The 72089-nt window shown below is 31.9% G+C and overlaps 1 protein-coding gene across 1 annotated transcript; it reads right to left on the bottom strand.

The window, feature by feature from the left end:
• Positions 1 to 17860: 17860 nt before the first annotated feature.
• Positions 17861 to 58475, bottom strand: LOC127698734 (neuroendocrine convertase 2-like). Its single transcript, XM_052202377.1, has 13 exons — positions 58042 to 58475; positions 46626 to 46730; positions 44734 to 44919; positions 37548 to 37656; positions 31374 to 31411; positions 30232 to 30308; positions 28169 to 28257; positions 27301 to 27476; positions 25550 to 25765; positions 25177 to 25277; positions 21969 to 22202; positions 21532 to 21696; positions 17861 to 19823 (listed from the first exon to the last, which is right to left on the bottom strand). Exons 1-13 carry the CDS (start codon positions 58213 to 58215, stop codon positions 19535 to 19537), a joined length of 1959 nt encoding a protein of 652 aa, XP_052058337.1. The 5' UTR covers positions 58216 to 58475; the 3' UTR covers positions 17861 to 19534.
• Positions 58476 to 72089: the final 13614 nt, after the last annotated feature.

The following is a 72089-nucleotide window of genomic DNA, read 5'->3' as shown; positions in this document are numbered from 1 at the left end:
GTGGTGGTCGTTACAATATCACATGGAGAAAATTCCAACGAGGAGTTGATTATCTTATGTCCTTTATATATCCACTTAACTTGAGCCAGTGGATGGCTAAACTCGTAAGAAATCACTATTCCTATCCAACTAGTGACAATTTTACTCTGAAGAACACATATGTCACCATTTACTTTTGTCGTTATTTTATCGGGTATAATAAAGGAATCACTGTCTGCGTTGATGGCAAATTCCTGAACTTGGTCGCTCTTCAAATCAAAGATTACTATACCAGTCTGATGTATATTGATCGGATTTATAAATCCTACAAACAGTTTATGATTTTCATCCACATGAATCCCCCTAGCTAGTCTAGGAGTCAAAAGAGACTTGAAAATTTCATTCCCAGATTCGGTTATATTGTAAATAACTCCTGAATCACCATATGAAGCAAGTACAAATGCTTCGTTTGTAACTGTTATATCAAATACACTCGCATCAATAATTTTCACGAATTCACATTTGTGATCTTTGAAAAAAAATTGCTTCAAGGTAGAATGTCTATCATCAGTCATCACATAAGTTCCATTCTTAAGTGTTTGTAATTTTGAAATATCGAGATTACCTGTTTCATATATTTCTATTATTTCTACCATACGAGGAGCCCTCTTCAAGGGCCACATGTTGAACTTGATATCTACTACTGGTTCTAGTGTAAAAAATGTAATATGTTCTTGTGGTAATTCTTTAAAATGCTTTTCTGGCAATTTAAAATCAATTTGATCCAAAGCGTTTAAAACTGATCTTGCATCACAGGAATCTAATACTTCATCTACAATGGCTTTTTTCCGTTTTATGTCTTTTTCATATTTCTGTAACTTTTCTTCTTCTTCGGCAAATGATGTGTCATCATATGAATAAATGTCATCTAGTTCCTTTATAAGATTTGCAGCTTGTGCAGTTATAATTTCTTTTAATAATTTTTCTCTTTCCAGGACTTTCTCCTTTATAGTAGAATAACTGTTTAAAAAACGTTGTTTTCGATCACATTGCTCAGCACAAAGTGAAAGCTCCATCTCGACTGAACCTCTGACTTGTTCAAGTTCAGAATTCTGGTTTTCGTAAACAACACCAATCCTTGCTGCTTTATGACCACTGTGTTTTTCAAGAATACATGATAAACAGATAGGCAGTCTACAATCTTCACAATAAAGACAACACTTTTCATCACAATGGCAGGTACAAATAATTTTCTAAAGATCTAACTTTCGTATTGCACTTATAACCTCCTTGGTCCCTAAACGGTGTAATTCAATAATAGTATGCAGCTCAAATCCTTTAAACTTTGAGTGTTTTCTTGTTTTGCATTCTGCACACAAAATCATATCACAATTAATACATTTCCACTTGATTTCATTAGAAAGTTCACAAAAGTTACAAATAGACATATTCTGAGCCATATTTTACCTGTATCACTGTAATAGGGAAATAATAAATTATAATACACCACAAAAACTAAGAGGCAGTTCAGGGGTTCATTTCAAACTGTCTTGACAATGCTAATAAGTAATACATATTTTTAGCATCAATTACAAAATATTTAATATTTTTGCGTCTTGCGATTATTATATCATAATTATACCATTTATAAGGCATAATACACCCAGATATATTGCCCCTTACTACTGGTGTACAAATACATATCTATTGATTATTTCATTGGTGTCATTTTACAGATAATGAAAGCAAGGTGCAACACATATCCGATAATATGTCCGTTAGGCCCAATAAGAGTCATTTATACATTACACAAGTCGGTTTGTTATCAGTAAATTTCGTTTCAACTAAAAAATATCAAAAAATGTTGATGGAGTAAAATTTCAATGTTTTCAATGCCAATAAAATAAAACCCTATTCTATAATATAACTATTTGATCTAATACCATTCAATCAAATGTTGAACATGCCATTTACCTACAAGATGATCTGACACCAGTCGAATAATGTTTATCTCAGACGAAATCATTCTAAAATAATGCATGGGAACATTTGACATGAAAATAAGATAAACAATGGTATCGAGAGACCCTCATAGTAAGTCAAGGTAGTTAAACACTCACGTATAAGTAGTACATAACATTCTGTTAATCATATAATTAATATCTAAAGTGAATGATGAGGAACTTGGAATATATATGCACATTACATACTTTGTTGAATTCTCACATACGGTATATGGACATTAATAAATATATGGAAGAAATGTGTCCAAAATGTCACGCTTGAACTTTAAACAACTGTCATAAAAGTGCAAAGTTTATCTAGCCATAAAACCAGTTAACTCACTTTCTCTAGAGGAAAAGTCTGTACCAAGCCAAGAACATGATAGTTGTTTCCATTCGTTTCGTTGGTTAATATAGTCGAGCGTTTGATTTTGTCAGGTTTTGAATTTACCTCAGACTTCGGTATTTTTGTTAATACTTTTTTTATTATTGAAAATTTTTTTTTAAAATAGTTTCATAATTTTACAGAAAATGAAAAACACTCACTCTAAAAAAAGATTTCATGCAATCCATATTTATGCAGATCTCCATATTCATTTCGAAAATCCTCCAAAGTTGGCTATTTGTTGATGTCTGATACCAGAGCTGTATTAGGCAAAACCTTTCGGAATTATTTGTTCTGAAATGCTTTTAAACAACGGACTTTATTTGGATTTTTAACACTTTTGATTTTGGCGTCACTGGTGATTTTTTTGTATACGAGATAGGCGTACAAAATTATCAGCATGGTATCATTGATATGAGTTTTTTTTTATAATTGCGTCTTATGTAGATATTGTTATTAGTAATAAAAAATGGTATGATTATGCCAATATCTGCTTTTTCGGCACAGTTTACTGTATTACTGTGACTTGACTGTAAGTGTAGCTCTCCACCTATTACAGTTTATTCATTATTCTGACCAAATTACAACTTCTTTTATCAAATAAAACCGTTCAACGGGTCAGAAGTTTTAACAAACTGCTGTATAAGTGGTGAAAGTGCAAGGTGATAAAATAAAACATACTTACAATCCTATAAGACTTTAATTCTACTTTAATGTTATTGTGAAAAATCTGTCTATAATTTCTATAAAAAAGTTTATTATAATTGTCGTGCAAAAGGTGATAGGTAGTAAATTTTGAATTGCTAAAAAATGTCCAAATTTAAGTTTTTGAATTATTTCTAATATGCATAGTGTTTTTCTTTGCGTGCTACAAAGCTTTCTTTGAATTAATCTCTAAAATACTTGGTGAAATATATTTGAAGCTTAGATATATTCTCTTGAAGTTTTAAAGGGAGATAAGATCAATATTTCAAAAGATCAATGCTTTTTAGATTATCTCCCATTGAAATTTATTAACGATGTATTGTAATTTCACATTTTACTAAATATAAGATGTATCAATTCAAATGATGTCGGATTCTTATGAATATAGAAGACTTTTCGAAAGAAAAAATTGTATGAAAGCTTAGTTTGGACATTTTTATAGCCATTCAAAAATTACTACCTTTCACCTTTAGCATGACAATTACAATAACATTTGTATAGAAATTGTTAGACTGATTTTTCATAATATCATTGACGTAGAACTAAAGTCTTATAGGATTGTAAGTATGCTTAGTTTATCACCTTGCACTTTCACCACCTGTCTGTGTTTTTCTACAGCAGTTAGTTAAAATATCTGACCAGTTGAACAGTTTGGTTTGGTAGAATAAATTGCAATTTGGTCAGAATTTTGTATAAACTGCAATAGGTGGAGAGCAACACTTATAGTCAAGTCACAGTAATTCCAATGTATTAAATTACCTTACATTGGCGTAGCTATATTATATATATATATGTATAGCTGACTTTCTGTGATGGGTTGTTATATCAATTTACATATTTTGTATTCTGGTTAGCACAAGGATAATGTCTCATGAAAGCACAACTTTTTCCTCAAAAGTGTATTATGAAGGATCGTAGATTTTGTCATTATGATCCAAATTGTGGTAAACCAATGGAATCACTAAATACATTTAAATAACCCCAAATATTACCAAGAATAATCATGTGACTTTATATACACTCAAATAAGTTAAAATCACATATCTGATTAAACAACAACACTTTCCATTTGATAAACTATTTTCTACAAACAACATTGTCAGCAACGGTGCAAATATTTGGAACTTTACCTTCGTACTTTTTGTTTACTTTGTCTACGGACTTTTCCCGCGTGCTTCTACATTCAAAAGGAAGTCAACGAACAGAGACTCAATAAATAACTAGTGTAAAATTGTTGCACTCGTCATCATCTCTGTACTTTTTTTCAATTCAATGGATCATAATTGAGAGGGACTTATACTTTGTGTACGTTTGAAAATAAACTATTATTCATGGTATCAGCCTATGTTCAGATGTAATTTAAAAGCCTTGTTGTTTGTGCAGTTATCAATGATCGAAGTCTGCAGGACAACACTGATTAAACATATTATTTGGTATTTCTTAAGTACTCTTTCTAAGTTTAGAAAAATAAATGAAAAATAAAAAATGGTTCCTATACATACTAAACAATAGAAGAATAAAAGCTTCACTTCAAACTTAAGAAAGAAGCACGAAATTTACTTTTGCTATTACTTCTAAATCCAATGCATGAATAGAAAACAATATTTATTTTGCAAGTAATAGATAATTTATACCTTAAAAATTGAGATGTGTGGTTAAAAAATCATACTGTCTTAACTAAAACGAGGTTATTGTGTAAATTATGGATTATTTTCGCCTGTACTGATATGGCTCAAATGAAAATGTTCGTACTTAAAGAACCTAACATTATAATAGATATTTAACGTTTCCTATTACGATAGTCTAGCTCAAGCAGCTTTTGTAATTCTGTTTTGAATAGTGTAGGCTGTTCATGTTTGCATCTTACTATGTATACATATGATTCAATCGATCTGGTCACTTTCTTTAAGCAAATAAACCATCCTGTAACATCCCAAACTGTGTTAACAAATCTATTTTAGATAAAAACTAAGACTAACCGGATTTATATATTTTGTGAAAACATTCGAGTTCGTTCGGTACATGGTACAGACAAGTCAGATTGAGATGTAATGTTTCTTTGTTTCAAACATTCGGTCAATTTAAATGTATAGGCATAACATTTTTTATTTCATTATGCTTCTTTACACGTGGCGCGATGTCTGTTGATCTGACAGAAAGGTATGTGTGATATCCTCATGAGGGGTTATTATGATTAAAATATATATAGGGAAGTTGCAAAGAAAGTGGAATCGCTGCTTATATAATTAAATATATAATAGGAAATAGGAAAAATAGGTGTATTAATATATCCTTATTTCTTACTCTATAGCAGAACATACATACTGTCATACAAGTGAGAGGTTTAGCTAGCTATAAAACCAGGATTTATCCACCATTTTCTACATAGGGAAATACTTGTACCAAGTCAGGAATATGACAGATGTTTTCATTCGGTTGATGTGTTTGAGCTTTTGATTTTTATCATTTGATAAGGTACTTTCCGTTTAGAATTTTCCTTGAAGTTCGGTATTTTGTTATTTTACTTTTTTTTCCACGATTCAAATAGATATTCATAATGTTCATTTGTACAAGCACCTGCTATCTTCCCGAAAGCTTTAATTTTGCATATCCTGTCTTTAAGGGCATTTACATATACGCATCTAAAAAATTGAGGTTTGTCTCGATTTCGATAGATAAAAAACGAAAGACTTACTAGATTACAATATTGCGGGAATATTTTGTCATTGTTTGGAGGAGTATTAGACAAGACACAAAGATATTTTTTGTCTGATTGAAAATATTGTCTTTCTTTTTGATATAATTTGGTCATATGAAACACTTTAAACGCTTGTTCTTAATGAGCTTGGCTTTCCATTGAAAACTACAACGGTTACATTAAAATAGTGTATATATTTAAATCCTGCTTTGACATGAAACTGTTTTGTGAATTTTTCAAAGTTTTAAGAGGCCATGGTTTCTTTTTCCAAGATAACGTTATATAAGACGACAAGAACAATTGCTATTGGTCTTGGGTCGATCGGACCGGGAATATGATGTCGTTTCTTGAAGGCAATTAAATATAATTTCTAGTCAAAAATCGGGGGGGGGGGGGAGGGGGGGGGATCCGTTGTATTATAAGATGGTGAACAAAATCAGAAAAAAACATGTGTCTGTAAAAATGATGATTGTTACTGAAAAAATATCGCGAAAATAAAAATGAAGTTCTTTTTAAGAAAACACGTACGAAAGGGGAAAAATCTAAAGAAAAATATTTTTTAAAACATTTCTGGAGAAATTCTAATAGAGTATGCTACATTTGAAACTTATTCGTTGGAGTGTCAGATAGTACAGGATTTAGAGGCTTTAGGGACAATGATGACAAAGTGAACATCTGGGGGTACGAGGTCTCCCTTGGAAATACTTTTTTAATGAGTCCGTTATTGCGTTTAGGTGTAAAGACGTTACTGGGCCCAACATCCTTAATTTAAGTAATATAAAGCGTCCTACATTTGTTCAATGCTATTCGTCAAAGTTCAAACCTTGGCGGCGCGTTTACTAAAATACTTACCTCGGGTGTGTTTCATTTTGGGTTGAATCCCCAGCTTGGTCTATAAATCTATCGGTTCTTTTTCTGAATCGTGACAAAAATGTAAAACAAAAATACCAAACTTCTAAAATTCAAGGCAAATTCAAAAAAGGGGAAGTTCATAAAAACTGACAATATAAAACTCTTTCAATCAACTGTCTATTTTTTGAGCACATGCAAATGTAAAAACAACCATATGTTCAAAGACAAAAACTGTAGATTAACACAAATGTTCTAGATGGAAAAAGAGGTATTTTTACACTTTCAGAGTAACTGATTTTTAATCTTTCGCTAGCCTTACGTATTTCAATATAATTATATTTTTTTATTTTCAATTTCTCATTCAGTCTACACAAAAATGTTATAATTTTACTTCATAAAGATATTATCAACTGTACCTCGGCGTTTAAAATGAAAAATGCAAAATCAACTTGAATCTTATTAACATGTTTGGTTTTCAATGACTAAAGTCTACAAGGTAATTAACAAAATCTGGAGTTCAACGGGATTAACAAACCAGAGGGTATCACTGGCCCAGTAGTCAGTATCCACGTGATGACACGAAACATAATCGATAACAGTAATTTTTCTGTAAATTAACTTTTTGGAAAATATTGAATTATTCGAAAACAAATAAGGTTTTTCTACCCCTAAGCACAGATTGACTTAGCCATATTTGGTGCGATTTTCGGAATTTTTGGTCTTAAGTAAATTCATGATTTATTTATTTGGTCTTCTAACTGTTTTGATTCGAGCGCCACTGATGAGTCCTATGTAGACGAAACGCTTCAGACTTACCAAATTATGAGCCTGGCATTTTTTATAACTTTTGTTAAGCGTTACAGACTTTTCGGAATACACCAATATATGAAAATTTCTTCGCGCAGTATTCTTTTTGAAGGTAAATTCGAATATAACATGTCCAAAATTAAGTCAAGAGTAGAGGACATCAGCAGAGAAACATGTCTTTTTTGTCCGTCTGATCGATTTCCAACATTGTGTTTTCCTTTAGTGCACAGTACCAGGAAGTAAAAGAAACTTTGTCTCTTTTTATACGTGACATAAAAGATCCTGTCTGTATTCTGACGCAAGATCTTCTTATTCGGTTAAACACATTGTCTTTAAATAACCATAGGATATAATTTCTAATGGCATAATTGGCATCTGCAATAGCATGTTTGTTTTCATTTCCTGTTCTTGGGTAATTTCTTCTCCTCGTGACTTCTCTGAAACGGTAATAACAATAACTTTTCTGTCACTATTGAAATTAGCGAAACATGGCGAATGACAGTATTCACACATAATTCGTTATCCTAATTTTCTAGAATATGCAAAAAAAAAAGCTCTTAAGGAAGAAGTAAAGCATGGACAGAAACGGCAATAGAAATATCAATTGAAGACTTCTTAAAAAAATCTGGAAAAACGTTTGTGTACTCCAGAGAATTATTATGAAAAGCAAACGATTATATATGCTAATTTTGCGTATTTACATAAAATTTACCATCATTATTCATACAGACATCATGGTAACAGACAATACAATAGGATTAAAACAATGTATAGCTTGAAAAATATAAGAGATTTAATAAAATGTATTCTGTTCATAACATTTAATGACAGGAAATGTATATTTAATTGTTTATTACCGGTATTTCCATGAAAATAACTAATATCTATTATAGAGTTATCAATGATCTACAGCAGAGTAAACGTTTCTTTGATACGATAAGAGATAGACATTTAAGCTAGAACGATTAACCAGGTTTATTTTATGGTGACAGTATAATTTGTGATGACGTGACATTCGTCGTTATTTTCTTCAAAACATGTCACAGTAATTTTTGAATTAAAATTCCATCTGTATATGTCAAATATCTATGTAGACAGCATGCTTTTGCGTATCATATTAACTTAGATTCATACACATGGCTGAGGGCATGTGGTGTGTCACTAGTAATAGCAAAGCCTGAAGTATCACGTTTTTTCGCAGATCTTATAGTTTTAAAATTATGTGTTAATTTCTAGAAGAAAAAAGAATAAATATTAAAAGGCAATAGCAGTATACCGCTGTTCAATCAGACCTTCCGTTCTATGCAGTATCTTGCATGTCAAATTGACTAAAATAAATGTGAGAACACTCACTATAAGGATTATTAAATGAACAGTAATCGCCAATATATGAAATTGGATATTTAAATATTTTATCTTTAAGAAAGTTTTTACAAGAACAAATCTTATAATAGAGTTACACTATGTGTGCCAAATGTGTTATCGCCATTTAAAAAAGTATGAACGAAACAAATACAACTAATATGTATCTAATGTTTAAAATTCCTTAATTTCAATAATGCCAAAGTGTATAGCAAACATAACCATCAAACAGAAAACAGATAGAAATGAGAGGAATTTTAGATGCCATGAAAGCTTTACCATGTAGAATTTGTATATTATAATATAAAAAAAAATCGTTTATATGCAAAGTATATATGATATACGAATATCGTATACCCTGCTTCTACTTCACCGAAAGGTAATTTCAAAATTACTGTGTACCTCACATTTCATCTTACCAATTTTTCGTAAATGTCTCTTCAGTGATGCTCGAGGCCAAAATATTTGAAATTCCAAAGCTTATTAAAAATATGGAGAGCTTATAAACCGTAAATGAAAAAAAAATAATGCCAAATTCGAGCAAGGAATCAGAGCTGAATGTATAAAGAGACGAAAAACAGCCATGGTTTTGTAGACGTAGTTCAACCGTTGTGAAGCTTATGGAGCCATTATAAATTTATTCGTATGATCCAGAAAAACGCCTCGGACGAATACGTTTATTAAGTGTTGTTTTAATCTTTTTCATGAACATCAGTCTGACTTACAATAACCGTTAGTCTTAAAATTTTATGTGAAAAGGTCTACTGACGCAAAATTGGTGTATAATACAAACTTAATTTAAAAAACGTGCCCTCATATCATAGTTTATTGGTATTACTAAATCCGTTTTGTAACAAATCTACTTGAAGACTACAACATCACATGTAAGATACATTTTAAAACGATACTGTTGTGGAATCTCAATAAATACGTTATGATTGCAAAATACGTTTAATCGTCGTGATAGCTATGATATCTATACAATAACGTCATTCACTACAGCGTTATGGTTACAACGTTACCATAGTTCAATGTTAGTACTTCGCGTATTTTCTGACATTCTGGGGGCCGACAAAAGTGAGTATGTAACGAAACGGTAATTTTCTTTACGCGTTGTAAGTTCCTGTCCTGTATCTATGTGGCTTTTTGACTCCACCAGTTGAGGGTGTGTTCGTTCGGGCGGTTTAGGTAGCAAGTTACTAGTACTTCTTTTCGGCTTTTCATTAAGTGGATTTACATGCACTCTGCTTTGTACGAACAATTGTGATATGTGATTTGTCTTACTTTTAGCAGCGATCATATTTGAAGGTACTAGATCTCGATGGTCATATTTTAATGGCAATTTTGTCGTGGATTTTCCTTCCTCGTTGTCAATAGCTGTGTTCTTGTATGATATGTCGTTTTCAAGAATTGTAGATGTTGACGGCTGGTTGATGTTTCTATTAATCGGTCCTGATAATAGATATCCGATCTTTGACTGAACAGCGGTGGGTCCGTTCCCTCTAATAACTTTGTCCTCGATAATGTTCCAATAGTAGTCGGCGCCTATGAGTAAGTCAATTTCGAAACGTTCTGTACTTTGAACAGAATGTGCAAGTTTAAGTTCTCTGAAGTGTGGCAAGCTCCTTGTAGTCTTGGAAATCTTGTTCTTAATCGGGACGGCAATTTCCGGAACAATGAGTGTGTTAATACGCACCTTTTCTCCTGTGTCGGTCTGTAGTTGTATTGTTGCAGTGTCTAAGTTACGAACTTTCTGAGATAAATCTCCGAACGCAGACAGTTGAATGCTGACTTTTTCTGTTGGTTTAATTTCAAGTTTATCAGCCAATTTCTGAGTTATGAAAGAACGCTGTGCTTCCTCGTCAAATAATATGTTACATTCTACTTCTTGGTCGTTATATATAACTGGTGCAGTTGCTGTTTTCAGGAGAATGTCGTGACTTTGTTCTGATGAACATTACTCTAGTCTCGTTTGGTGTTTCAACTTCGTTTATCGCTGGCTGTTGTATTGTAGGCTCCGGTTTCGTACCTGGAATGACCTCTTTATCTTTACATATGCTAGTATGATGCATTCCGTTACAGTTTTTGCATCGTTTTGTAGAATGACATGCGGCAACTCGGTGTGACCCTAAACAGTTAAAGCATAACTGTTTCTGTTTTACAATTTGATATCTTGTGTTTGCGTCTGTTACATTAGTGCACTCCGTCGGATAGTGCTCACCTGAACAAAATATACATGTACGTGTATGTACCTTCTTACGTGTGTCTGTGAATTTGCTCTTGCATGAATGTGATTGCGTACCCATAAAAAATGCAGTGGTGTACAATCTGTCTAATCTGTGACTCCTTCTCCAGCTTCGAGTATGTCGATCTCTTTAGTTATAGATTTGCGTAGATTTTCAAAGATTAAATTATCTCTCCCATGTTCTCGCGCAATAGATTTCCTAATTTCAATCGGTAATTTGTCCAAAACAACTGGGACCAAAAGCGATCCATACATCTCTGGTGTTTCACCGAGAAATTCTAATCCTCACACATAGGACTCTAGTTTGTCTCCGTAAAATCTCAAGATAAATACATCATTTGTCGGTGCGGGTAGGTTCATGAGTGCTTTCATGTAAGCATGTATCAGTTTACTAGTTTGTCCGTAACGATCTCTGAGAAGGTTGACTTCGGTTTCGTAGTTTCCATTTGTCAAAGCGAATTCCTCTACTGTCTGCGTGGCGCTTCCTTCAAGCTGGGCTTTAAGATAATTAAACTTTTGGATTGGCGTTAAAGTATCATTATGATGAATAGATGACTCGAAACAATCCCAAAATGTATGCCACTTGGGTATATCTCCATTAAAATAGGGCAAGTCTAACTTAGGAAGCCTATGGTGATTACTTTTTGACGATCCGGGTTCTGACGGGACTTGATACATTATATTCTCTGACGGGCGGTATGTACTGCAGGGGCGTGAATTGAATACTGCTTGTTCATAGAATCTGTTGCACAAGTGTTCATATCGACTCTGACCTCGGGCGTGAAATTATATGCGTTTGGGTTAAGTCTGCTCGTTGAAGGATCAACATTATCATGTGAAGTTTTAGTGTTTGTTTCTAAGAACTTGATAAATTTGCGAATTTGTCTAAGCTTGCAATCTAGTTCATACATATACTCATCAGAGTCGGTGATTTCCTGCTCCAGATTTTCCTCCGATGTTTGATCCAAGAGTCTGTTATTTAAGTCAATCAACGTTTTCTGTTTCTGCGTGACGGCATCATCGAGAGCTTTCACTTCGTCAACTTCTGTGTATGTGTTTGATTTTAACTCGTCGAATTTTACCAGTAACTTCGTGACGGCTCCTTTGTGTCCAGCACGAACTGACTTCAGCTTTGAATCCATATCCAAAGGTTACGGCACCATTAAATGTTGTGGAATCTCAATAAATACGTTATGATTGCAAAATACGTTTAATCGTCGTGGTAGCTATGAAATCTATACAATAACGTCATTCACTACAGCGTTATGGTTACAACGTTACCATAGTTCAATGTTAGGACTTGGCGTATTTTCCGACAGATACCACATAGGAACTAAGCAATTTATCGTGATGAGTGCATGATAGTTAAATGGTTACCCCACATGTCTTTGTTTTAATAACATATATGGTATAAAAACAAATTTGAAGTCTTGTCTGGTGTCAACTGTTTAGGATATATCGATTAACTTGTATTTTTATACATGAAATAGAAATTAAGTTTTCATTCTGTGAATTATTTTGGCTTGCAAAGCAGTAATCCTCATTGCTGCTTAAACAAGTAAATCTTTGAAAAAAATTGGTTATCTAATACTTTGACGAATGGGCCAAATGTCATGTACGTGTGCATTGAAGAAAGCTACAATTGCTTGAATACTACAACATTACCCTTAATACATTTTATCATGCGATACAACATAGGAACCAACCCCAACCCCATTATTATGCGATACAATATAGGAACCAACCCCAACCCCATTATTATGCGAAACAACATAGGAACTTATCTAGTTAACCTGTCGATTGCATGAAAATGAAATATTTACCCCGCATTTCAGAATATAATAGTCATATGAACTTATTTATGAGTTTGAATTCCCTTCTGGTATCTTCCGCTTATCTTTATTAAAGTCATGCACGATGTCGACTTTTGTAGAATATACCACTCATATCACTTACATTTTTACACATGAAATTGAAATTTTATCGACAACCTGTGAATCATTTTGTCTTGCCTAACAACAATTTCTAATGCTGCTTAAACAAAGAAATCATTGAAAAAACACATAAAAAATTGTTATCCAATGCTTTGATCAACTGACAAGTACAGGTGCATTTCAGTAAGCAACTATTTTAGAGAATTCAACAAATTGTTAACATTTCACATTGTTTATTTATCAGTTATCAGACATTTAATTTTACAATAATTTTCTTCAGCAGGTGTTTCTAGTGAAAAATTGATAGTTAAAGCAATTCGGAAACGGAGAGAAACCTGTGACCATGTTGTATATGATTCAATTATAGAGCTCTAATAGAATGCATAAAGTTGTCATTGGAAAACAAAATTTATTATACAATTTATTGGTAATGGACAAGTAAGGAATGCCATTCATTAAACTGGAGATTTTTCCAGTAATCAAAAGATATTAAAAACGAGAATAATATCCTCAAAATCTGTCAAAATTGAAATAACAAGCTTAGAACATTAACCTGAAGTAGAGGGAATAACAAATTGGCAGAATGTATAACCAATGATAATGTCCTTGAAAACAGTAACAAGAAAATAGCAACTACTCATTTCCACAGGACATAATTTTAAAAGATAAAGACTTTCAGTCTTTCTGACAACTATATATATATATATATATATACTTAGCTTTTATATCTCGCTGTTTATTTCGTGTTAATGAATTTTTAGTCTGATTTTATGACTTAACTTGATCCTGTACACCTTTACTATCTTACAAAGTGTCTGGTATTTTGTTGTTTCATAATATTAGAAAATTCATGCGTCCGAAGTACTTTTCTGGATTTACCTTCATCAGGAACGCTGTAAGCCGAATATTTGAAAACCAAGGGTGTATAAGAACGCAAACAGATGAAGAGCTTTATAACTAAAAAGGACATAAGAAATAGCAAAATCCATTTAAGGTCAACTTTTCTTGAGGTTATGTGTCCATAAGACACCATGCCCCGCTCACTATATCATTTCTATGCTTGGGAAACCGTAAGATATGGGCCATTATAATGAACATGCATACTAAGGTTCAAGTTGATGTGAACACTTTTTTTTTACTATTATTTGTTTTTACTCAATATTCGTATTTGGTAAACTGATTTTTCTTATTTCTAATATTGCATATCCACTGTTTCGATATCATTGGTCGGTATTGATCAAACTTTGCTGACGTATTTTCAGTTTCAATTAAAATCAAATGGGTATTTTATTTAGTGAAATTGCATTTAAGAAAGATTGATTTTCGGTCAGCCAGAATATAATAATCAAATTTAAAACAAAAATGGGAAAACATGAGATAATCTTCTCAAATGTCAAGTGTGTTTATCGAAAGAAGTAGAAATAAATGAGTTCTGTTCTGAAGTCATCCAAATACAGTTTCCACTTTTCGTTTTATAATTAATTTAAGTAAATACAAAAAGAGATTGTTTTTGACAACATTCACAAAGGAATCGGAAGGCTTGCGTGCCTTGAGATGGTTGCGTGACTTGTTTGATATCAGTGATGTTGATATTCTTTACGCAATGCTAGTAGCTCTGAAATGAGTTTTAATTGAATCAAATTTCTCATTGTGCTGCCATCGTTAAGTTTTAAGCAATAACCAAGACATTTTATGCCGTTGTTAACAATTACATGGTAATTGTAAAGTTTGATGAGAAAGCAAGTCAATAGAAACAATCGTTGCTTATATTTTTATTAATTTAATCTGACACATTAATTTGTTGATAAAACGTTGACAATAGCAACGTGTCCGTTAAAAACTACCAGGATACCAACAAGGGCTTTATAATCCGGAATAATCATAATGAAAAATCTGACATAGATAAAAAAAAAAATTATAACAGACAAAGGCTCACGCATATTTAAACCATGAATATGAGAATGTAAGATAAGGCCACTTCTTTGGCCCCTTGAATTCGAAAATCTGAAAGTATTACAAATCTACTTCAAACGTTCATACGGCACTTGTTTGTTGGACATCCGTATTAACATTTAGGATTTTGCCTTTCATCTTGGCATTAAGGCTTCAAACATTTTTTGCAAACTGACTTAAAAAATTCTGGTCATTAATTTTTAGATATAAGCAAGAGCTTTACCCACAAAGTTATTTTGCTGCAAATGTATTTTTAGATACCCTATTTCTATATTTTTAAAAGACCGTACAACTATTTACTGTAAATGCAGGGTTGTGTGATATGAAGCAGCATAATCAATTGTACTTTATTTGTCCTCATTTTTCGTAATAAAGCTTTGTATAAGTAGACACTGTATATTTTAATTAGCAATTTTCAATTTCTACTCTAAACAATATCATAAATGTACAGTTGTTGCTTCAAACCTTAAAAAGTAAGGCATACTATTCCCTTGATTTTTGTCCGTTTTTGTTAATTAGAAGACAAACACAACACCTTATGAATTTCGTGCGTCCAAAGCTGGATTCAACATCATTTGGAACGCTCAAGCTTAGACATTTGAAAGCCAGGGATGTAAATATTAATACGTAAAAATGTTAGGAGCTATATGACCAAAAAGAATCTAAATAGAATGTTAAAGTACTCACTCGGATTTTGAGATAAAGAATAGCAATAAACAGCGATCTTCAATTGCTTTGTGTTTTGTCAAGTATACAAAATAACACACAATATTTCATTACTAGTATATCAATTTATAGTATAGATTCTGAGTTTTCTTTCAGTTCTGAGGAAGTCATTAACTTTAATAGGTCAATTGAAATGTTTTCAAGTGCTTTCTTTATCTGATTAACTTTCAAATAGCCGATTAAATTTAATCAGATGTATTTTGCAATTCTTTATTGAAACTGTGCATATCCTCTTGTCATGGATAAACAAACAAAAAATTATTAAGTATTTTCAGGCAATACTCTTTATACCATCGCTAAAAGATAACACATGTTAATACAAACAATGGTTCATTTAACACTACCAGAAAACAAGGACTGAGCAACACGAAACCCGCCCAAAGCATAATGTTTGAGTGCTCCGGATGGGTGAGTAGTTCCTATGCCAACAGTAACACCCATCGTGTTTCTATTGAAAAGTGAAATTTAGGGATAAGTTGCAGCTGGTTTGTTTGATCAAACTGTAATCCTCTTTCTATAGCTACACTTTCATTGTTACTATTTCTGTTGGTCCCTAAACCGAATGATCTGGTCTTAACCTCCAACCTTGGGAGAGTTACTAAATCATTATCGCATTCGGGAAACCTATCGTGCACTTAACAGCAATAAGGCATGAACCTTTCATGTAGTTGACGACGACCGACTTTATCTCTAAATGTCAACATAGAACTATAGATACATATTTAACTATAAAAAACAAATAAATCTGACTCAAGCCTGACCTTCACAATGATTGTTAGTTTTTGTTATTATGTCTTTTGTTTTAAATAAATCTAATGTCATATGCAATATGTTTGTTTATTTGTTTATTTGTTTATGGTTTTTTTAAATGAATGTTTGAAATAAATTATAAAAAATTGACATCCATCCATTTGTCTATCTTTTTATCGATTTTCCTTATCTGATTTTTTTCTACCAAATAGTTTTCTCACCTTGATTATTTTAATTGCGTAATGTGTGCCGTTCTAACTCAATGTTGACGTTTTATTTTGTATTGTATGTTGAATGAATTCACAACTTGTCTAAACTGCTCTTTGACTTCTAATTTAATTTACTTAATATCCCCTTTTGTTTTATAGAATTTCTTCTATTTAAATACAGAAAGTTTGACATGGCCAAAAATAACAAAAAACGAAAACATGAAAAAGCAAACAACAGTAAAAAACATTACACAGAACAACTAAAGATCGAGATTATTTAGATGATTGCAGCTGCCTAATTGTGAACTTTCAATTTCTATGTAGCAACATTCCAGCAGTGCCTGCATATGGAATATAGATTTCCAAGTTGATACGATATTCCAGGGATTGCATTTCCTATCATGATTTCCTTGATGGAGGGTTGCTGTCACAAGGTAGCTTTTAAACCAAGAGTTCCAATTTGGGAAGTTGAAATCATCCCTTGTAGACTTTACGGACGTCATCACGAAATTGTTGACCGTTACTGAATATCTGTTACACAAATAACGACGGATATGTTGCTATTTTCGTAACCAAAATCCCTTCCCCTTTTCCCCGAATGTGTCCTACTGAATTAGACGTATCACCGGACTTGTATTGGCATGAGCAACAAGATGTGGGCCACATGTAGAGCAGGATCTGCTTTCCCTTTCGGAGCACCAGAGATCACCCCATGTTTTGGTGATGTTGCTATGTCTTTAGTTTTCTATTTTGTACTATGTGTACTGTTGTATTCTTTTGGTGTTTTCCTTTGTTTGCCATGACGTTGTTAGTTTATTTTCGATTTATGAGTTTGAATGTCATTTTTGGTATTTTTCGCCTTGACAGAAACCATTATGGTTTAGATGACTATTATTAAATATCTGTGTCACAGTTCACCAGGGATATGTTCCACGTGTAGTAACCGCAATTTCGTTTTCTTTTTTTTCAGCTGCGAAATTTTCACCAGATGTGTAATTGCATAAACAGCCAGATGGGTGCAACATGCGAAGTAGGATCTGCTCACTTTTTATAGACAACTCAATTCACCCTTTGTTTTTGGTGGGGTTTTTGTTGCTCATTCTTTAGTCTTTCGTTGTAATGTTTTTATTGTTGTTTGTCTTTTCGTTTTTTTTGTTTTTTTTAATTTTGACCATAATGATGTCTGTTTTATTGGACTTGCCAACTTGTTATCTTCTCTTTCTTTATACATATAATGGTGTAACAACTCTGCTAAATTGTTTTACTGTCTTTATTAACAAGAAATTAAACTCCAAACAATATTTGTTTATTTGCAACAGTTCTATCATCACAGAATTAAAATAATCTATCACAATGTAACCAAAAATATCTTCATGGTATTTACATGGAAGACTATCAGATTAAGTGGGTCATTCTTTCTGAATACGATTTCTGGATAATTAATGTATTACCAGCAGTCTACCTTTATCTTAATATAGATATATATTAATTCAGCTATTATGTCATAAAAGATTTTTTTTGGCGCCAAAAAACTGAATTAAACCACGTTTCTATGAGAAATGCCCGTATGTGTCAAAATCTTATTATTCTTTCGTTACTTAAATCTCCATAGAAAGAATATTAGAACTTCGAAAAAAATTATTACCATAATTCTTACTGAGACATAGTTTTATTTAAATATGCTAGTTATACATTAATATCAATTTTTTCTGATAATCTTCCTTGTAAAGCAAGAAATACGTACATAACATTGTGACCATAAATGTTTGGCCAACATAGAATTAACGATAGATACCATTAATTACTTGTTCTCTGGAATTATCTGTTGGAGTTTCTGATTGATCAAAATTAACATAGAAAAATGAAAGTTTTAGTGAATTTTCAAAATTATGTTTAACCAACTGTTTCTTTTTTATCACCGGATATATAACACACGCAAATGCAGTTTATGCCATGGTATTTCCCCTTCTATTGTCCGGATAAATGACTACGCATTGCTATCACAAAAAAAATTGGTTTAGTTGTCTTTTGAAAACAATTATAAAAAGAAAAAACTAAACAATCAATGTTCAAAAGATTTGAGAATAGAATAGGTTTATGTCCTAAAACGGAAGAATTTTTTGATGAGCTTTACATGTTCTTTTCTTAAAATCTTTAAAATATGCCTCGTTGTGAATGACCCAATTAAGATATCCATCTGCCGTTTCACAGTTTTAACTTCTCGAAAATAGTACTTCGATCAAACAGAAACATCCGAAAAGATAATGTTCCCTCAATGCAACATCATTTCTAAATTGGTCCATTCTAATTTAAATATAGCCATCAATATTTTTTTATACCGACAGTCAAATATCAAACTTATCTGCTTCACCTTAAAATTGTAATCAGTTCTGCCAAGATAAAACTCCTTATTTGTATGGCCAATCAAACCTATGAGAAAGACATAGATGCATCACCATAAAAAATTTCCAAAAATATTTTTATACATTTCCAAACATTTTGATACAGGTTGAAATGGCATTTAATAGATTTTTAACAACTAGAGTGCATCTGTTCATAAACTTGTAATCAAATTGTTAACAATTGAATGAACAAAGAGACGTGTCTGAAACATTTTGCATATATTAAAACTACCAGTGCTTAATTATTTATGAACAAGTTTTATAAAACTGTCCAAGTTAGTCAAAATTTATAATTTTGACATCGATCCAGTTTATAAGGATAGATAGGGCTTCTGCAAATGTCACCATATATATACACAGACAAGGCTATACTATTATTTTAAATGGATATTACCATAAAATAAAGTTATGGTCTTGTGTGTTATATATCATCAGAATCCCTTTATATATATTTTTTAAGAAACAACAAGTTTATGTGTTTCTTTTTATCGGATTTCGCGATTTATTTCATCTTCGCGGTATTTTCATGCTTTAAGAGTTTCATGAAGTCTCTTGACCTTGAATAACTTATTGTGATTCTCCTCATCACTGACTTGATTGTCGTATGGTGCCGTCTTTGTACCATGAAGGATGAGAGTCCATTCAAAGAAAGATCCAGTGTCTACGGCGTTGTTCTTACCCTCAGCCAGAGTTATTTGAAGCTTCCAACGTCCACGTGCATTTTCAGCCCAAGTGTGTGTTGTCATGAAAGGCCATCTAGTGAAACCATTCTTATGGTCGTCGTCATTTGGACGTTGGCTTAGGATCATGGAGCTAAAAATAACAATAATATGTAAAGATATCTGCAATAAAATGTCAACGACTGTATGGAGAATCTAGTTTCATTTGAAAAAGTTGAACAATGATTGTCGATAATACTTAGTCAGATTCTTGATCAGAGGTTTTTTATAAATATTATCATCATTGCTGTTTTCTGAGTGATTATTTGGTTGTCTGATTAAAAATGAATGAAAATTAGATTATCAATTTGTTTTGGAGTTTTTTTTTAACTACTGGATAAAGTTCACACATTATAGAAATAAGAAGATGTGGTATGATTGCCAATGAGAAAATTCTCCACCAGAACCAAACTACAGGTCACCGTGCGACTTTCAACAATGGACAAATCCCATACCGCATAGCGAGCTCTAAAAGGCCCCAAAATGACAAATGTCAAACAATTCAAACGAGAAAAATTAAGGGCCTGATGTATGTACAAAACAATAAACGAAAAACAAATATGATTTACAGCAACAAACGACAACCACTGAATTCCAGGCTACAGACTTAGGACAGGCATATATAGAATGTGGCAGGGTAAAACATGTTTACGGGCGCGACAACACTCCTCTTAACATGGGACAGTGGTGTAACACCCCAGCATAAGAACTAATCATACAAATCAGTTCAAAAGGGCTAAGATCAAAATATCAATCAGTACACATTCAACTTCCAATGAATTTAGTGTAAATACGTCATTAACAGTCAGAGAAAAGGATGCCCTTGTCTTATGCCATAATATAGGTATCGACCGATTGTAGGATTGTATTTCATAAAGAAAACCTTAACCAATATTATAAAAATAAATTTCAAAAATTAGTAGCTGTCCCCACTTAGAGCCTCTTTTTTCTTTAACTGAAATGCGGGTTGAATTGTATTTGCGGATATCCAATTCTGCAGGATTTAAAGACGTTAACATATTTAATGGCTTGGTGATGTATGTAATGCATTTAAGTTCAACTTGCTTCCTCCTAGACATTCTAATGTTACTTGTGTTAGATCCGGACTTTATTCATAAGAAACATCCTGTTATTTTATACTTCTTGGGTTACATGAAAGAAAACAATATATCAAAATGAAATCCGTTGGTAGTATCATTTAATAAAATCATATCGTACCAGACGAAAAGTATATTTGAATAAGTAAGAAGATTTTCATAGAAATCAACAATTTCAAAGAAGTGCGAGTAGGAGGGCGTTTGTTGAAAGAATTTGTCTCAAGATTTAAAGTTTTTCTTTACGTGGGATTAGAAATAGGCCTGTACTTTTGTACTTACTGAATATTATTCTAAAACGTCATTTGATAGGATAAAGTTTCTTATAATCAGGTTAATTATCTATACTAGATGATGGAAACAAGTTGTGCCAATTGAAATAAGGTTTATGAGATTTATTTTAATCACTGTTACTTCTAATGGTTTTTACGTTCGGAATAGTATAATTAGTTCAAACGTAATCTTTCTAGCTGGTGTTGCATCTAAACATAATAATTGGATATGGAATTAGAAAGGTTGTGTTATCTCTTTTTGGAAATTTATGGGTCGCCCATACTGCTTAAGCCTTTTATGAACCCAACCTCTCATTTGGCTGTAGAATTTCGCTTTTCAAACTTTGTCTTTAAATTATATAAAGACGGTTATTTCAGAAACTTTGGTTAAGCAATTATAAACATCATGTGTTTTTCCTTGTAAAGTTTGACTTACGTGGTATTCATTGGAGAAGTTATAAACATAACAATGTTGCCTCTATATGTAGACTTGAGAGTGACGAATGCCTGAACATGCTCCAAGTAGTTGACTTCATTAGATTTACCAGAACAAGCATCTGTATCTATGTGCATCTGTATAGGTTGGTTTGTACCAAATTCCCTAAAATTTTAAAATAATACTCATTACTTATTTGTACATTACCATAACTACATACAAGAAACGATACTAGAAAGTAAGGAACTATAAATAAAGAATTATCCATTCAATATGTTCAAACTATGAATTTCTATCCTTTCTTATATGGGATGTACATTGTACATGTATATCACAAACAACCAATTAGAAATGATGATAAAGAAACTATCACAGAAATGTATGATTTACTGGTAACAATTGTGAAAATTTTAAATAGAAAAAAATGAAATATTTACATTTTCTCTGTAACGCTACCAGCAGTACAATGAAATCTTTCTGGAAGTGGCTTCCATTTTCTTGATAAATCTACCATTGCACCTGCATCCATAACACCATAACCGAAAAGATGGTTGAACTGCAAACCTGCTCCATTAAACTTCCAATGATGTTTCAAGTACGGGTCAAACAGTCGATTTCTCTTGGATGTGAGCACAGTTATATGTTGAACATCTCTCCATGTTAATTCCCGGCTGAAATTAAAAGACAGAAAGATTAGACGAAGAACAGAAAATAGATAAATTAACAAAATAATAAAAATAACAGTAAAAGATCCACCAGAAGGACTGCTTTGACGTTTCTAGCTTCGAATTTCAAGACAACATTGTTCTGCTTTGCAAGCATGTAATGTCACGTGAGTCTAAATGATGAACAGTATCGGTCACGCCTATATATCTAAGATTAATTGGTGTGATATATGACTGAAATTACCATATTTTTGTATAAGTCAACCAGGATAACATGAAACTTTCACGTATTTCATCTAAAAACACGACTTTATTATGTTTCAGCAGAGTTCCTACAAATAAAAGCTGGTGTAAGGAGCAAATTTTACTCCAAAAAAAAAAACAACTAGTAAACCAATTTTGATCCGAAACGGTCGTTTTGATCTGAACAGCTATTAAAAGACTGACCAATATATTATAAAGCCATTTTCAATCAGTTCAGTCAATTTCCATACACTGCGGTAAATTCAGTACTGTTCAGACAATTCTCTTGCAGAAAATTAAAATCTGTTCAGTTTATGATCAGATTGTTCAGTAGTTGCTATTTATACATTAAAATCATACTGAATTGTCTGTAAAGCTACTGAACAGAAATGAATTGACTGCGAGCGAAATGTCTGAACAGAACTGAATTTACCGCAGTGGATAAGTCGTAAAATTGACTAAAAAACTGAACATACACTTAATAATTTATTGTTTAGAACTTTCAGATGATGTTAAGATCAAAATTACTGTTTCAGACTAAAACTTATTTGATTGTGGAATTTTCTAATTTCCATAAAATGGCTCATAACTCTGTTATATATCGTAGTCTTGATAAGCCGCTAAATGAGATGCTTGCATTTTGTGTATTGCTGCTTAAACAATTATTTTAGAAGAAATAAAGCGATATCTTTTGTCAAATGTCATTTCATGAAGATATCCGATGTTCCTGGAATTTAGATAACAAACAAGATACAATCAAAAGTGTCATCACTTAGTTAAAACATCTCCTTATCGTTATATTGATTCGTACTTAGTAAAATTAGTGACCTGACAGCACTATTTCTTTCAAACTTACTAATAAGAAGGACAAAAAAGCACAACCATATTACCCCCCTCAAAAAAAAAAGAATTAACACAAGCTATTTGCAAAATTCAGGAGTAGACATAGCTATTTGTTAATATAGACTGTGCTGTGGAAAATGGAAGACAACCTCCCTTTAAATATAATTGCTAAAAAAATAATTAAATATTTGAAATTTGTTTAAAGATTTATTGAATGTCAGTAAATATCGATCAATAAATATGGAAGCAAATACAGTAAGGTGTTTAATTGGTTATAAAATTGAAAATTGTTGCAAATAATGAAGTTAACATTCATTGATTATTAACTCTAATGAACAATTCATCTAACGATTATAGAAACAGGAGCTTAATTTGTCCTTGGAGATTTTCCAATACGCCTACAACAAACAGATAATGTAAACAGATGGGAATAGAAATTGTATCTAGCATACGGCGTTGTCGTCTGATCATGCTGGTTATTTGTTTTTGGAAACAAACATTGTTTTTGTATATTATTTAAATTAATTGGAAGCATTCCAAATGTGGTAGTATTTCCAAAGGCTATAATCAACGAGAGTGTCAGAAAAGGATAAAGTCGAACAAAACAGAAAAGGAAACCCAACCAAAAACCAAATTACACCAAAAGGTTTGGCAACTATAACTGTTAAGTCATTAAGGAGAAAATAGAACGACTTGTACAGACAATTGCGACGACTATCAGTACAATTTTTTTTAAAGAGTACTCAAAAGGTATTAACCAGAGGCTCCGAAAAGATGACATAATACAGACTACCATGGAACAAACAATGAAGAAAACATTGTCATTCATAAAACAATTGCTGATGAACGAAGCTGCTCTCAAGGACAAATGCATACAACTGGGAGTTAAAGTCAAATGATTACATTCTTTAGTGTGACGTGTAAGTCTCATTTTATGACAAACTTAGTATTATTCATGTTATACTGACAATTTAATCCTAATGTACGTTTTAAGATCGACCATAGAGCTTAATTTTCCAAAACTAGCGTGGAATGACAAATTTATTTTCATTATCACGTGGTAAATTTAGCAAAAACTGTCAATTGCAAAATCCAAATCGTGTTAGTGTGTAAAACAATACAAGATTATCAGCATTTTAAGATTTCAAGTACCAGACAAATGACTAAATTCAAACGTTTGCAATAAAATGATTGTTAAAGATATCGATCATAAATGACAGGAATGTTAATGATATATTTAAAAAAAACCTGATATAATTGGTTCACATTTCACTTTATCTTCTAAAAACTATCAATCAGCAAATCTACGTCATCAAGATCTCTGATTTAATTACATATGAAAAAATATCAATAAACTTTTCAGGTGTCAAACAACACGTAATGACAGTGATAATTCATTATTCTTCTGTCTTTACTATCAGTACGTAATATCCGCCATCATGTTTATTCTCCGTGAAAAATTGTATTAATCACCAGAAACGCTTGGTAGCAGAAATAATTGTCTCTGATGTCCCATAGATCACAAACCAATATCCTTAATACAAATGACGCCTGCCAATTTACGACAACTAATTGTTATAAATATCAACGGTATTCTAAAAATATCATACTGTATAGAATTGGTCTTTTTTAACGACTAACTTCAGCAATGAAGACATTGGTTCACTGTATCGGATAATGTTATACGGAAGTCCTGCTACAATTATTTACTTACTGCAACGTAAGACTTTTTTTAATACACACTCTATTCAAATAACAGCAGATGAGCATTTAATTGTTTAATAATAATGGAAAAATCTTTCATGTATGTAATAATATTTTTCAAATTTATATAATTAAAAAAACTCATCAAAGATACCAGGCTTATAATTTGGTTAAATGTATAATGGCTTACTTTGCTTCAATAGCTAAGGCATAAACACCTGCTGCTTCCGGTGCAGCAGCAGAAGTTCCGGAATGCGTCGTGGTACAATTGTTGTACAGGTCTGTTGTAGCCTGTGGAGAAATATTCATAACTCATTATTAGAAAAACAGCAATATATCGGCATAAAAAAACGAGGAAAATTATTTCCAGCATCAACAAAGATAGAAATCCCTATAACCATAAAAACAGTTGTCTAAGATAAAAAAAAAATTAAAATCATTTTGTCTATTTGTCAACCATGCATTAATTAATGATAATTATATGTCACATTGACTGAAAATATCATTACCAGTGAAACATATTATTATTTACTATAGTTTAATAACAGGAATATATGTCTTACCACACCAGCGTCTCTCAGTGTGCTTTTACCGTTGCTGAAGGTTGATGCTAGAGTGGATGAGCATGATTCGTCATATCCGGCCGTTTGACCATCATTAGTTGCAGAGTTAATAGAAACAGTCCACATACTGGCAGCATAACCGTCACAATTACAATCATCATCTGCTCCTCCATCACCAGAAGCCCAGACATATATATTACCTTTGCCATGTCGCCCCTATGATATCAAAAGTTATACTATCAGTCACAATGATTGTAACGGCATAGTCTTTAAACAAAAATAATCGGAGAGTTTTTTTTTTAATTTATACTGATTTAAGGTGTTTATGACATAATAGAATTAACATTTGCTATGAATATAAGAAACTATCTGATCGTATGGTTGCCTGTAATTGCTTATATCCACTTCATTTGAACTGTTGTGGATAGTTGTGTCATTGGTAATCATACCACATCTCCTCATTTTGATAAATAAGATGAATGAATAATACGAAACTGAAAATCATAGCGAAATGTGACCAAAATATGAGCATGGGAAATGAAAAGTGATAAAAAAGATTTTGTTTTTAAAAACAAAAAAGCAGGACTTATTATCAATCACAATGGTACATCTTAAAATAGAAAGAGATCTGCACATTACTGTACCCCCAAAAAAAATTTAAAAAAAAGAAAAAAAGTTTATGAAACATAATGAAAGATATTATGAGCGGGCTTGTAAACAATCTGTCGCGTTACTCATATACTACAAGTTAACCTGACAACGCACCAGGGCCTCGCCCCCTTTTGGTGTTAATGCGATTCCATCTCTTCATTGGTATAAACAATGGATTTAGTTTAGAAAATCGATAGAAACTACCAATGTCTCATATTTTTGCCTTTTAGAAAAAAGAAAGTTTGCTATCAGTAACGGATACTGTCTCTTTGAAGTAGATGAAATCTTCTTAAGAAACTAAAAATCTTAGCATCAAAGACACAAACACTATTATGTCATACTACCAGATGAAATGAATCGGTAATCAAAGGTTTGGTATTGCATACTATAATAGATAATTTAAGATAAGAAGCATATCAAACCACTACACATGATACGATCAAATGATCGCTTATATGTCAGGCCACGTAATGAGCAAAGGTAGATATTACGGATACATAAGGAATTAGATATCAAAGTTAAACATGTTAATATGCTTGAAGGAAATATCGTATATGCAGTACAGAGAGTTGCTGAACAGTATTAATACTGATAACTTGATTCAATGTTATCAACTAGTTGCATTAAGATCATAAATTACACATATGTACTTTTAAACAGCAGAAAATTCGAAAAACTTAAACTTGAATCTTCCACATAAGGGAAACATGTCCCCTATCATCTAGGAGACATTCAATGCATATCATCTTAGTGATGGCTGCAATAAATCTTCCATAGAGATATGCACACGCAGAAATGAATATTACTTTAACAGTAAAAACCATGATTGACTAGAAAATTCATACCAAATGAACGAGACAAGAAAAAGGCCTTAATAGTTACAAGGTCATCTATGCCTGGCAAAATTTTAACTATATATTTCCATTGACTTTCTTAGTTTGAATAGTTTCATTGCAGAATCACTTACTAAAGGACAAATGGTAACATCATGGACACATTTTCCGACTACTGAAAACCAACTGGTATTACTAAGCAACGTTGATAAAAACGTATGGTGTATACATGTTGCTATTTTCAATTTATTTTGAATATTAACATACCTCGTTTACGCCTTTGACAATAGCTCTCATCGTCATGTTTCTTGGCCCATCCACAGTCTTGCCATCATCTGTTGGTCCCCAACTGGCGCTGTATATATCTATGTCATTTGGCATGTGACTCATAGCATTAGCTTCAATAAGATCTGTCATGAAAGGCTGATCTAGCATTCGCAGACCTAAAATGATTAGTTTGGTACTATGAAGACAAGAATTTATATATTTTTTTTTTGAACTAATCAACATGATTAAGAAAAGTAGCACTAGCGAGACTTTGATTAAGACACAACTAGTATTGATTATTCCTAATTTTAACTGCACTTCATCTTAAACAGTCACAATCCCTGATTTACAAGAGGCACATTTGAATCAAACGCTTTTTTAAATACACGACCATCAATTTTAAAACGCGAAACTAGAAGACAAAAACGAAAAAATCAAAATACTGGGAAAGTTTTGTTTCCCGCAATGGTGTACTGACTTGGTATACTTGTATTGCTGATATTCAATGGAGCAACTTACATTAAATTATGAAAAAGGCCTTGATCCTTCTTTTGCTGACTAAAGTTTGGGATTTGTACTACCTAGTGAAGGTTAATCCGGAAACTGAGCACAAAACTAAGCCAGAACAGTACATCAGCTTTTGTTTATAAAAATAAGAAGATGTGGTATGATTGCCAATGAGACAACTCTCTACCAGAGACCAAATGACATTGAAGTTAACAACTATAGGTCACCGTACGGCCTTGTTTGATTGTTTGTTTGTTTGTTTTATTTTTTTATCATGAAGTAATTGAAATAATGATGTTCAATTATAGATTTAATAAAAATGTCTTTTCTACAAAATTTGCTGTCCTAATAAAACACTTACCAGCAACTTTGGAATTATAAGCAACACCAACACCGCAGACATTGTTATCACGTGCAGCTGCTACTTCACCTGCGCAACGTGTACCATGGCTGAAATATTTCAATTTAAAAAATGCTTATTTTATTCTTAATGTTCAATCTTCTTTTAAGTTTCGTTAGTATTTTTATATGAATTAAATTATTCATTTATATTTGTGATAGATGGATATATATATATATATATATAAATTTTCAGGACATCTGTTTGCAGTCGAATATATTACTTCGAAGAAACAGGAATTTTGAGATCATTGAACTGTTTTTACATTTTAATTACAAATATAACAGATCCGAAAATATTACTTTGGATTACAAATAATATGAAAATGTAACTAAATTGTCTTTGCAGGGGTTCCAACACTGACAAATTTAAAAGGACCCAGAGGAGATAAACGTTTCTTTCAGTAGAAAATGAAGAATTTATGAATTGTAAAATTTCAAGCACAAAGAATAACATGAATATTTTAGTTCTTAAGCACTAGCAATATTGGTGTTTATTTAAATCATTGAACCCATCTAGAGTGAAAATGTATATCAGTCATATGCATTTACATGTGGAATTGAAGTTTCTATTGCAGAATTTCATATTTCTTCTATTAAGAAATGAATAATTAGGATTTATAAGAAATTGATTTTATGCCAGACGATATCATTAATCAAATATTATAAGTTTTAATCTCGTCATTTCATATTCCCATGTTATCTAATGAAAATATCATAATTTGTCCTCGTGTTGTGTAAAAGTTACAGATTTTGGACAAGTACATTAATCAGTAGAAATGTTTAAGTGGTAACCTATTTTTATGGATTAAATCAATTAATATTTATTATTTCATAAGACACAGCAATTTTTAGCGCAAAGCATTTAATTCGATTTTCAAAACCTTTTCAAACAAGAACGAAAGTTAATTGTTTTTCCAGGTTAATTGCCTTTCCCAGGTTAATAGCAGGATTATTAGTTTAAATTGGTCCATATTGCTATTTTTCATATTCACTGCACTAGAATTAAATGTGATTAATGCAACCTAAATGATATTCCTCAAAATGATTATATAATAGCACTACAATCTGTATCAATACTAAAATGCATTAGTTCAATTGATTTAGAAGGCACACGGATTATTTCTGCGGGTATTGATAGAATAGTAATGTCAATCATGAACATGAACTTTAAAACATTCTAAAACAGTAGTGCAATCCGGGAGAGCAAATCGAGAAAAATTGATATATTTTTCATCTAAATCATTCTAATTAGAACAATCCTCAGAGTCTAATATGTTCTAAAAATATTTAAAGATCACTAGTTAGTAAATTTGCCGTTCTAATCTATTTTGTCTGATCCGCATAACAATATATCCTGAGAAATAGAATTTATTGGGAATAACAAAACAAAGCCTAGTATTAACTTCCTGTTTGTGAGATTGTCTTATAAAGATAATGGATTCTTTTACAGAAATCTCCTACGGAGAGGACATGAAAGTTTATGATCGATGTCATGTTAAAAGGAATTAAACATGGCTTTGCTTTCCGGAATGATTGATACTCAATGAAATTACTGAATGAGAATGTAAAAAAAACATAATGATATTTGTTCATATTAGGGAAATGAATTCTGTAGAAATAAAAATGTCCTTTTTCATTTGAATGATATTCAGTTTCATATGGGGAAATTAATAATTACATGTAAAGGTTATATTTTAATATCTGTTTTACAGTGATGTCCATACTTTTAAAACCACATTGCCCTGACTGAGTTTTTTTTCCTCCGAAAAATATTGAATATCAAAAAAAAAAATATTTGAACTCGAGAGTCCACAAACATGACATGTCATCATATGTAACTTCATTTGTTGTTAGAATAAGACAGTCGCGTGTAAAAATGAAAAGAGGATTATTGTCAAAATAAAGTTAATGAAAACATTTCCAATCTGAACAACTACAGCGCAAAATCACTCTTGTCTCATACATGGTGTGAATGAATGTACCATAAAAACTTTTGCTTGAAGAATCCATTCCCGTACTTACCTATTAAACCATGTGTCTGTATAACGTGGATATGGGTAAGGGTCGTTACTGCTAAAATCATAACTTGCTTTTGCATTCTGTGGTAAAAACAAAATCAAAAAGATAGTAATTTAACACAGGCACTTGTCTCTGAAAAAAAATTACCCAAATACTTTAATATACCACAAGGTACCTAACTCGTATATTTGAGAAATGTCCCCCGGTCGCTAACTTCTTACGAATAATTCCGACAATATAAATTGGCGTGCTATATACCATTTTGTAGTAATTTAACCAAAAATACATTGTATTATAGAAAACCAGTCATTCTCAATTTTATTCTCTTATGACTGCAAGCATCTTCATACTTTGAAAATGAATGATATAGAGTTTATATATAATTTTACTATTTAGACAAAATATCAGAAATAATTTACAGCAGGATCAGGATAAGGATCTGCTTACCCTTCCAGAGCACCTGAGATCACCCCCAGTTTTTGATGGAGTTCGTGTTGCTCAGTGTTTAGTTTTCTGTGTTGTGTTTTGAGTACTGTTGTTTGTCTTTTTCTTTTTTAGCCATGACGTTTTCAGTTTATTTTCGACATATGAGTTTGAATGTCCCTTTGGTATCTTTCGCCTCTCTTTTACAGTAAACGATTCTTATAATTCTTTTTATTTTACAAGCAATATTGGTTTTAGTACGATTTTATCAAATATGTGTCCATCTTGTTACTAATGTCTGTGACATTATAAAAAACAAAATCAATTTACAGATATAACAATTGTAATGTCAACGTTTAGAAAAGGCAATAATTTTCTGACGTATTGAAGGCTGATAACCTTGCTATTGTTGTCATATGGCTAATTCTCATACTCTCACAAAAATTTTTTTGCTCAGTGTTTCGGGAATAAACTACACAACTTCGGAATATTTCAGTCAAAAGTCTATTACCGAAATAATTATTTCGCCTTTACAATAATGTCTGTAGGGAGAATTATTATTCATTTTGCGTAATATAATCTATCCTCTATTGATGCCGGCAATCTTCAACATACAATCGTTGAAGCTGACATCTAAAGATATCAATTTTCTTCATAAGAGCAATCAATAGAAAACTAAGTGGGAGGACAAATTACCCTCTATTACTCCCAAGCATACTTACATAGTTATTCTTCAAATCTTCATGTAAATAATCTATACCTGAAACAATCAATTCAATCTAAACTTAATTATTGTAGAACAAAAATAGAGTAAATTGTTTACATCAATAAAAGAGATACATTTCTAAATGTGAAATGAATTCTACATCCTAAATTTAGCATTACTGCACTATATCAGAGCAAATGTAATGGAAATCTATGCCCGTATTATTAAAATAACAGTTTGGAATGTGTTATACAATATAATATAGAGACAACCAAGGCAGTTACAAATATATAGATTTTTTGAATAACTAAGCGTAAAAAATATTAGATTTCATTGTGAATTCACGATCCTTTGTTTTCTATTCAATGTGATACAGTACATATGATTTATATAAGCACGCAAATATGGTCTCCAACGTCCAAGGTGGTCACTGAGATCATTAAAAGATTTTCCTCAGATCGAAAATGACATCAACTATAACTATAATCAGCCACATTCATTAAAAATTATGAATTTCGTTGGTTTATTTTTACCAAATATAATAAAAACAGAATATGACTTATATCAAATTGTTCATGTTACACCATTTATATATCATATTTCTCATATCATATTCCATTTTGAAGCCAAACGCAGACCATTAAATGATAGACGAAAGCACCATATACCAGTTCTTACCATATTGTAAACAATCAATATCTCTCATGATAAAGGAAAAATGAGATCAATAAGGAATTAATCATACAGTAATTAAAAAGTTCCATAATGTAATGAAATTACGTTTGTCCATATTAGGTATACAAGACTGACTCCAAATAAAATAATTACTGCGGGATAAAAGTTCCGATTTTAATCTAAAAATCATTGTATTGACGACACAAGCATAAAGAAAACGGACACAGATTTTCTATACTGATTTTGTGTTAAAGCCAAAATTAAATCGTCGTTTTAGTTGCTTACAATCAACGTATGTCATCACATGTTCGTTACTTAGGTTTTAACGCCCATCGTAAATGAAAACAAATTCAATTTCCATTGTACCAAACATGATTATGGAATAAAAGCTATTATTTAATTCCTATTCATTTTAAATTTGAAACATGCACCATTTAACAAGATGAACGTAGATTGTACACGATTGATTGATTATTGGTGTTTTACTCCCTCAACACCAGAAAGGACTGTTTAGAATGAAAAACAATGTATTTATTGTTTATGTATTTACATTGTGTCATAGATCAAATTTATTCGTTCAGTGTATGTTCACTTGTGTTAATATGTCTTTTGATTGAGTTAAGCCATTTCAATTGATATTTTATAGTGTGTCTTTCTATGTTGTGATGTTACACTATTGTTTCAGATAAGGGTGAAGGTTTTGTACAATTAAAACGTTTAAACCCGCTGCAATTGTTTGCACCTGTCCTAAGTCAGGAATCTGATGTTCAGTAGTTGTTGTTTGTTGATGTTGTTCATAAGTGTTTCTCGTTTCTCGTTTTTTATATAGATTAGACCGTTGGTTTTCCCGTTTGAATGGTTTTATACTGGTAATTTTGGGGGCCCCTTTATAGCTTGCTGTGCGGTGTGAGCCAAAGCTCCGTGTTGAAGACCGTACCTATAATGGTTTACTTTTATAAATTGTGACTTGGATAGAGAGTTGTCTCATTGGCACTCATACCACATCTTCTTATATTTAAGTTAACCTAAGGAATGCAACTGCCCTAGATAAGCGTCCGCTTATTGAAAAAAATGCATTGTGTGTTAATTATAGACCCTCCTAACACGAGGCCACCACTTATGTCCCTTCCTAGAGATTGTTTGCTTATTTGGTGCATCTCGCAAAATCAAAGACGCTTCTTGCGGGAAACAGAGTTCTATTTCTAAACATTGGGCTTCCCTCGCGGAAGACGTAGCTCGTAAAAATCAACATGGCCTTATTCATTGCAGCATCCCATTGGATATAAATGTCTGTATAGTAAAATAAATAGAAAGTTGAAGATGTTTAAATCCAAATCCAAATACAAATCCAAAGGCCAATCAAAACCAAGAAACACATATTCAGACAACAGAAACGAACAACAAACACTTAATCAAATTCTTTGGACAATACGAAATCCCGTAAGAAAACGATGAGCGATGATGTGCTATGGGCTAAAAAGTGCGGGAACTATTCTTGCCTCGGTATCTCAAATCTAAACTGTTGAATCATCTAACTCTAGTGTTTATCTGTGCCCTCAATGTGTATTCTTTGAATAATTTTCGCAATTTATTAATTCATTAAGTCTTTTCACACAATTTTACAATACATTTGAGTTCTTAAATAATTCATAAATTCATTTAATCAATTGGTTGATTTATTCATTAGCGTTTTTGAAGGTTTTCACAGGGTAATGACACTGTAAAATTTAATGGTAATGCAAATTATAATAGAATCAATACATTATTTAATTGACATTCATTTTGTCATAAACGTAACTTTACAAAATGATTATGGGCTCATATTTTTTTATTACTCTAATAGAATAAAACATTAACCAAAGTTTCTATTTTGTAACGAAGCTGTAATTAATGTTTAATTGTGGTAAAATCACGTCTTTATTGTTTGTGTCTTCATACTAAAGTCACATGTAATAAGTTTCATAAACCTTTTTGATGTGGCTTATGAATTTTGTCATATTACAAAGGCAAAGCTAAATTCAATATGACAGAAATTAAATGGTGCAAATGTTAATGTCAGCTTAAGGATGAAATATTTCTCTGAATACGTCAACAGAATTGATGATGAAAATTATCAATAATAAGTTAAAACCCACCAATACACGTTGAGGACAAAAACCAACCAATACACGTTAAATACGAATCACAAAACCTTATTATGGCAAAGTGCTTTAATTTTGTATCAGTACTCGACGACGATGCGGCAAGATTCTCACCTGTTTATTTCCAAAATCAAATGCTTTCTTTGATTCTTAACTAATACTGAAAGAACATCTATGTTCACGCCTTTTTCTGCAGCATATGTCGTTTTTATTCAAGGCATCATTTGAAACAAGCGAGTGGTAAATCTTTATGACATAAGATGATTAAATGTATATCGGTTTTGTCATCTAATATTTATAATCAAATGCAACAAGAAATTGCACGCGATATCGTGCAAAGTATACCCCCCACTCGTTTATAAATAAGACGTTGCCGGAAAATTCCATGCTTAGTGTGTATTATAAAGTATTGTTAAATAGGAAGGCCGAATAAAATGTATAACGAAAGTTGTGGACGGATATGCAAGCCGTTCTCGTCAAAACTATGTTTAAACCATTTTTTCGAAAAATTTACACACTGAGAATTGAACAAAAAAAACACACTGAGATTAAAAAGCCTAAAAACACACTGATAATTAAAAATTACACACTGAGATTTCATAAAGACGCACTGATATTACAAAAAATGAAAAACACACACTGAGAATTGAAAATTACGCACTGAGATTTCAAAAAGACTCACTGAGATGAAATAAACTGAAAAACACACAGTGAGAATTTGAAATTACACACTGAGACTTTAAAATTACACACTGAGATTTATGCGCACTTTTTATGCGCACATATCTAATTAGCATACTAAATCTGAATCTATTACAAGCTTAAAACAACTAGGGGACAGAACTCGTTAGTCCTTCAATTTGGCGCCAAATGTTTTATAAAAAACATTAGAAATACAACGTATAGAAAAACTACGTTATTAAAGACCAATAGAACAAGAAAAATACCAATTTACTCTCATTACAAAATATAACCAAATGGTGAAAAACTTTATTAAAATTATAAGAAAACATTGGAACAATCTGCAAAAAGACAAACAATGCAGTGAAATTTTTAACCACCGTGCCTTTTATAGCATATAAACTTAACAAAAATATAAAAGATTACCTTGCGAAATCAGGGTAACAGTTGAAAGACTTTTGAAAAGGGACCCATGTTTAAACAGTTTTAGGCAAAAAATATATTATCAAAAGTAAACGTTTTAACCTTTGATGTTAATGCTTCATCATTTAATAGGAACCCAAGCATTTCACACTGTATACATTACAAAAATTCATGTTTATTTTTTTTATTTTTTCTTCTTCTCTTAATATTTTCCACCTTTTTCATATTCATATATTTATTACAGAGCATGCCAGTAATTATATTTATGTATTGTTCAATAAGTGTATTATTTTTGTAAAAGGAGACAGATTTGTAAAATCAAATTGCTTGTTTCTGAATCCTTAATATTTATTTCATTTGTATAATATGGTTTAATGTTGATTTATCTGAATAAATATTGTTTAAACTAAGCAAAAAATCCCGATACACTGTTAGCAACAAACTTATGAATATGTGACGATGTTAAGTCTTGAAATTTATTACGAATGGTGGTTGAAGGAATCGCATTTCACCATAAAAGAAGACCAAGATATTAATCTGTTGAATTATTCATCTCATGAATATTCATTAGTAATGTTCATATTAATCTCAGTATATCTTTTTTGAAATCTCAGTGTGTCTTTTTGAAATCTCAGTGTGTCTTTTTGAAATCTCAGTGTGTGATTAACAATTCTCTGTGTGTGTTTTTCAATTTGTTTCATCTCAGTGCGTCTTTTTAAAATCTCAGTGTGTAATTTTGAATTCTCAGTGTGTGTTTTTCATTTTGTTTAAATCTCATTGTGTAACTTTAAAATCTCAGTGTATTATTTTAGGTTTTTAAATCTCAGTGTGGTTTTTTTTAATTCTCAGTGTGTATTTTTTTCGAAAAAAGGGTTTAAACATAGTTTTGACGAGAACGGCTTGTCATAGACGAACAGTGTTATTGCAGTATGACTTTTGTATACCACACACTCCAAACTGAATAAATTTACCAGGGCGACAACAACTTGTTAAGCTAATATAAAAAAGAAGATGTGGTATGATTGCCAATGAGACAACTCTCCACAAGAGACCAAATGACACAGAAATTAACAGCTATAGGTCACCGTACGGCTTTCAACTATGAACAAAGCCCATACCGCATAGCCAGCTATAAAAAGGCCCCGAAATCACAAATGTAAAACAATTCAAACGAGAAAATTAACGGCCTAACTATTAAATGTACAAAAAAATGAAAGAAAAACAAATATGTAACACAGCAACAAACAACAACCCCTGAATTACAGGAACATACATACAGAATGTGGCGGGGTTGAAATCAGTTGAAAAAGGCTTAACTCATCAGATGGATACAAATAGAAATACATATAAAAAAAAGCACGTGGACGTGACCGGGTACTTGTACATCCCAACAACAAAAAGACACTAAATGTACAGATCTGAGAGTACTTGAAGTTACTGACAGCTAGATCAAAGCCAATAACAACAAACATAAAAAAAAACATGCATCTAAGACTAAATTATCAATCAGTACACATCCAACATCCAATGGATTTAGTTGAAAAACGTCATAAACAGTCAGAGAAAAACATGACCTTGTGTAATGCCAAGATACAGGAGTCGACAGATTGTAGATCCATGAATGAAAGTGCATATGTATATAACAATAATATTCAGTTTGCTTTTAATTTACTGATAACAAAATCAATATTAATACCAATAAAAACAACATTCAAAGATTTAATGACAGTGTTGAATTGGTAACCTTTTATAGAATAAGTTTATTTAAAGGATCGATAAGTTTACCAGGATCGTTTCTAAATTTCTGGGCACGGTAAACAACATCTCCGTAAAAATGAGGATGTGCTATCCCGTTTGAAATAAGTTTTCTACAGGTGCAACCGAACTTCAAAACCAAATCTTATTTGAATGAATAAACTCATAATGCATAACAACAATAACAAATGTCCTATACATAGTAATAAACATAGTAATAACACAAAAGCTAAGTAAAATATAACGAAATTTGTGGACGGATAATGTTATTGCAGTATACCACACTCATTACAATTAATGATATTTCATTAAACACCTGTACAGACAAGAGAAAACGTAAATGAACAAAACACTTAAAACTAAAGCTATTCGCGATTTAGCGAAATCTCATTGGAAAAACAACGGGTGATGTTCTGCTAAAGGCTGAAATCTTAAAATCATTTATCATAAAATTATTAATTATATCATTATGTTAGTTTAAGGCAATTCATAATTTGCAATAACTGTCAACTTACCATCGTCCATTATAGCTGTTGTAACATCTTTGCCTGTATACCCCATTGCCCATGCTATTTCTACATTTAAATCTAGCCCTGGTTTTCCTCCAGACTGACCAACATTTTTCTGAAATAAACCATATGAATATATATATATATATATATAAGTCTAAATTGAAAACAACGTTCAAACCCATGATTGCGTTGGATAAAAACCGCAATTTTTATACGTGTGCATGCAAAACAGTTTCTTGGTAGAGGGGTCTAAATACAGCACAAACAACATTTTCCAAAAGACCAAAAAAGTGAAAAAGTGTATTTAGACAAAAAGCATTTGACTAACAGGTCGAACAACGGATGTTCTTAAACCCTGCTGACTGCCATTGGCGATTTCCAAATAAACGGATCATAAGATGTGACAAAATGGATCTTTATTATTAATTTAATACCAAACAGAAAACAATAAACTTGCGAAAAAGATGGTATACCGCAAACATGAGGTGCAAAAAATTTGTACACCATACCCTGATTTCACAGCGGTATAACATGTTACTTTTATTATTCTTCCCTTAGTTTATTTATTATGTATTTACATTGTAGCATAGATCAAATTTATTTGTTCAGTGTATGTTCACTGGTGTTAATATGTCCTTTGATTGAGTTAAGCCATTTCAGTTGATATTTTATAGTGTGTCTTTCTATGTTGTGATGTTACACTATTGTTTCAGATAAGGGTGAAGGTTTGGTACCATTAAAACGTTTAAACCCGCTGCAATTGTTTGCACCTGTCCTAAGTCAGGAATCTGTTGTTCAGAAGTTGTCGTTTGTTGATGTGGTTCATAAGTGTTTTCGTTTCCCCTTTTTTTTTATAGATTAGACCGTTGGTTTTCCCGTTTGAATGGTTTTACACTAGTAATTTTTGTGGGCCCTTTATAGCTTGCTGTTCGGTGTGAGCCAAGGCTCCGTGTTGAAAACCGTACTTTGACCTATAATGGTTTACTTTTATAAATTTTGACTTGGATTGAGAGTTGTCTCATTGGCACTCATACCACATCTTCTTATGTCTATATAATCAGATACTTTTGAATTGTTTCATATTTCTTTTTACCGTGTGGCCTTTTATAGCTTACTTTACAGTGACCTGTAATTTTTGACATCCTTGTCTTAATGGATACTTGTCTCATTGGCAATCATACAACATCTCCTAATTTCTATACTGCAAGAAATTTTTTTTTTTTATATCATAAATATTTTAGGCTTTTTGTAACAAGGATCAATATTATGTCATACTAAGTAACTCAAATCGAATAAGAAGACGGAAATTAAATCAAAGTCTACAGAAAGGTTTTTACAAGATAATCAGTGACTTGTAAAATGCGGTAAACACTAAAGTCGAATGCTTATCAAGGCAACATGAAAAGAAAGAATTTGATTACTTGACGCTTGGAAGCCAAGAAACTTAATATTACAAGACATTGCTTCTACTATAAGTGTATATAATTGACATATGAAACAGTATTGATGATTTACTACAATTACCATACAACATCGGCCAATTTATTTCTATGGCTAAAAACCTTTAAGTTTCTTTAAAAGGTCTTGTGATATTTTATTTAGAAATGTTCTTCGATCAGCTTTTGCTATGACAGCACTTTTCTTTATGAAATAGTGTCCATTTGGATATTGGTATTTTAGGCTTAATACAGAAATTATGGTCGTTTTTCTTTTGTTTCTTCCATCCTTCATTTTTGCATTTTATGGAATATTACCTTTTTTTGGAATTTGTAATCATAAGTCATTATGTGGACAAAGTCCATTGATTTCTATCTACATAGATTGAATTACATATTATTCATTCCCTTTTGTGTCTTCTAATGAACCTTCATTGTTGCTTAGCACTGGATAAGATAATTGGTAATGGTGACCATCGCTTAGGGGGCCGATTTGATTGAATTTCTTTTATGAACTGTTAATAGAACGGTTTTATGGAGAGGAAGTTGCATTTTACTTTCTTGCCAAATGTCACTCCTAGATACGCAACCAGAAGGCCGTACATGACAAAGTGGCAGAATAAACACTGTATTTCATCTTTGCAGTGATAGCCTGCGCCAATCTTGTAAAGGGCAGGACAATTTAATTGCAATAATTTAATTCAATTTCAGGTTTGCAGTCGCTAAAGGGCCAACAATCAACATCGGATAAAATAATTGATAGTATCAGTAAACTGCAAAATGTTCTGTCAGCAAATCCATCGGCATATCTCACGTTACAGTAGAAAAGATGGGGGATACGTTACCTAACGGAGCTTTAAACGTAGGAGGACAATTTTTACAAGTGACTTAGGCTTGAACGTATATTCAAAATAGGCTCGACTAAAAAGAGTTGTTTTGGAAGCTCTCGTCTATCAATTAGTTGAATATTTTCGCGTGCATTCTTGAATTAATCAGGGATCGGTTCACATTTTTCATCGTCCATTACCACTAATATCAATAAAAGCAATAGGTACTAATGACAATTCGCGTGAACCGGAAAATATATTGCAACAATCTAACAGAAACTTTAAAGTAAAGTTACTATCTACGTCATAGTTCGCAAACATTCACATGCTACTCAATACTATTCATATCACAAAAACATTAGCATTAAATGCAGAAAGCAATTAATAATTCAATAAGCCTTGAGTGTGTATTCTAAAAACAAGCGTTTGGTGTCATTTTAAGTAGAAACTTTGTGACACGATGAAATACGACACGAAACGCCATCAACACACTTGACGTTATGGCTGCCAATTCAAAACATAATCTAATGTGTGAAAAATAATGTTTTAATGATATAAAACTAACACTGCACAGCAAGCTATAAAAGGCCTAAACATAACAAATGTAAAACAATTCAAAAAAGAAAACTGATTAATGTACAAAACAATTAACGAAAAACAAGAAGTATATAAAGCAACAAACGAAAACCACTAAATTGCAGGCACCTGACTTGGGACAAGAAAATGTCGTAGCCTTTTATAGCCGACTTTACTGTATGGGTTTTTCTCATTGTTGAAGGCCGTACTGTTGTCCTTAATTGCTTACATCCACATCATTTGAACTTTGTTGGATAGTTGTCTCATTGGCATTCATACCACATCTCCTTATTTTTCAACATATAGAATGTGGCAAGGTTAAACATGTTACCGCCCCCTAAACCAGGGTCAATGGTGCAACAGAACGCAAGAAACCAACTACAAATAATAAACAAATGATATGGGAGATGCCTCAAAATATATACTTATTTTCGTGGATACTTTATTTCGCGTTTAGCCCTGTCTAGCCCATTTCGCAGCGATTTAATTTCGCGATTTTCAAATTTGTTTGATGCAGTTAAATAAGGAAATATCCAAGTTTTACATATTCGCGACGATTTATATTCGCGTTATTTTTCTACTCGCGAAAGTCGCGAAAATAAATCGCTCGCAAAAATTAGTTGGTTTACAGTATTTCAGACTACATATTTTAAAAAATGTTAGGGTTCATATGCTTCTGGTCATTGCTTGTCTTATTTGTTTTAGAAGAAATAAATATCAAACAATTATATTAAGTTCAGCTAATAATAATTTTGGAAAAATTCCAATTTTTAGAGTAGGTTGAAAATAGGAATTTCGTTAAAAAAACCGAAAACATTTTGAATACAGGTTCAACAGCATCTGGGATATAACCTATTACAGCAGGTGAGTACATCTGGTCCAGGATTTGATGTTAGGGGGAGGGATGCGCTCCTGAGAGTTAGGAGTTAGAGGACCATATTTGACAAAAAAGTTACTGTAATTTTATCTATAAATTACATTTTTTTATCTTTTAGGGATGTCACAGCAAAAAACCCGGGACTTATAAAAGGGGATGACAATTTTTGATATTGGTAAATATTAAAAGTTAAAGTCACAAATGAAAAAAAATGAACATGTAAACCATATTTGCTTCTTTTAAAGTAGAAGGGGTTTGCTTCAAGTACGTTTAAGTAATATATTTTTATGGGGAAAATGTTACAGTATTGGAAGCCATCAACTACAAATAGCATCGAAATAAATAAAATAAAGACTGGAGAACTTTCCTCTCAGAAAAGGGGTTTGAATAAAAATCCGTTAAAATTTGCATATGCAATCAAACAGTAAAAAAGATGCAGTAGGCATTATTGAAATGGTATTCCAGTGCATCGTTTCATAATGGCCCATAGTATGCTACCAGTGTTTGGTCAAACCGGTTAATGATTCCTGTTTTCCGGTATCATTTATATAAGAAAAAACAATAATTCAAAACCCTTCAAAGCTTGTAATGATGTGTTAGGGATAAGGGACTCTTTGTTTTGAATTTTCCTTGGAGTTCGGTGTTTTTGTTATTTTTGTTATAATCACTTTGAAATTTTAGATATTTTTAAAGGAATAATTCTCGTTCTTATTTTGTATAATTTCTATGTCATTCTTTGCTTTTGTCGAGAACAATTTGACAGTCTAGATTTTTGTTTCCAATTTTAACTAAATTGTTTATCAATTTTTTATGACAGAGTGTGTTTATTGATTTTGTTTCTCTTTTCCTTTTAATTTGTTCTTTAAGTATTTAATCCTAGATAGAGTTTCAATTATATTGAAATCCGGCCTAGAGCTGCAATTATATTCAATCCGGCCTACGCATTTTAAATTTCATTTCCATTGAAGTTTATGAAATACAAAGTAATTATTTTCCAATTAATTCGAAAGTCTTCTTCGATTTTAACTCTCTTAGTAATGACAGTTAAACAGATTTACGCGTTGTTATGGTACTTTACAATCCATTGTTTTGTAACATTTTACAGATAATGTTTTCTTCTCTCTCAAATAAAAGAGTTAATAAACTGGTGATGGCGCAATTGCTTCGACTGCAAAACTTTTAATTCAACAGACACGACGATTATTCATTGGACTGGTATTTTATCATCAGATTGTTTGGTCACATGTAGGACAGAGTATCGCATTTATTAAAATAATTTTTTCTAACATACATATTTTTTGGTTAAATAATTTCGCTTTGCTTCAGTTCAAGTTGTAAGTGTTTTGCATATACTTGCTATATATGGTTGACTATATGCGTATATTTCTTTCTGAATGTTGACAATAAGCGACATTTATATATTAAATTCATCTATTCTTCATTTTATTCGATAAAGATTAAAAAAAATAATGTACAATACTCTACTAATTTCCGTCACAGGGTTTGTTAATTTCCGACACTGGCTTTGTTCTTCATGATGATTAGAAAGATGCAAAGAAACTGGCATTCATTTGAACACAAAATGTTCTTGGTTTTCGTCGTAACTCTTGTTGCCGTATGTCTATTCAGTGTCATTGAGGATGATAAATTGACCAAGAGAGCAGACTATAATCCGTTTATAGCACGGCTATGGAATCTTTTTCGACAATTTAAGTATGATCGATGTTTGTTATTACGTGATCTCACTAAAAATCATTTGTCAAGCATTTACAAAAGTCAACCGTGAAGAAAAATGCTTTGGCGTTGCTTGAGAAAAACAATTTTTTCCCTATCACATGGGAAATAAAAACCAGTAATTTTTATTGGTGTCTTAGGAAACTGACGTACGACGGAATAGCATTTGACATGAAACATTTATAAGAGTCATTGTTTGAGATGTTATGGTTGTAACTTAAACAACTTTAGATAGATCTGTACCAAATTGAATTGTTTGGGTGGCAGAATAGTCATGTTGCAAACGAAAATAAAATGCATGATAAAAGAGAGGCGAAAGATACCAAAGGGACATTCAAACTCGTAAGTCGAAAAAAAACTGACAATGTCATGGCAAAAAACAAACTGACAATGTCATGGCAAAAAACGAAAAGACAACGAAAAGACAAACAACGGTACACAAAAAAAAAACAACATAGAAAAACTAAAGAATGAACAACACGAACCCTACAAAAAACCTTGGGCGGTTTCAGGTGCTCCAGAAGGGTAAGCAAATCCTGCTCCACATGAGGTACCCACCGTGTTGCCCATGTAAGTACCAACCGGGTGATAATTCTAATTCAGTTCACATTCCAGGAAATGAGGACGGGATAAGAGGCATTATAGTGTCCCTGATATTTCAAAACTAGTGAAATTCTTCAATCCTTTCAAATTTTATTTAGTTTTCATGATAAAGAAAAAAAGCCGATAAAACCTGGACCCTTTAGTTTAGTTGTGGTGGTACTGTGACGTAATAAATATAATGAAATTTACATGTTTGAGCGAATAAAATATGATCCAAAGCCGTACACAAAAAGACATTTTACTGTAGGCAAATACTTCAGACAAAATTCAAAAATAAAATATTGATATCTAACAAACTGGTTACTCGTTGACATTTGTTAGATATTATTTTAGAGATTCATAACACTGTTTTATTTTAGAATTCAGAGAGACGACACTGTTGTCTTATCCTAAAGTCTCCTTTGATGATTAGAAATAAGATGTGGTATGAGCGCCAATGAGACAACTCTCCATCCAAGTCACAATGTATAAAAAGTAAACAATTAGAGGTCAAAGTACGGCCTTCAACACGGAGCCTTGGTTCACACCGAACAACTAGCTATTTAAAGGGTCCCAAAATGACTACTGTAAAACAATTCAAACAGGAAAAACAACGGTCTAATCTATATAAAAAAAAACGAGAAACGAGAAACACTTATGAACCACATCAACAAACGACAACCACTGAACAGGTTGATTAGTACGTTACAACAATACTACACAATCTTTTGTTTTTGTTTTGTTTTTTCCGTTCGAAATCTCCCTGTTTTCGATGCTGTTTTCAGCTGCTTTGGTGTCTTTTAATGTCTGACTCATACACATCCAACTTCAAATTATTTTCTTCCAATGACACATGATTACTGATTGTCATATTTTGTGGTGCTTGACTCAAAAGTGTCTGCCTAAAAAGCTCATTGAGAGTAGATTTTTTTATAATGAAGCAGTTTCGATGGTATCTTGGACATTTATTAATTTCTGATGGTAGTTATCGAGAATTTCGATCCTGTAAAGGTACTCCTGTGCCAAATAAAGATGCGCAAAGCATAAAGCAGCTGTCTCAAAGAAGAGTAATCCTACTCATAAAGTTAATTGTGTTCTTCATACACCTTTTAATTAAAAAAAAGGGACAAAGGTATTACATTATATAGCTAACTTACCAAATACCATTCTTTTTGAAATAAAGGATCCTGAGGTTCTGCATAGCTATAAGATTTTGAATAGTCCAATAATTTGGCTGACTCGGGGTCCTTTAAACGTATTTCGGATACAGGAACTCCTCGTATCTTAGGCTTAAATCCTCGTTTTGCTCGTCTAAATCCAGTTTGCTGTATAGCTCTTTTTACCTTTAAAGAGAAAAGGTATATCAATACAATACAATTATCTTATTTACAAGTACAAACATTGTGTTTGTGCTCGAAGAGTCTTATGTGTTTAATCTGTTTGTCTTCTACAAAGGACTGTCATGTTTTTGTATAAAAGATGGACTTCATATAAAAACATGAATTATGAAAGCGACAATTACATATAAATCGGGGTCGTTTTTACAGTCACGGAAATAGTTTTAACTTTTTAAGAATCTGATTTCCTTGACATAAACCATACACGGAGTCTTTTGGAAGATTTGGAAAAATGAACCGTCTATAGATCACACGACTAGTTACAAAGAGTTATATAAGCTGTATATATATAGTTAAAGCATTTTGTGCTTTTAGTGGATATGAGACATGATTTAAAAGTTTTATTTCACACAATGGACAATGACACGCGTAATTACATAGCAGCTCTACTATAAAACAAGTGTGATATAGATTAACAGGAATGACGTACAAAAGTTTGTACTTTATGCTATACATCAAACAGCAACATGGAATTGTTTCATTTGACGACAAGATTTATGTGTTTTTCAACAAGGATCGGGTTTGATTAAGACTGACAAAACATTTATTTCCAACAATCATTCCATCCTCACAAATCTTACCAAACAGTTATAAGCTATCCGTTTCATCTATCATTCATAACAATTTTGAAATGAAAAACGACATTCGATTATTTGCATTGTACATTTACGTATTTAGCTAATTGTAAATAAGAAAAAGTCATCTATTGGACGTCATTGTGATAGCACAGACGTAAACAGTTATTATGTGGTAATATATTTATAAATGAGATAAATAATAACGAACGTCCTTTGTACATCAGATCACAACATCTAATTTGTCTGTTTATCAGATATATAGAAATCCTACACATGATAAAAAAGAAAGGATACAAGATTAATATCCAATTATATATAGATATATTGAATGTGATAGGCTAGCCAATGACTTCACAAAACAGTAAAGTAAAACACCGCGATCTAAAATACTGTTGAAAGTACATCATTTGATAACGATCAATATTGTTCTCGCGGTACAAGTAAAAGGTCGGAAACAACAAAATATTTGAAAAAACAAATTTACAAAACATTTGATTCAATTGCATTATGTGTTCCTCTTTTTTTCTTTTTTTTTGAATCGCGTTAGAATAAGAACGCATAGAATATATATGTGGAAATTGGTTATGCATTCTGAAATTTATGCAAAATATACTAAAATATATTAAAATTCTTCAGAAATATTTGCAACCGTAGATTTTGTGTAATATACTGTTTTTATTTATGTTTTCTGTTTTGAAAATACCAAAAATACCTCAATTATTTTTAATTGGACAAATTAAACATGTAGAATTGAGGAGAGTACCTGTACGTTTTAACAAGACAATATCTAGGTTTCTGAAGACATAAAACCATTTTCATGAACGAGTAAAATAAAAAAATATTAATTAGAAAAAACATATGAGGTTATAATTTGACAGCAACCTATTAACACAAGGTAATAAAAAATTAAAAAAAAATAATTTGAGGTCCCGGTCAACATATGATATTCACACTCGTTTGGCAAATAGTAAATTGATTTACTCTCAAAGCTTTCATAATACTGTAGTGCCAATGAAATTGTCCAAAAGAAAAATATGATACATAAAAACCATTTGAATATAAAAATATACTTACCATGGGATGTGCTTTAAGTTTACGTGTGTGAATTATACTTCTGCGGCTTCGTATATGTGGTACGGCTGCGTGTGTAAAGTGGAACTCTCTTTGAGAACCCAGCAACTAAAAAGGAAAAGAGAATATGTTACATTATTAGAAACAACTTGTCTGAAAAAACAATAAAATTTCAAATAAAAATAAAAATGAAAGAATCTGCATATGTAGCTGGCGAATAACTTTATTAGTATTCAAATAACAAGCGTTTTACATAAATGTTCCATTCGGTGGTGTTTGTTACGCTAAATTTTTATACTTCTGTGTAACGTGTGGTGGACTGTTGTTTTTCGTATAATTTCTTTTGCATATTTTGTTGTCCTGTCTTCTTCGACTTATAATTGTCATTGCCTTTTTTATATTTTTAAACATAATTTTGTAAGGTCTAGATCTTTTATTTGTAAAATAACGAGAGTGAACTTTTCTCTGACATAGATTAAGAATGGACTGTATAGAAATAGTGATAAGCAAAACATTTCGTCATGATAAAAATAAGGAGATTTGATATGATTGCCAATTAGACTACTATCCACCAGAGACCATATGATGAGGATGTAAACCACTAAACGGTACTGTACTACCTTCAACAATGAGTAGTCAGGGTAGGTGACAAGGAGCAATTGCTACCCCTTCAAGAAGTAGGACAGGGGGAAATTATGTGTATGCCTAATTCAAATTATTACATCTATTTTCTTAATGGTTGCTGTTAAAGCTTACAATAAAGCTTATAAAATGCATGAAAATGTCTGTTCAAAATAAGAATCGAAGAATGGCATTTTGATATTTTATTCAATAAACAGTTCACGTTATTTGGCCTGATACATATAAAATTCTGAACTCATTAACGCAAAAATTCGTATTTACGTATATTACTTTGTTATCAAAGCCATTTTCAGATATCTCCGGAGGCTTGTAGATAGATTATATTTGATCTTAGAAATTATGGCAATAGTTAACTTGTTTACTGCTTATTTTTAAATGGCATTCTTATTACTATGGTGTCAATGTTTATCAATATTTAGTAGAAATAGTCGACGTTTGTATGCGTATCATTTCCAAGTGGCAGGAACCTCTTCAATCTTTTGCCATTTGAATAAGATAATCGTAAATGTCTAATACAGATTTATCCTACCATAAAGCCTTACAGAGATTTATGAATAAAAATTGCCCTAAAGAAAATAACCAAGCATACTTAAAATCATCGGAGCTAACTAAAAACATTGATTCTAATACTCGGGTTTGTTTTCAGTAGGGAAATTGTCGTCAATCTACGGCTTTATTTTCCTTTTCTTAATTGAGTTATGTGATTGATAGTGTTTAACATCGACCAGTAGATATTCTTAATGTCTTCGAAACATCTCTTAAGATTTTCAAGTATTGAAAAGAAAAGAAAAATCAATAAAGTAATAAAATCTGGAGGGTTACAAGAATTATTGCATCGATACACGAATCCATAAAAAAAAATGTGTAATATTGCAAAATGCAAGATTTTTATCTTCCGAATGGATCAAATTTGGAGGAGATAAATCTTATATAATATTTTAAGTTGATAACGGGGCTCGCTTAAGCGAAATTAGAATATCAAATATTATCAACAATCGAGTTTTTAACATTGAATATGCATCTTTTGTTATTGATGAGATAATTTCGCAAATCAAGATCAACTATATTCTAGATTTTTTTTACTATACTTCAAAGTTGATCTCAACTGATCCATGAAGGTGTATATAGCTCCTTGGTTAATCATTGGCAAAGTTACGCATGCGCATTAGCGAAAATTTGTCGTTGCACTGGATTGTACGTAATTGCATTTGTTTATACCAAATTAACTTTAAGCCTCTAGTTTGATATCCATTGCCTATCACGACCTTTTCGAAAATACATTTTTTTTTTATTTTTACCCAGAATGATAAATTTCTAAAATAGTTTAATTTTCCCTCTGTCTTTTATCTTTAGTTCTGGTGTAGTTCATTGTAAAAATGTAATCAAAACTTGCTATACATTATGCGCTGGTTGCTATCTTTTTCCCAATGGATTTTTAAATATTTTGATTATTTCCTTACAACACCGTTGGTCTGATATCTTGCTTCTTTGTTCTCATCAACAAGGTTTCTCAACTTGTCATTGTAATCCCATCTGTTCAGATCGTGTTCCAATATTTGCAATGTAAATTGATACAATAATTTCGAATTTGCTCGCGATTCCAGGAAATAGAAGGTCTTCCTGTATTTTTTCCATCACAACAGGAAACGTTTAACCTCCAAGGCCACAATTGTATGCAAACTTCAGCGATAAACTGATAAATTAAGGCAAAATGAAAGCCAGACGTAGTAAAGATCCCGAACGTTAATTTGGCGTATTTATAAAGATTCTCAAACAATATCATATGTCTGCTTTTTAAGTTCGATTATTTTACGGTGTTATATAATTCAATTTTTATTGAGGTAGTATAAAAGTAAGATGTGGTATGATTGCCAAGGAGACTACTCTCCACCAGAGACCAAATGACGTAGAAGTAAGCAACTGTGTTCTGTCAGTTAAGTTTTGACCTCAAAACTTGGTATCAAAGTGTGAAATACTAGTAAACATTTTCCTTTAATGTATTTTATTTTGTAGTGTATATTCTGTGTGTTCAAACTAAATCCATGAAATCAGATGCTACGCTAGGGAAACAAACTTTCTTTGACTCGTTTAAAAGGTAATAAAGTTATATGCCGACAAAAGTCTCCTTTAAAAGGTTGAGGAATATGATCTGACTAGGGATATACTTTCCTATATTAGCAGCTGCCAACAAGATTATATTTTGAATAGTCCGTGGTTTACCTTGTCTGCTTTTAGTCATTAATATAAAACACAGTGACTGACAATTGTCAGGATTGATTATAAAGTAATGTAAGAATGATTACAAAATAATGTAAGAATAAATGTATCGTGTAAACATGTTAAGAAAAAATTTCATCAATGAATAAATCTTACAAATGCTTTTTCACGTTTTGGGACATCTTAATTAAAATCGTGAATTGCAATAATTTCAGGTGTTTTTTTTTTAGGAATCAGCATACATGCAAATTAAAACATAACTAAATTTGTTTTCTCGTCAAACGGGATGTATAAAGACACACCCACGTTCATTTTGATCTATAAAGAGGTTAACTCCTAACTATCCTACTACCTGTCGATACATTTATTTTTGGCATTGCACAAGTCATGTCTTCTTCGACTGTCCATGGCGTTAAAATACTAAATCCCTGGGATGTGTTTTAGTTGATTTTAGTCTCTGGTGCATGATTTTTTATTATTAATTGTTTTTGGCTTTTAACTAGCTGTCAGTAACTTCGAGTACTCTCAAATCGTACTTTCTTGTTTATTTGACCTGTTGATACTAATTGTAATGCTTTTTTGTTATTTAATGTTATTCAGGGTTATATCTGGTCTATATACCAGCTTTGATAAGTGTTTGGTATTACTATAAATTTTCACTTCTTCGTACTATGAACATCAAAATTATTTATTTTGTATAAATATTTCCTTTCTCTATTGGAACTGTACACGTATACCTAACAACAAAATTATTTTCATTTACCTGTGTTTAAAGGAATTGCAAATGGCTGATATTTTTTGTTCTAGCATATTGTTTTTCTTAAATTGTTTAACATTTCACAGCGGTATAACATGTGACTTTAATTATTCTTCCCTCAATTTATTTATTTTGTATTTATATTGTATCATAGATCAAATTTATTTGTTCAGTATATGTTCACTGGTGTTAAAATGTCTTTTGATTGAGTTAAGCCATTTCAATTGATATTTTATAGTGTGTCTTTCTATGTTGTGATGTTACACTATTGTTTCAGATAAGGGTGAATGTTTGGTACCATTAAAACGTTTAAACCCGCTGTAATTGTTTGCACCTGTCCTAAGTCAGGAATCTGATGTTCAGTAGTTGTCGTTTGTTGATGTGGTTCATAAGTTTTTCTCGTTTCTCGTTTTTTATATAGAATAGACCGTTGGTTTTCCCGTTTGAATGGTTTTTCACTAGTAATTTTGGGGGCTCTTTGTAGCTTGCTGTTCGGTTTGAGCCAAGACTCCGTGTTGAAGACCGTACTTTGACCTATAATGGTTTACTTTTATAAATTTTGACTTGGATGGAGAGTTGTCTCATTGGCACTCATACCACATCTTATATCTATTGTTAGACTGTTTTTATTTATTGACTCCTAACATGATTTAGTTAAATGTGTTTACCCAAGCCATATATATACATATATATATTCGCAACAACTGGCAAAAACAAAAATTCTGACATTCATTTGAAATTGTAACAAGGACACGTGGCGCCAGTCATGAAGGTAGTTATCTGGATATTAACCTAGCCTTCAACTTTTCCTTTTAAGGTTTTGATAATATCAAATCATATAAAGAAAGAAACGCGCCGTCTGATTGTTCCGTAACAGAAAGTTACATTTACATATCGTCTGCTATGTTAGTAACAACAGATCATCGAAGGTTTGTTTTCTTGTCGCATGTAGGAAATTAGTTTATTCAGTGATGGCTACATTTACTTTTTCACAGTTCCACAGGAAATTAGAAGGAATATTTAACTACGATATCATCACTACAATCGATTTTCACTTTTCAAAAAGCAATTTGTTAAACGATTTTAGTTTAGTGTTAAGTGCTGATTTCAATTTTTGTTAGGAAATATAAAAAGACAAACTAGCAATTTTGTAAATAAATCGGGAAAATCATTTTTAAACTTCGACATTACTAATATAGCCTTTCATTTAAGGATAGTGTGGGTTATTAACATACTATGCAGGTTGACTAAAGTTTTTGAATAGAGTTGTTGCACACTGAACAAGATCTTGTGGATATCATTAAATAACTGGAGAATAGCAACGCATGGTAAACAGATCTGAAAGGTTTACACTGTGAACATGAATTTAGTTTTTTAACTGTCTAAATTTAAAATGGGCCTGTTCAATGTTTTCCATTTGTTTATACCTTAGAACCATTCAAGAGAATCGCTTATATCATAGAATCAAATAAACTATATGAATAATTAGTCCAAGTCAGGATCTGCTAGCCTTTGTTAGTCTTGTGTGTGTTTTTTTATAATTTGGTTCATTTATATGTTTCTTAGTTTAGTGTGACGTCCATTTCGCTGAACTAGTATACATTATTGTTAAGGGGTCAAGGGTAAAGCCCGCCTCCGGGTACGAGATTTCTCGCTGCGTTGAAGAGCCTTGGGCTGTTTTATGCTCTTTGATCGGGTTGTTGTCTCTTTGACACATTCCCCGTTTCCATTCTCAATTCTATTGTTTATAATATTTTTTTCTATAAAAGGTGCATATACTTATCCGCTCGTCTCATAAGCCTCCTAAAAAGGTACCATTACATCTTTAGTGAAAAATAACAGAAAGGCAGAACAATTCGTCTTCAATCGCAGGAATGTAAACATAATATTCTGACAATTTTCCCACCTGTTGAATTCTAAACTCTTTGTTTTATCAATAGAAAAACAAAGGATATGGGGTATCCATCCATGACACAACATCAGCACATGCACAGCAAAAAAACACGCAAAAAGAAAAGGAACAGCGCTTTTATTGCTTTTTGTCATCTCAAAGTCACAGTGAGGTCCTCACTTTTCAAAATATAACTGAAATATTTTGAGTGATTGTTGCACACCTTCTTTTTTCAGATAAAATAACCGCATCATCTGAGTACTTTACATCAAATAATTCAAAAATGTATGTCCATTCATTTTGAAATTTTTCTTTTTCAATTTCTACGAAATTTCATCTCAAGTCTTGGATATATAGTCTTCCAACTCATTTTAAAAAATAGAAAACAATCTGGGAGGCTAAACTCAATTGGTTAACACCGATAAAACAAGTGAAAGGTGGAGTAGACTGACACAAGATTTCATTCTTTGTGCATGTGGAAAATTATTTTTAAACATCATTACTCTTTAAAATGTACTCGAAATAAATTAAGAATATCATACTCCTTCTGAAATTCAACTTCGTTTTTATTTTATTTACAACAAAATAAGCCCATTGTATTTAATAGTAGAAAACGGTTGTTCGATAAAACTAATCTAAGATGGAGGCGAGTTTCTCATCTATTTGTCTACCATGGACCGGCATTGATATTCTTCAATTCTGTATTGGCACCCAAAACATCTTGTATATGTATTTAGACCCCTCTACCAAGCAAATATGTTTTGCATGCACACGCATAAAAATTATATGCGGTTTTTGTCCAACGCAATCATAGGTTTGAACGTTGTTTTCAATTTAGACTTGTTTATATATATATGAGTTCGAATCCCGCCCAGGGAAGAACAAAATATATACTTTTCACTTTTTGGTCTTTTGGAAAATGTTATTTGTGCTGTATCTAGACCCCTCTACCAAGAAATTTGTTTTGCATGCACATGTAATACAAATTTCTTGGTAGAGGGGTCTAAATACAGCACAAATAACATTTTCCAAAAGACCAAAAAGTGAAAAGTATATTTTAACAAAACGCATTTGACTAACAGGTCAAACAACGGATGTTCTTAAACCCTGCTGACTGCCATTGGCGATTGCCAAATAAATTGATCACCAGATGTAACATAGATCTTGATTATTAATTTAATACCAAACAGAAAACAATAAACTTGCGGAAAAGATGGCATATCGCAAACATGAGGTGCAAAAATTTGTACACCATATCCGGATTTCGACAATTAATGTCTCTTCAGTGATGTTAGGGATTGAAACGGTATTTGGAAGGCCATATAATTTACCTCAATTTAGGATAGACTCTTAAATTTCAAAGAGTCGAAATAGGATGACCTGATCATATTAACCCGAAGGAAAATATAATACAAGCCCAAACGAAAAAATATAAACAAGTCTAAATTGAAAACAACGTTCAAACCTATGATTGCGTTGGATAAAGACCGCAATTTTTATACGTGTGCATGTAAAACAAATTTCTTGGTAGAGGGGTCTAAATACAGCAAAAACAACATTTTCCAAAAGACCGAAAAGTGGAAAGTATATTTTAACAAAACGCATTTGACTAACAGGTCGAACAACTGATGTTCTTAAACCTTGCTGACTGCCATTGGCAAGTGCCAAATAAATAGATCACCAGATGTAACATAGATCTTGATTATTAATTTAATACCAAACAGAAAACAATAAACTTACGGAAAAGATGGTACATCGCAAACATGAGGTGCAAACATTTGTACACCATATCCGGATTTCGACAATTAATGTCTCTTCGGTTATGTTAGGGATCGAAACGGTATTTGGAAGGCCATGTAATAACGCTATTAAAAATTTGATATCATAGATATAAGTTTTTCTATTTAATTGCGTTAACTAGATTTCTACACGACTATTTCACATGATATATCGGGAGTAATCTATATTAATTTCGTCACATTCTATTAAAATTGCCATAAATCATTAGGATTTCTACCTGTAGACAGGTGCACATTACTAATCATCAATATTTATTAGCGCTTTTATCACGATTAAACAAACAATGATAAATACCAATTATGGTCAGTATGGAAAATTAGTCGATGAAGCCAAGCCTTATTCGGTATTTTTGTGTATGACCACAAAACAAATTGCTTTCTGCCCTGACACTGTATTACTACTTCTTTTCTTAGCCATAACCAAAAGTTATACTCATTTAAATTGCTTAAATTTTCACTATATTATTACTTCTTTTCTTAGCCATTACGAAAAGTTCTATTCATTTAAATTGCTTAAATTTTCAATTTTATTTTCCTCCCACATCATGGCTATTTTGTTTACACGTTTCTGTCATTATCAGATGATTTTACTTTGACATGCGGTTACAATTATGTTATCTGTAAACGCTTGCCATTTCCTAATGATGACTTGTTTTAATCCCATTTAAAGAGAAAAGACTATTTAATAGCCTACATACAAATATAAAACTAATAAAAAAACACGGAGGGACTCATTTTTTACAGATAATTTCAAATTAAGATTATCGCAATCGGATCAGTGGGTGTTCGCTCTCTGTCGTGTGTACGTATTGTTTTCTTAAATTGGCCGTTTCTTCAAGTTAGTTCGTGATATAATTGTGTAGAAAATGGATGATAAGCAATTGTAAATGTGTTTAATTTCCAAATGTAACGTAATAGATTTTTTTTAATCTTAAAAACCCACATCTAAAATAAATAAATCGGCCAACACGCGGTATACAGAAAGGCTGAAGATACAAAAGGAATAGTCAAACTCATAAGTCAAAAATGAACTGTGAATACCACGGCAAAAAACGAAACACGACCAGAAGACAATCAAAATTCTACAAAACACAACATAGAAAACTAAAAACTAAGCAACATAAACCCGGCCTTAAATTTTTTTTTTATTTAGATCTCAATCCAACATGTCAATTTTTATCAGCGGAAAAGCAAAGCTAAGTATAAAAAAACGTACAATAAAAATAAATATCTTTGCACAACTTGTTTCAAATGATTTTTTGAATTATGGTATAATTTCTCCTCTTTATTGAGACTGGATAAGGAAATAAAATATTAGTATTTTGTTTTCTTTTTTGACATATTGGATGATCCTGTTATCTAAAGACACCAAATACCTAAATTACTTTTTGAGTGTGGGAACTTCTTTAAGAGATATTCAAGAAGCTTTGTAGGACATAGGAGACGTATTGATTTCCCCAAAACGATATATTTTGCAGTAAAGAAAGAGAATTTAAAAACCGCAAGAAAATTCCAAGGGATAATAAAAAGAAATAAGTCTACAAAAGACAAACAACAACATTACACCTGCAAAGAAAAAGGTCGAAAAGACAATAAAAAATAAACAAAAATTGAACATTACACTTTATATAAATTTGCTGCGTCATAAGCGCCTCTCTGAATAGGCCTTCATCAGGAGCTCTCAAAGCCACTCATTTGGATGTATAAGAACCGACACACGTGAATACCATATGACCAAAAGGGACATAACTTTAACTTGATAGCCAAATCCGTCAAGGTCAATTTTGCATGAGGGAGTTGAAACCTTTGTTAATATTTATTTTTTAATCTATAAATAGAAAATTTAAGAAAGGTCTGTTCTAAACAACATTCCAAAAACAATATACAGAAAACTCAAGATTGAGAAATTCGGATTTAAAATTTGTCAGCAGTGTATTTAAAAGTCGTCAACTTGGCTAAACAGTTAAAAAAGGGTTAATCATATCAAAATCTCAGCATCTACAGACTTGGAAATATTGCTGAACTTGCAGACATACAGATAAAATGAAGATGCGCTACTTAGACGGATTTTCGGATATTTCTTTGTTTGGTGTTTATTGTTTTGTTGTTTGTTTGTTGTTTGTTGTTTTGTTGTTGTTGTTTGTGGGTTGTGTTTTTGTGTTTTGTTTATATTAACATTAAAGTATACCCTACAGCAACTATAAAAAATAAAAAAATAAAAATATAACGTTAATTATACACATTATCGAGAGAATAAAACAACAACAAAACCAGCATTATATCTTTGAAATTGATATGGTTTAATTAGATTGCAGGTATAAAATAATATATTGAAATAAAAGCACTCACAGCAATGACGTAAACATAGTGTGTGATATATCAGTGTAACCTTCTATCAAAGAATAGGTTTTTTAATTGGAAAAGTTAACATACGGTATAAATATTGACATTCATCAAAATAACATATTAACTGAAAAGTTATAAAAACAAAATTTAAACACAAAAAAGAGATTTATTTTATTTGCTTTCGTCTAGCAAAGGGTATATTAAAAGTATACACGTACATACTGGATCACTGATATGAGCACGTAATATTTATCACGAATAGGGCCGTACAAGCACGGTATGGATTCTTATTGTTCAGCGATAAGTCATTCATATTTTGGTATATAAGCTGCGTCGGATAGAAATCGACCTTATGCAAGAGCACGTTTACATGTACATGTGTAAGAATTTGATTGATTTTGGAACATTCAAATACGAAATAAAAGATTAGTTTGGTCTGTTTTGTAGGGTTCTTATATCAACTAATTTTTATAACAGTTACAGACTTTGCATAGAGATTTTTTCAACCCGATAAATGGTTAACAGATGTATTGATATTCATTTGCATAAGGTCGATTTCTATCTGACGCAGCTCATATGTAGATAAATGGAAGTATTATATATTCCATGGTATATATAAGTTAAATGACTTATATGTTGTACTCTCACATGCCATAACTTTGACAGATTTTATGCAAGTTTCTTGCAAGAAAAAAATATAAACATCTATTCGTGAATTTTTTTAAATTCAAATTGGTTGAATATTCCTGATAAAAATTTTTTTTTTTTAATATGAAGAAGATTGACATTATCAAAAAATAAACTTAATTCTGTAAATATCAGATGGTATGTTTATTTTTACATTTACTTTTTATCTAGGATTGCTTAGACTAAGAAAAAGCCACATAATGTTATGGTCACATGGATCTGGCTCTTAAGTACACGGGAAAAAAAAAAAACAATTAGTCTTTTATTTCCAAAGTGCAATCACGCAGAGGTGCATGTTTGTAAAATGATTAAAATGTTGACAAGCTAGATTTAGAATCTACATGCTAATTTGTAATCTGCAAGATCATTTTTTTTCATGGCCACAAAAAAAATATTGTTTTATTTATTTTGCATATTCTATGTTATTTGACCTTTTACTTATCTACAAAGAATCCGGCAGTACTTAAGATTTGAATGAAGCGCGTTATTGCGGATAACCTTTATATCAAAACTGTATGCATTGACCCGAACCTTGAAACTTTTTAATGCGGTCGAAATCCACATATTGCGTGGAAAAGCATTTAAAGTACAACAACTCATATTTTCGAGCCGTGAAGAGTTTGTAGCGCAAGCTATCTTACCATACTATCTTACATAAAAAGTCACAGGTTAAAAAAAAACAAAAAACAAAACAAATCGTTAAGTACCAGCTAGTTACGAATTAATCGTCTTCAATGACAGTCGAGTTCTCGAAAAAAAACCGACCCTTATGAACATTATGAAGTATTTGTGTATCTGTTTATAGAAAATGATATTTGAAAATATAAAGAATGGGAATGAACAGTTGTACACAAATAACAAATTAGTTTATAATAAACAAAACAATAGGCAAAATTTGAGGGTATGGGATAATATATTGTACATTTGATTTTACATGAATTCCTAAGAATTTTCATGGAAAATATAATGGTTGTGGACCTTTTAAATACGATTAATTTTATGGATTTTACACAGTGTTACAACAATCAATTTAAACATATGTTTGTAGTATAAAAATTTGATTAACAACATAGAACATACCGGAGATACATAATTGAATCCTGTTCTTTTGGCCACTGCTTTAGCGGCATCGATACCACCCTCTCCTTCTAACTCCACAAGCCAGTGGTTTGTAAGTACTTCAGTTCCACATGATAGATATATGTTGATAACAATTGATACAATAAGTGATGTCCATTTTCCAAGATTTACCATTTCAAGTCGTCCCTTAACCGTTATATATTTTTTTTTTTTTTATTCCAAACACTTATATGTTTCTGTCTTATTTGTGTATTCAAAGATCAAATAAAAGAAATGAAAATTTAGTCCGTTTTAACATATGATAAACACGATTCCTTGTTTAGATAACCATTTGTGGAATAAATAGAGAATATGGAGGATTGGATCACGTGATTCCTATCTACGTCACAGAAGCATTTTCTGGTTGTGTGCTCATCTCATCAGTTTCTGATAAATCAATGAAAATATGGCGGAGCGAGAAGCCATGATAATACGGCTCCACATGATATGTTTCCATGGAGGAATCAGAAGATATTGATTACATGACAATTGTCTCTCTATTGATTGCTTTCATACTTTCTTGTCAAATTACGATTCATTTGCGGATATGACCAAATAGGTCAATGAGAGTCGAACTATCTATTAACGAATAAATAATTAAACGCAAATTTGCCAAAGTCAGACTTGAAACGTCATCATACAATTGTTTTCTATTGAACAACAATAAGTTTAGCATGTTAAGCTTGCTGCTGTATTGACAGTACAGTAAAGTTCGTTTTGAAATATTAATATCTTTTATCCATTACCAATAAAATGAATATAACATGGAATTATTCGACTATTTGAGGTTATGATAGTTCTTCTGAAAAATGCATAAATTGAGTAGCCTATTTAACTTAATATACATTACATTTTTCTGCAATGACTGGACATCACAGAAATATCCCTAATTTTTTTAAGTCACAATAATAATGAAATGTTTTAAAATGGTACTTATATTTATTATTAATCATTGATAATAGTTTTATGGTGACCCGTCAAGACTCTGCATCAAAGTACCAAGACTGCATCAAGTTGCCAAGACTCAGCATCAAAGTGTCAAAACTGCATCAAAAGCCGTCAACTCTCTGCATCAAAGCCGTCAAGACTCTACACCAATACATGAAATATACTAAGAAAGATTCATCAATATCTAAATGTTGATATCTTTTTATGTTATAAATGGGGAATTAAGTCGTCTCTATGATAAATATGAATAAACGAAACAAAGCGTGAACATTTCGTGAAACACATAATTGATTATCGAGCAAACAAATGTCAAATTAATAGCAAAATATTGAATAAGAGAATTTAATCTCCAATAATCTTGTGTTAAACATATTCCGAATTTCGATATTTTCACAGATCTGTATCACACATATCAATTATCATCATGATGAAAACACCTGTCAATGTTTAATAGATATTATACGCCTTTGTTTCTATAATTATATGACAATTTCATATTCATCATGTTGATTATCATGGTTTACTTACAATAGTAAAAAATCATTCGTCTTATTTTAGAAGGAAATATCTACTTTTATCTCTACATTTGAAAATATTTATTCAGTGGCCAATCATTAGGGGTCTAGGGGAGCCGCTATTTTATATTAGGAAGCCTATTTCATCAACAAATTTTTTTGAAGCAAATAAACAAACAACCCCTCACTCTAAACCACCTCGGCCGACAGTGAGCGATATAAAGAACTGAACCCTCTTTCAAAATCCTGGATCCTCCACTATTTTATTCCCCCCTCAAAAACTACTTAATTACCTTCCCCCTTTTTCTTTCAAATCCATAATCCGCCACTGTGTTATTCTCCCTCTCAAAATCCTGAATCCACCACTGTGATATTCTCCCTCTCAAAATCCTGGATCCACTACTGTTTGTATTACTCCCCCTTCTTTCAAAATCCTGTATGTACCTCTGTTAAATATCACATAGACCCAAACCCAAATAAAACCGCAAATAAACAATACAAATCTCAAAATAAACACCAAAAGGTCAGTATGAAACAGTATTTTCAAGGCAAGACAAAGAGAATAACAGTTACTAAGACTCTAAGAAATATTATATCAGCTTTCTCCAGTAACAAGAATGAACACCTGTCATCTTTGTCAAAGCAAGACAAGTAAAACTTAATGAAAAGTGCAGGATTAAAAGTCTAGTGGTACCATTCATAATATCTTTTTGTTTGTCTTTTGCTCTTTTTTCGATTTTTTGCCATGGCGTTGTCAGTTTGTTTTCGACTTTGAATGTCCCTTTGGTATTTTTCGCCTCTCTTTTATTGGAGGTTCTATACAACACACATTTTAATCAACGCTACATATGTAAATTTCGCTAATTGGTAAATAAATGACGGAAAACATCATAATAATGATCAACAAAAACGCGACTTAAATAATCAAATATCGAGTAAAAGTTCAGTTACACGAACCCTGTTAACATAGAGGATGAACTTAAGTGCCCTGTGAAGTTTATTAGCTCGATGATATCTATCTGGAAAAAAACTGCTTAGTGCTGAATGTTAAATAAATTTGATAGACCAAGGATATTCATTCATTTTGTTTGTTTTCAACATTAACAGGCTAGACATTTGTTCGGTGTAATAATTTTTTCGAGTCTAACGGTTTTAACAATAGCAAGTTTAAACTTTTTTATGAAATAAGGAGATGTGGTCTGATTGCCACGCCTTCAACAATGAGCAAAACCATACCTCATAGCAAGCTATAAATGGCCCTGTCACGGCAAAATGTAAATCAATTCAATTGAGAAAACCCCCGATTTATGTACAAAACAACAAAAGAAAAACTAATATGATAAACGGCAACAAACGACAACCACTGAATTATAGGCTCCTGACTTGGGACAGGCACATACATAATGTGGCGGGGGTTAAACATGTTAGAGGGCACCGTCCAACTCTCCCCCTAACCTTCGACAGTGGTATAAAAGTATGACATAAAAACAAACTATAAAAATCAGTTGTAAAAGGATGAACTCATCAGATGGATACAAACAGAAATGCATATAACACAAAAGCACAGAGTGGACGTGGCAGGGTACTTATACATCCCCACAACAAAAAGACACTAAGTACAGATCTGAGAGTACTCACTGACAGCTAGTTCAAAGGCAATAACAGCTAATAAAAAAATCATGCATCTAAGACTAAAATATCAATCAGTACACACCCAAGATCCAATGGATTTAATGTAAAGACATCATTAACAGTCAGAGAAAAACATGACCTTGTGCAATGCCAAGATACAGGTATCGATAGATTGTAGAGCCATGAATGTGCATATGTGTCTAAAAATAATATCTAGTTTGATTTTAATTTACTGATAACAAAATCAATATTAATACCAATAAAAACAATATAAGTTCTTTTATTGTATATATAGTTAACATAATATTTAATCATTGTTATTGTTTAATATTTTGCATGAAGAATGTTAATACAATAAGATGATAAGAAGTCTTGCTGAATTAAAATGTTAACGAATAAAGAGATAAATCGAGTTGAATACTACAAGGTTCGCGATTCAATAAAGTCTCAGTGGATCACAGTTTTTAGATACAAAACGAGACACAATTATAAGAAAAGGACACAATTAAATAAAATAATCTGGAATGTAAAACACAAACGATTTAAAACATACAAATACACACAAACAGAATTACACGTCGGAGAAACTAACAAGATGCATCAAACACGGTTACTCGGTTCAGATATTAGCAAAAAATGTCAAATTTTGTAATACCCTCCTACCGTCGCCCTACCTTAACACACACACACACACACACACACACAAATATAACCTAACTGTACCTACACCACAACAAAGGAAAATAGAAATACGACATAATTTGTCTCAATTAATTATTTTCTAATGGAGGGTTTTTTCTACTCTTAATATGTCATGGCGATTTCTCTTTTTCTAATTATTATCTTTCAGTAGATCAAAACATTAAAAATAATCAAACATTATAATTTTATTAGATAACGGTCACGTCAATTTGTAAAATGAGGTTAGATAATAATAGCAGTTTACAATAAACATGACAAAACCGACACATATCTATATAATATTATCAAGCCGCAGATCAATTTATTTCTAAGAAACAAATTAAAACAGTTGTGATAAAAATGTAGTGAATAGTTTAAATAATGATAAATAGATACAATGCAATTGAGACAAAAGTAACTAAGATCATGGAAGTTCATGAATTCTTGGAATGAATATGTTTCATCCGTTTCCAAATTGAAACATGTAAAGTAAAAAATCAAAATCTTGTCTTGGTTCCTAACAACAGAACATGATAGTCTTTGTTTTTTTTTTTCACTTTGACTTCTCAATTCCATGCTTTACGATCTAATTTGGAATGGAGTACAAACTGAGATATGTACACCTCACAGTATAATTGAATAAATCTATTGGCTAATAAATTAACACGTGGTGTGAATTAATTTGGATATTTTCGTCCAAATCGGCAGGGCCGGTAAGTAACCTCGGCAAATTGTATCGTTCGGTGAATAACCCTATTATTCACCGCCAGTGAAGCCAAATTGAATGCCAATGTTTGATCGGTATAATAAAACAGTTACGGCCCTATGAGTCGGGATATATCTATAATTGTCAACCCTGCTGAGGTTTATTCCCCTCGGGAAAATAGCCCATAGCAGGGTTGACAATTTTGAATATCCCTCTCTTCAGTCGTAATTGTATATCATGACATTGTCCTGATTGTAAACTTTGGAATCGAACTGACTAAAGACAAAACAAACAAACTGAAACGACGTATTCATATTCTATATCAAAAGTAAATGTTATGAATTATATATTTAAAACTTATAAATAGTATGATGAATTACATAATGAATTACATAATGCTTTTAAGACTCTCAAATTTCAAATACAAATATGTTTGATCTTTAAACACTTCTTAAAAATCAACAATATGTATTTCACATTTTACTTGTTTAATGACTCGAAACCAAGGATAGTGCTTGCTTGATTTGTTAATTCGTTTCCTTTGTTGGTAAACTACTTTGATTCATTACTGAATCGCGTTATGACTAAAGGAAACTGTCAACTAATTTTCAATGAGTACATCGCGTGACCAGAGACGACAAAGGTTGTTTGAAGATGCTAAAATAGAAATCGTGCACTCAACAATCGTATGCCATTTTGTTTGTTTCCAAATAATGCCAAAGAGACAAAGGCAAAAAGTGAAACAACATATTTTATTCAGATATTGTGTGACAAGATTGCTAATTGCAGTAGGCGTTATTCCTTTTGAATACCAAGAGCGTGTTACATCGACAGGAAGGAAAGGCCTAAGCGAAAACAAGATATGTTCCATACAAAACATATTTAGTTGTTTAATTGCTTCATAACAAAAAAGCAGATGTGTTCACACCCTTTCTGTAAACAATACTTCAGAAGCATTTTGTATTAAATAGTAGTTCTGCAGACGACTTTTAAAATATTGATTTTTTTATATATGAATTTTGATCAATTTTTGATATCATTGTAATCGTATGTTCCACGTTGACACTTTCAGGAAGTTTGAAAATAAAGAAAAGTAAAAAATCTAAACAGTAAGCTTAAGTCGATTATTTTATTACAATACGTATTTTACAAAAATAGAGGCTGACGATAGGAAGGGAACATTGAAAACTAATACTAACAACGCCATGACAAAACACAAAAGACAAAAAGAGTACAAACAAGCACACAAAACACTTTATAGAAAGACTGAGAAAGGTAAATTCTCACAAAAATTGGAAGGGGGTGGGGGTGGGCTCAGGCGTTTCGGAAGGGTAAGCAGATCCTGCTCCACAAGTGATACCTGTCATATCAAATTATGTTGTCAAATCTTAGATTTCTCAAAAGACGCTTTCCGCTGACCCTTCCTGAGCTTCTGAGATCACCCTGGAATTTTGTACGGCTGCTCAGACTTTAGTTTTCCATGTTGCATTTTTATAATGTTGTTAGTTTTCTATGTTGTTTTTTTTTATAATGTTGTTAGTTGTTTTGTCGTTTTACTGTTTTTGCAATGGACATCGTCATTTTTTTTTTCGACTTATGAGTTTAAATATCTCTGTGGTATTTTTCGTCTCTCTTTGACCAATTAAAAATGAATGAAACAATGACCTTTCCATTATGCAAACCTTTTTGAATTGGTTTATTAGCATCATTAAATAATTTAAGTAGAAAGATCTTTAAAAGATACATACTTTGGAGTGTATAAGTCAATAAGTACTTGAAACTAGTATTTGAAAAAAAAAACAACTAGACCAAAATAGAAAAAGAAGAAAAAGCCTTACAGAAGACTGCACAATCTAAACAACCTTTCTTTAGCTTGAATAAATTTTCGCTCCCTTAATTCGTTTTTTTTAAAAGCAGACAGAAGTTGACAAAATGAGTCAATGAAATTGATTACGTATCATTATATAAACATGGTAATAATTAAATTGTCACAGATAGTTTGAAGTATGTAAATGACATTTCTTTTACCCATGTACCAACATAACTAATGATTTCAAATGCATAGAACATTAACGTCTCCTATCTTTCATTGAATGTTAAAACTGTATGCAAAATACTCATGAATAACTTATATACATTTTGAATTTACATCAACATAAACATATAATTATAAAAAAAATCACATTATAAACATGCATTGTATCTTTGAACATTCTAAAATTCATCATTGTTGCATAGAAAGACAATAAAAGGTAGTTTAACATTTCGGTGGATCAATTACACAAAACGTATGCTGACATAACAGAATATCAAATATAATAAACCTTATCGCTATTTGTCCGCCATTACTGGACATCACAAACGGTTCCGTAAAATTTTGACGCACAATAGAAAATAACTGACGCCACAAAAAAAAGTGATTGTTGTATGACGTTAATAATTCAAGTGTCGCAGATTCTCATGTCAGGTGTCGTAGATATCCATATAGCGATAAGATCTATACCAAACGTTACAGATCCAGTTTTCAATACGAAAGAGAAAAACGTAACGTATTAATACTCCTTGTTGACTTCAATACTTAATAATTAAAAAAAAACACAGCGACTTTAAAAAAAAGGAAAGGAGAGAAAAATGTAACAAAACGAAAGCAAACACTAAATAAAAAAGAAAATCTATAATGTAAAAAATTATAATAAAACAAACTTCTAGAGGTTACCACCCCAGTAATAGACAATCAATTTCAACAAATATCACGCACTAAATCGTATCTATCTTGGACATGTTGTGATTATATATTACAAAACCCACAAAAGACCTGTTATCATTACCAAAATACTTAATGATCAAAAACATTAAGATATGAATGAAAATAATTGAAATTATTTTGAAAATAAACGGGCAGATTAACATATGACAGAGTTCAACCCTTCCGATTTATCTTGTTATGAGAAGTTAGAAATGATACAGAGTCAGATGTGACAATACAGCATCACATTCCAATATGACATTTAACCAATTAAAAGGTTCAATAGAGTTTGATTCTTATTCAAATATCTCTTCTTACATGATTCGTTTACAGTGTTTTGGTCTGCGACCAACTTGATAAACTTTGGCAGTGTCCACTAAAAAAAGCACAAGAGAGTATGATTCTTTTTTTGATAGCTCTTCTAACATGATTCGTTTACAGTGTTTTGGTATGCGACCAACTTGATCGACTTCTGCAGTGTGCAATGAAAAAAACATACATCTATTTCAAATCTTTTTACAATACCAATACATAAATTACAAGAAACAAATGATCATATCATCTTTGGATTCTTAGTTTGTTTTAGATAAACCTGTCCATCTCAGGTAGCTTAACGAACTTTCTGTCCTTACACACATGACAGATCTGTCAATAACATTATTTAGTTAGGAGACAATGGTTAACAAGAAACGAATACATCAGGTATCTTCAATAATCTGAATGTGTTATAATTATCTTCTTAATGAATATAATGTACATGGCTCCGACGTTTACATTAAAATGTTGACCTTATGTCCTGGTAATTTTGCTGACAAGTGAATGTCCACCATACTTTCTTCATACTTAATACTAAAGTATCGATAACATTTATTATAAAGGAACATTTTCTCTTAGATGCCTGATTACAGATTTTGTTATGTTTTTTTCCTTCAAAGAATCAACTGTCATGACCGAAAAAGTTTTCACAAATGTGTTTTTTATTTTTTTATTTTTCAAGGTCATGTTTTAAAAATTAAAAAACCGTTTCCACAAACTTACATCATTGGTCTTTTTCTAATTGGATTATAATTGATATGACATTTGATAGATCTATAAATTTTTTGAATTAAAACAGTATTTTTCACATTAGGAAGGAGCCTTTTCCTTCTAAATTGACTGATTAATAGGTTAGTAACATTGTTTGTTGCAATTATACACTTAAGCACATTTCAATATGGTTCAGAATGTATAAGGATACCCGAACATCTAGACTAATTGATAGAGGGTATAAATTACACAATATGTTTGCTAACATTTAACTACATTTATAAATAAAAGAATATTTACTGGCTCATGGCGGGCGGAAGTGCTTTATTTGAAAACTTAATTTGTTATAAGGGCTGATACAAAACACATAATCATACATATAAAATAGATCTGTATCGCTGAACTGATGTTTTTGTTGCAAACTTTACACCTTTGCTTTGTGTGGGACACCTGAGAAAATTTCCGGAACGTTCGATTTATATAATCCGGAAATTCAGCTCCGTGAAGTTTTATGGAATTGGATCATCGTTTTTCAGCTGGACATATTTCTTTTGGATATTTTGCATCAAAGAAAAGGTAAGAATTAATATATGCAAATATTTCTAGCCGTCAGTGAAATTCGGTCTCAGTGGACAAATGGAATAACCTGTCTGGCTGTCAGATTTAACAGTGACCTGGTGACGACAAGGTCTTTCAATGGTTTTTCATATGTTTTTAGTCGGATTTAAATAATGAGAACTGGAACCTACACGAGGAGGAATTCTCACTATAGTAGGACATATCCCAGATGAGTGGTCTATAGAAGTAAAACTTAGGGAAATATAGATAGATGAACCACATGATGACCCCCCTTAGAACATAGTTTCAATAAATGAAAAACAAAACGTTATAAATTAAATGCGTCCGAAGCTCTTTTTCTGGATTTACTTTCATCAGGAACGCTCAAAGCCGAATATTTGAAAGCCAAGAATGTACAAGAACTGAAACAGTTGGAAGAGCTATATAACCAAAAGTACCTAAACAATAGCCAAATCCATCTAAGGTCAACTCTGCCAGAAGGTTTTGAAACCTCATTTTCTTTATAATTTCAAAATTTATAAACAGACAATTTTAGAAATGTTTGTTATAAATCATGTCAGTACCGAAGTACTGACTACTGAGCTGATGATGATACCCTCGGGGACTAATAGTCCACCAGCAGAGGTATGGACCCAGTACTGTAGAAAATGAAAAACATTTCCCTGATGAAGGATCTGTAGAAGCTAAACTTAATATACGTGCTTGAGAGCAACAAAAACAGGGGACAGGAGGATTTGACCCGAAGACAAAGGTACAGACGTAGTATATGTAGGTATAAAGTTGAAAGGAAAGGGGATTACTATTTGATTTTTGGGGAAGAGGATTTTGAAAATGAATATCCTATCCACTGAATAAATAAGCATGCGTATTGCAACAGATGAGAATGAATAGTCAATCTGCAAAAGTTCCTTCTGGCCCCAAAAATATCAAATGGTCATCTAGGCCAAATAATTATGACGTCTTGAACATTTTGAAAGGCTAATTTAATTTTTTTTTTCTGTGACGCCTTCTTTTGGACGAATGGTCATCCAATTATTTGTCAACTTGTTATACCTTGCATAAATGGGGTATTAAACATGTTAAAAGCATGAAAAGCAAGTAAATTTTTATTTTTGTATTGACAGAAATATACATGTCTGCTTCTGTGTCTGCACTATTCTAACTTGCTTGGCTCTGAAACTCCTAATGAGCAAATGATGACTTTAGATAATGATTAAATTGTATCATAGTTGTTTTTCTTAAATTAAGTAAAAATGGGTAAGTAATTATTGTACAGATGACCAGTTGATTCACACGGATTTACTCTACCAGATTACACGTATATTCACACATCCTTCCTTAATTTATTCATAGTTAAAATTCATATTGAAATTTTGTCGGAATTAATTACAGTTTGGAAGAATTGTCTCTCATCATGTCTTCTTTTGAAAGTTCTCTAATATTAGGATAGTTTTGAATGCATTTCACAGCACTTGCACTTTTTGTTGAATCTGAGGAATTACTATTCATAGTTTGAGTTTCTACATGAGTACTGTCACGGGACTTTGACTCCATACTGGGAGAAATAAACAAATTAGCTTCTGCTTCTCATGCACCCATTTCGTTGGAATATCTTTTCCAGAAAAATAATAATAAATTTATTGACACAACAGCATATTTTACTGAAAATAAAATACGAGAAAAGTCGGGATAAAATTTTCAATACCTCTCTCTCTCTTCATGTATCTACATTTTTTCGGCTTTTTTGTTTGTATATACAAGTGCGTCGTGTATATACATGTATATTTATCAAAATTGCATATACCTTATGCCTAGATGTAGTCCACTCGTCCACACCAGCTTTGTGTATATATATTTATCCAAAGGAAAACTTATTCACTGCTATGCATATTGATGTAGGCGCGAAAAAATTGCATACAGCCATACAACAGTGTATAATATTTGGAGAATATTCATTCAAAAAAAAGTTGCTACATTTTCACACTGATGTAAATACATGTACTTATACAAATGTATATATATATTATATATATAAAATGTCTGTATAATAGCCAACGTTAAATCTTACGAGGCGATGGATCATATGAATATGATACAGTACACTACAAAATATGAAATATGATGAACAAGTCTAAAAGGGTACAACATCACCAAAAAAAATAGTAAAATCATGAACAAATATTAAATATTTCGGATAACTCATATCCTTCATCAGTAAGGTGTCAAATGATTCTTATCTTGACATGTGGTAGTCGAACTGAAATAATAATCTTGAACGTTATACAAATTATCACAAACCAATACGCTGGTATTTTTTTTCAATATTGATGTTTGGGAGAAGGAATAAATTCCTTAAAACTGTGAGAGTCCTGTACTGAAGCCTGAATTACAGGAAACAAGTGATGGTAGGGACTCATTTTATGTTTTTTTCATTAATGCCCTCTGGGGAAACTGTCCTTAACTTTCTTATCCAAAAACTTTCCCGAGCAAGTCTGTCAGCCCTTGACCAACCCTCGTTGAGGTCTATGATAATGATGAAAAGGTTTTTGAGATCAGCTTGGGCGTGCCCAGGTGATCTCAAATGACGACTTACGGGGAGGTCGGGCTTGCAGGTTTAGTCACTTCGATGACCATAAATGCGTTTGTAGCAACAAATTCTGTCGTAAAGTTGTCACTTGTTTAGACGTTCAAAATAATTATTTCTGTGACTGTATCATACGACTCTTTACGATATATATTTAGCTAATCTGCAATCAATTCCATCTCCATGCCTAATATATCATGTACTGTGTTACAACTCTAGATTCTACTAACGGGGAAAGGTAACACTAGGCCGCCGAAAGCTGAATTATTACTAGTAGTTCAGTCTAGGTGGCCGAGTGGCCTAGAGCGGTTGACACAGTGCAGGCGGTGTTGTCTCGATATCCCAATAGCATGAGTTCGAATCCCGGCCAGGGAAGAACAAAAATTTGCAGATTAACATTGCTGTGCTGATATTTAGAGAAGTTATGAATATAATATGTGTTTTCAGCCGTGTATCACCTTCACTGGTGATCCAAATGGATGGATTTGTCGTAGAGTTGTCACTTGTTTAGACGTACTTATATATATAAGTCTAAAGATTTGCACAACGGTAATATACGAAGATGATGTTATAAAATCGTGTTGACAAATATTTCGGCTTAACAAATAGCCTTCGTTAGTGTCAATAATTTTAACAATGTTAAAACCACCTAGGCTACATAAAAAATATAACTATCGGTGGTCGATGTAATTCCTTTCCTCTTCGGCTTTATCTAGGGTTGTATCACAGTACATGATGTATAGTGGCAGGTGGATGGTGTACTTTTGAGATCAGCTATTGTGTCTTTCATAAAGGATGATAATGTTAATTACCATGCCGCCACATCAATTTTTAATTTTATTACACACGTCTAAACATGTGACAACTTTATGACTGACATTCTCCATCGGATAACACGTGGTTATACAGGGCTAACACCATATATATATATAATTCGTCTCAGATAGCCAAATAAATAATATAACAAATGTCTGGAGGTTAACATACGGTCTTCAGTAATAGACAACCATTTACAACGAATATCACGCACTGAATCATCGTCTCTAGCTTAGACAACGTGTGGTTACATTTAACAGCTACCAAAGAACTGTCATCATTATCAAAAACCTTAATGAACAAAACATTAAGATGTAAATAAAAATAACTGACAAAGAAGCGGAATTTACCAAAAGAATATTCAACCAAAGACAAACAACAGTACACAAAAACAACATAGAAAACTAAAGACTGAGCAACACGAACACCACCAAAAACTGGGGGTGATCTCAGGTACTCTGGAAGGGTAAGCAGATCGTGCTCCACATGTGGCACCCGTCGTGTTGCTCATGTTAGCACAAACCTGGTGATAAGTCTAATTCGGTAAGTCACATTCGGGTAAAAGGGGACGGGATTGTAGTTACGACAATTTGGAACATATTTGTTGTCATCTTTGAAACGGATATTCCATAACTGTCAACCAACTCGTGATGGCGTTCGTAAATTTACGAAGGGATTATTTCAACTTCCCCAATTGAAACTCTTGGTTTAATAGCTTCCTTGTGATTAGCAGCTCTCTATCAAGGAACTCATGATAGGAAATACAAGCTCTGGAATATTGTTTCAACTGGGAGATATATACTCCGTATGCAGGCGATTGTAAGTCAAGATATGAGGCAGACTTAACTGTGTCCGTGGTATTCTTTATTTCAAATTCGATTGGATAGCTGCGTTCAATATAGTCACAAAACTCTTATTCAGTGAGAAGACATCACCATAATAGCGGAACGTGAAGGCAAAGGATAATGCTTGCTAAACTCAATTAAGAGACATCCTGTTTTCAATGGAAACAAAAATGGAAACAAAACGCGAAGTATTAAGACTCTTTATTAGCTTTCATACTTCATAATTAAAAATCCCTGCGGTTTAAAAATTCAAATGAGAGAACATTCCTACAAATCAGAAGCAAATTTTTTTTCCATGGATAGAAACAAATATAACAAACGTCTGGAGGTTAACATACGGTCCTCAGAAATAGACCAGTATTTACAACAAATGTCACGCACGAAATCTTGCTTAGACACTTTCTAATAATTTCTCAAAGAAATTACAAAATAACTGTTATCATAATCAAAAACCTTAACATCATCTTAAAAAAACTGCTTGATAAATGAATTAAGTATTAACGATTCACTTGGAAACTTAACATATACCCCCACGACACTTTCCAAGGAGGAAATCCTTGATTATCATAGGTCTGTTTTATGTTCCATTGGGATTTCAACAAAAAATGAAGAACTGGATCTTCCTTCACTGTATAGGAAACCTAAATTACATAAGAGTCCTTACAAACAACGTTGTATTGATGGTTCTTCAAAGTGCTCCACGAACTCCCTTTCTTAATTATAAACATCAACTTTATCAGCAATCATAGCCGGGCTTCAAAGTAATTGTGAAACTACCTATTCTAGAGGTGGCGTGAATCAGTTGTGAATACTAAAAAAATCCAAAGGTCTTTAAGGGTACATACAATCTAAGACACTTTCATCTTGCACTAGTAGTAAAATATATGACTTTTCTACAATTTTCACAAGTATTCCCCATTCCAAATTAAAA

The sequence above is a fragment of the Mytilus californianus genome, unplaced genomic scaffold (genome assembly GCF_021869535.1).
Source record: "Mytilus californianus isolate M0D057914Y unplaced genomic scaffold, xbMytCali1.0.p SCAF_4, whole genome shotgun sequence".
Lineage (NCBI taxonomy): Eukaryota > Metazoa > Mollusca > Bivalvia > Mytilida > Mytilidae > Mytilus > Mytilus californianus.
Note: the sequence above shows the minus strand (reverse complement) of the source record. Positions and strands in the feature narration are given on the sequence as shown.

Bases quoted from the DNA above. Each gene is read 5' to 3' on its own strand.
- LOC127698734 (XM_052202377.1), bottom strand. From the start codon at position 58,215: ATGGTAAATCTTGGAAAATGGACATCACTTATTGTATCAATTGTTATC. The intron at 44,920-46,625 runs GTAAGTATATTT...TTCTCTTTAAAG, and splicing joins AACTTAAAGCACATCCCATG to GTAAAAAGAGCTATACAGCA. The intron at 22,203-25,176 runs GTAAGCCATTAT...TTTTAATTTCAG, and splicing joins GCCTTAGCTATTGAAGCAAA to CCGGGAATTAACATGGAGAG.